Raw genomic sequence first — 71545 nt, forward strand, 5'->3', positions numbered from 1 at the left:
CTCCAATCATTCAACCTCCTAATTGGACTCTACCCTTCGAGATCATGTGTGATGCAAGCGATTTCGCTGTTGGTGCGGTCTTGGGCCAAACCAAGGATAAAAAGCATCATGCAATCTGTTACGCTAGAAAAACTCTAACCAAAGATCAGTTAAATTATGCAACTACCGAAAAAGAGCTGCTCGCGGTTGTTTTTGCTACCGACAAGTTTAGATCTTAGTTGGTGGGAGCTAAAGTGATAGTTTATACTGATCATGCTGCTCTAAAGTAACTGCTCACTAAGAAAGATGCTAAACCACGTCTCTTAAGATGGATTTTGCTGCTACAAGAATTTGACTTAGAGATTAAGGATAAAAAGGGAGTTGAAAATTCCGTAGTAGATCATCTGTCTAGGCTGCAGATCACTGACACGTAGGAACAACCGATAAATGACTTCTTGAGAGATTACATGCTGATGACGGTTCGCGACTCCAACCCGTGGTATGCCAACATAGTGAATTACATGGTATCCAAATACATACCACCAGGGGAAAATCAACGAAATCTGAAGTACGAAAGTCGCCGTCATATATGGGATGAGCCATACCTATACAGGGTCTGCACCGATGGCTTACTAAGAAGATGTGTGCCGACTGAAGAAGGACTTAAGATCATAAAGTGATGCCATGCCTCACCCTATGGTGGCCATTATGGTACATTCCGCACCCAGGGTAAGATTTGTGCAAAGTGGCTTCTTCTCGCCAACAATGTATGAAGATTCAAAAGAATTCGTCAGAAGATGCACAAGCTGCCAGAGGCAAGGAGGAATCACTACTCGTGATGCAATGCCCCTCACATACAATTTGCAAGTCGAACTATTCGATGTCTGGGGTATAGACTTAATGGAACCTTTCCCTAAGTCCCGCAACTGCGAGTACATTCTGGTGGCAGTTGACTATGTCTCCAAGTGGGTTGAGGCTATGCCATGCAACGCCGCAGATGCGAAGCATGCCAAAAAGATGTTCACAGAAATCATCTTCCCAAGATTTGGTACCCCTAGGATGGTCATAAGTGACAGAGGTCCTCACTTCATCGACAAAACCTTCCAAGACCTCCTACGAGATATGGGAGCCAAACACAATGTGGCCACTCCTTACCATCCACAAACCAAGGGTCAAACAAAAACATCGAATAAACAAATCAAGAATATTCTGCAAAAGACGATCAACAAAATGGGAACAGGATGGAAGGATAGATTGCCAGACGCACTGTGGGTATACCGGACAGCATACAAGACACCCATTGGAATGTGCCCCTATCAGATAGTCTACGGGAAATCATGCCGACTCCCTGTAGAACTCGAGTACAGAGCATACTGGGCCATTAGGAACTGGAATATGGACTTTGAAGGAGCAGGAGAATGGAGAAAAATGCAAATTGCTGAACTTGAAGAATGGAGAGAGAAGGCTTATCACAACACGAACATATACAAAGAAAGGACGAAGCACTGGCATGATAAAAGGATAAAAATCAAGAAATTCAAGCCAGAAGACAAAGTACTGATGTTCAACTCCAGGGTTAAGCTTTTCGGCCACGGAAAATTGCGCAGTAAATGGGAAGGACCGTTCGACGTCATAGACACCTCTTCGCACGGGGCAATCACACTCCGCGACGACTCAGGTAATATATTCAAGGTAAACGGTCAACACTTAAAGATTTTCCTTTAGCCCAATGAAACTTTAGATGAAGAAGTGGATGTTATTGTATTAATCGATTATGAACCATAATGATCTCATCTAATGCATGCTTAAAACCCTGTAAAGTTGTCATTTTTGTGCTTAGCTTAGGATTTAGTGGACCTAGGAAAAAGTTGGCGGCCAGTCGGACCCACCAGGGTTCGGCCAAATAAAAGCGGCACCCGATCAGCCCCAACTTTGAATAGCAGTCTCCCCCGCTCGTTTGCAGTCCGTTGTGATGAGCTTTCGGAGGTAGATTAGTCGTATCAGACCTAGAGCACCTGTTCTTCCTCCTCTCTCCCACTTTTGCAATCCTCCTTTCCATCTCATCTCAATTCCCTTGCTCCATCACTTCCAATTCACCAATGGCTGGCAAGTCCTTGATCCCATACATTGGCTCCTCCTCCAACTCTACCTACAATCTTGACAGAGAGCCAACACCGGCGAATCAATTGATCCCGGTGGAACACTATACAATGGAAGGGGTGAATGCACTGTGGGCGCAGCCCCTTGCGACGGTGTCGGGCTCCTGTGCACGAATCTGGAGCCCGTCGGCGAGCTCCCTGGTTCGGCCAAACCAGGGGTTCGGCCGAACCCCCCTCGGCCCCGTTCGGTCCCCCGTTCGACAGCACGATCCCTCTCTCCTCGCCATGTCACGAAGACCAAAATCTGGGGGGATTCGCCTGCGCGACGGCCGACAACGGGAGAGCTCGGTCTCTTGAAGGCACGTCGCCTTTTTCAGGATGATGAGAAGATCGCTCCGCCTCCCGCCGAGCGATATGTGGGCACCCTGTTCACCAAGGCAGGGGATGAAGTGCTCCACAAATATATCACACCCACTGCTACTCCATCCACTCTGAAGGAGGACCGGTTTCGCATTCAGGGAGTGCGAACTCCCGGCGGTGGGTATGGTAAGGGTTTACTTCGGCCTTTGACAGCGTCAGAGAAGGAGGGGGCAGCGGAATCCAGAAGCCCTCCACCTATGAAGGTGAAGCGTCACTTGATGCCCCCTCCAATTGTAAGGGCAGCCGGCCAATTCCAAGAAGATAAAGTGAAATCACCGGAGCCCTCGGTTCATAAGCTCGCCGCCCAAGTGAAGAAACTCCGCAAGGAGAACATAGAGCTTAGGGATCGCAACACGGAACTAGGGGTAGAACTTGCTGAACTTAGGAATAATTTTGATACCCTTAGTCGCGGTTTGTGCGCTAAAATCAAGTGTGCATTTGAAGAAACGGGAAAGGAGAATAAGTATTATGCTAATTAGATGTCTCCTCTCCCATGAATAAAATAGTAGTAAGTGCTAGCTTTTTATTTTTCCAATCATGTAAGCACTTGCTATAAATAATGTGGCTCATTGGTGTTAACCCCAATGCATGTTGAGTTTGTTTTTGTTTCATGATTAATAAAGTTCAGGTTGTGAATAAGTGTGGGGGAGATATCTCAGCTTCTGAGGTGCGCATACTCTGAAAATTGCTAAAATTTCTGAACACCTGGAAGCACTGAACTCTATAGAAAATTGCAGAGGGAATGGGCACCAGATTGGTTCGGCCGAACCAAAGCTGGCCCCAATCCCTCTCAATTTTCACATGTAAGCAAGTGAGCACATCTTTTATCTGTATATCTCCACCATGGTATAGTACTAAAGCTGAAAATTCAGAAAACAATTGGTTCAAGCATAATTGAAAAGATAAAATTTCCAACTAATGAAATTCTTCATATGATTGATCTTGTATATTCATTATTCACAGCTGAACTTGTGCTTGTGAACAACCATCCATGTTTATGGACCCTTATGCATCTAAGTGATTGCTTTATGTGAGATGATTAAAGATGAAAGGAATTCTCGCAACTTTTGTTCTGACTTTTGGGAATTTGTTTTCAAAATAAAATTGTTTTAAAAGCTCATTCCTCCAATTGACTTCATTTTATACCTACCAAGGCCATATGCAAGTATATCATTGATAAATCTTATCTATACTTTCTGTAAAGTTATAACCCACTAACTCTAAAGCTTAACATGCAACCATGCCACATCATCACCCACTAACAATAATTACATATTCAACCTCATGCAAGCATGCAAGAGCATCTATAATCTATTTAATTCTACAAATTAACATGTAAGCATATTCAATCACCACCTCTCACATCATTTCCACAATAGTTTTACAAATCTCTCTTTCATTTTTTATAATATTTAATATACACTTATCAACATGTTCTACATTAAAGTGCGAATTTCATTTGTTTCACGATAAATATTGATAAGCTATGAGATTTGATTATTTTTTTCTTTTTTACTCATAGCTGAATTGTAACGAAAAATAATATTAAAAATTACTTAGTAACTCCCGCAGCAAAGCACGGGGAATCCCCTAGTTATGCATATGACTACTTGACATTATAATGAGCTTTATCAAATTTATGTGACTCGTGTTAGATATTTTTCATACTCTCATGATCAAGGGGTCATTTCCACTTTCATTTCCACAAATATAATTAAGCTAAGCTTCTACACTGGAAGTTGGCTTCCCACAAAAATTCCATTCAAATAAACTCCTACATTAGACTATGCTTCCTTCTCCTAAACAAAAAGTTATTGGAAAAAAGAAAAATGAGAAAAGGGAGGAAAGGCATGGCTATTAAAAAATGGGGAGGAAATAAAGCTTGCTTTCAAAACATTGAGCATGATGAAAAGGAAATATAGCCATGCCCCTTCCATATTCATGCCAAGAAAACAAAATGGAGAGAAAGTATAGAAAAAAGGGAGAATCATTTCTTTATTCCACCATTCCACAAATATTTTACTTTTCCATTTTCTACCACAAATAAAGACCCTTTATCTAGGAGTATGACTGATGATCTTCTTGAGTCCGTATTTTTGGCTTTGCAATATATATGATGCAGGTATGTCACAATTTGTCCCTACCGAGCTCCACATATCAGCCTTAGAATAGGGGTAAATTCTGGCACATTTTGCCTTGGTGAGGATCCAACAAGAAAATATACATCCATGAGAGATAAGAGAGAGAGAGAGAGTCAATATAAGGAAAGGAGCTGGTTTGTGAAAATTCATCAAAAAATCACATGAGTTTGACAGGGGAAGCAAGAAGGACTGGAATCGAGATCGTTCCATTTATCAATTACTCAAGATAGTAAGATAGCCACTGGTAAAGTTCACAGGTGTAGGTATGGTTGTGAATGATTTATATGCCTGATTTATATCTTGAAGGAATTTATTCTACACTAACCTTTACTCAGGGACGAGCAAAGAGCTAAGTGGGGGGGGGGGTTTGTTGGCAGCTATTAAATGTCGATTCTATACCGCCAACATCTGCATAAAAGTCCAGATAATAAAACATCCAACATAGTGATAGGTGCTTAACCTCACAAATTCCACAAGCGTTGGTGTATATTTATATGCAGGTGATAAACCCTGGGGTTGGGAGGAAATCTAGACTAAAGTGAGGAGAATTACGTATCCATACAAGGATGGGTTTTGAACTTCATCAAAATACCAGAAAATCAACCCGAAACTCCGAGAAATGGACAGAGGAGAGTCCAGGGAGTCCACAGGCCGGGAGGGCCCAACCCAGGTTCGGCCGTACCCCCTGGTTCGGGTTCGATCATCGTTGATCCTAGGGTTTGGTGTGGACGCTCCAGATGATCTTCTGATGGTGGTTGCGGGGCAGTTCGGACATTTTCCCTTCTCACAACCGTCATAACTGCCCTATAAAAGGAGCTTCACTCCTTCACTCTCACACACACTTCCAAGCTTGAGCTGAATTATAAGAGGCTCTATTGTACTATATTGTATACTAGAATAGGAAGAGAGTAGAGTAGAAGAAGTCGGAAGAATTCCGGAGTTGTCGGTAATCTTCTCTCATTTCTTTTATTCTATTTATTACTCTGAATTCAATATAATATTCTTCCTGAGTAATTTAGATTTATCTCGTAAGAATTATCTCTTGGTTAGTTCCTAAATAGCATACGGGATCATTGTTCACTATAGTCTATTTATTTATAGTGATTGCTTTAGTGTTTGATCGGCACTAGAGTAGTTATTAATTGCGTAGACGCGGTGTCTGGGTAATTAATTTCTAGTGGTTTCTGCGTATCCCACAGTTCGATTGAGGTAGGTGTAGAGGTGGTGACAGCCCTCAAGAGCACTTAAGTCATCTCTGTCCGGGTACATAGTAGAGCGACATCTGGGAATAGCGGGTTGCCAGTGCCTGAAGTATTACGTTAAGATTAAAGTTAAGCTTTCCCTACACACTGTTTCTCATTAGTAAATCATCTCTATCCTGGCCTATCATTTCCTTGGTGTCCTTGAAAGAACCAGAGGAAGATCTGACCACACACGTTCCCTTGGATTCGATACCCTTGGAATACTCCATAGGGGAAGTGCTATATTGGTATATCCGTACGCTTGCGGATTTTATCTGTGATCGTTAAGAAATACCAACAGCAGCAAAGGTGGAGGAGGATACGCTGCTCCCGCTGACACGCAGTGGCACAGCTTGGGGGGCTCCCCACGACAAGGGGAATTGAGGGATGGCTATTTCTAGATATTTTTCCCCACAACACCCCTGAAGTCATACTAGTCACATTATGCCAACGAATCGTTGGATCACTAGTACAACCCACTACTATAGCATAGTACGGTGAACCATAAAGGAACTCTATCTTTAGTGTTAAGATAGCCCCTAAAATGTAGCAAATTATAGAAATGCAACAAGTGCTACAATAAAATTTCACAAACAGTATTATTGATAAATGATGTGATATGATCTTGGAGTGCATACACGTTTGTTTTTTCTGTTCCGCAAATTTACTTGATGAAATTATTCAAGACTTTTTTAATTAAATGCTCCCCGTATACAACCTTTTCATACTTGGCGACACCACCTGTTCTCTCTCCCGGCAGAACTCAACAGGCTCTATGGCAGCATCGAAGTTTGACTGTGGCATGAATTCAGAAAGAAAGAACAATGAGAGAGCAACTTCACATAAATGATGTGTAGTATTAAGATGAGCTAGGGGATTAAGCAAGTAATATACCTCATAGAAAAAGGCAACAGATACACGGTAACGAGGGGAATTGTTAACAACTCGATGAAGTGTTGGTTGATATATTCCATTTGACCAAACCTAACCCAAATATGACATGTGATAAGTGTCACAAGTTTGATGACAATAAAAAGATGACAATGAAGGTGCAAACGAAGAAAAAAAAAGACCTTCAGCATGTCACCAATGTTGCAGACGAAGGTTCCCGGGATTGGTTTGGCATAAATCCACTCACCTGATTGGTTTTTGACCTGAAATATATTCACCAGATATTTCACTCAAATCAAAATTGTTTGCTTCCCCCAGTTAAGGCTAAATATGAACAGTGGGCAGCAACTGTAATATGGTAATTACATAATTACTTATGCATCTTAGAACATGCTTAGAATGTTACAGAAGTGTAGAAGCATCTCATGCTAGATCATCCAGTGAGAGATTCTATATAACCATGCACAGCTCAGATGTGCTCTGCCATGAAAAAAAATACTGATCTTTAAAATAATTAAAAAGAAACTAAAATCAAGTTCTCATCTTTGATCTGTTTTAGTTCCCCTCTTCTTTATTATTAGAAGGAAAAACTACGAATTACTCCCCTCAACTATCGTGATTGACCGAATTACCCCCCCCCCCCCCAAAACCCATAAAACCGGACATTTGATACCCCTAAAGTATTGAAACCGGATAAATTACCCCCCCTTGGCTCAATCTAGAAAGGTTTTGATCCTATGTGGCGCCAATTTGGCAATCCAATCATAAAAAAAGTAATAAAAAACTATGGGCCCACTTGTCAATTACTCCTACCTCACCCCTCTCTCTTTGCTGTTGGTGGGCGGGGCGGGGATCGGAGGACAGGAGGCGACTGCGGACATGACGTACGAGTGACGGGTGTCGGTGGCCGCGTCCACAGCGGCGATGCACGAGATGGAGCTGTGCAGGAGGCGAATAGCAGCGAGGAGGGCCGGCACCGCCGCTCCTCCCTTTCCCCTCTCCTTCTCTTCTGACTCCCTCCCCAGTGCGGTGGCGGTGGTGGTCCGGGCAGAGAAGGCGGTGATCTGGATGAAGAAGGTCGCGGAGGGGTTGGGCGAGCGGCGGGCCCTGGGGGGGGGCATCCTCGCTGGAGCGTGAGTTCTCTATCACGCGTGGCACCACCTCCGCTTTCGCTGCTGGCCACCCGATCCGGCACCGGCCGCCCAGGCGAGCTAAGTCTCAGCCGCTCGCCGCTCGGGCGATCTGTGCCTCCGCCGCCAGCCTCCAGAACGAGCTCTGCCTCAATCGCTCGTTGACCGGGCGTGCTCCGCCTCCACCGCTGGCCACCCGGTCCGCCTCCTCTGCCAGACAGGCGAGCTCCGCCTCAGCCGCTCGCTGCCCGGGCATGCTCCGCCTCTGCCGCCAGTCACCTGTTCCGTCTCCTCTTCCGCGCGGGCAATCACCGCCTCCGGCCGGCTGCACGAGTGAGCTCCGCCTCAAGCCCCAGCCGTGCGGGCAATCTCCGTCTCTGTGGCTAGTCACCTGAAAGAGCTCCGCCTCAGTTGCCCGCCGCCCGGGCATGCTCCGCCTCCGTCACCAGCCATCCGGTCCACCTCCTCCTTCATGGGCTCTGCAGCCGGCTGCTCGAGCGCTTGTGCGAGAGAGAGAACCACTAGGGAAGGATTGGATTGAGGGAGGGGTATGACAGGTGGGCCCCATGGAGTTTTTTTTATTTTTTTGCTGACTAGATTGCCACGTTGGCACCACATGTGCAAGCTTAAGTCAAAACCGCTCAAAACAGTGTTGAGGAGGGTTATTTGTCCTGTATGAATAGTTGAGGGTTTATAATGTCTGGTATTTCAGTTTAGGGGTATAATTCGGCCGACCGCGATAGTTGAGGGGAGGTAATTCATACTTTTTCCTTATTAGAATAGAGAAAAACACAATGGTTCAAAGATGAGAATCATCGAGTAAACAAACTCCTAGTGAAGATCGGGATATAAAGTATGGCATGGATCCGAATTTATGGTTTCTGGTTTGCGGCCATGAAACTAGACCTTGGTTACTACTATGAGATCAAATTCCGGTGCAAGATTAAGTGGCTTCCAAGATCTCATTCGTGAATTGCACAATGGGATAGAAGAACATGTTTAGTTGAAATGTTAATTGTGTACAACAAATATCACAAGGAATAGGGAGACTAAAAAGATTAGTTCAACAAATTTGAGGGACACATAAAACAGAGAGCACGACATGGATGAGTAAGTATAAGATAGGATAAAGTCCATTTTGGGTGGCCCATTAATTTTCTTGTAGTCCCATTTTCTCCTTGCTCCGTAAAATAATTGTTTTTTACTACACATTTTCCAGATCCACACAAATACCATTTCTGATCCTATCAATGCCTGGTCCCCTATAAGATGACTTTCCCCAACATTTTTAAGATAAAGGATAACAATCCAGTCCCTAAAATCCACATCGATGTACACAACCATTATGCCAACTAGATGAAATCCCGTGCTTTGCTATGGAAATATTATGCTATAATGATAGAATAAAGTATAGGTTTAATTTATTTTGTAGCAAAATGTATAAGTTTATATACTTTGTATAACTTCATCTCTAATCAATCTCTGAAAAAAGCTATAAACAATTGAGATGATGTGCGTTATGATAATTTAGATTGAATATATACTGATCATTCAATGAGTTAAGGCAAAACCTAAGGTGAAGCATCATGAGTGAAGAAAAAGAAAGGAGACAATTTGGACCGTAGATTAATCCAATGGCTAAAAACAATTAAGGTAATGTGACTTAATGAGAGAGAAGAGAAACATCATTAACTAGATTTAGTGGGGATAAACTATATAGTCATAGTACCATAGGTTAATGGTCAAGTGGTTAAAAACAATTGAGGTAATGTGGTTTAATGAGAGAGAAGATATATAGCATTAACTACATGATAGAAAATATATAGCACTAACTACACTTAGTGAGGATCAACTATATAGTTATATAGTATTATAATGTGCGAAATAAGAGTCTACATAAAGTAAAACCACCAATTTTTCGATAGAAACAATATCTAAACAGGGTCAAGGATGATATTAGTCCAGGTTTCTAGTAAAAACGATTAGTTTTAAGTCCAGGGTAAAAAGTGGAACTTAAGTAATGTTCAAACACAAAGAAAGCATGTATTCCTATAAGATATATGGATGGTGAAGAAACAAGTACCTCAAGGGCACATATGTCATCATCTTGGTTAACCAATGTCAGAAGGCCTGTAATATAACCAAATGACAAAGATGATCTTCATGAGTTTGATAAACAGAAATACAGAAAACACGTGAAACTTTTTACAATGCATCAAAGCACCTTATGTATGTGTTATCCATATATAAAAGTCTATTTCGAAGGGAACTTCTGAAAGATATGTACTAAGTACTAACCATAGTCTGTGTGAGCTCCACTGAATTGATCGCGGAACGGATGTGACATAAGAGAAAAACGGTGTCAGATGAATCTAGTAAGTACATTCTAGCACAATTACTACCAAATAAATACATAGATACATTTTGCTTACCAGCCAGTGTCAGTGCGATGCTCTTCTAGAATATCGGTTGATACAGGATAACCAATCAACCTGCAAACCCAAAAAGGATCTCCTGCGGTTCTACCTTCAAAAGCATCAACTGGCCCACCCAATGCCAAGGCTATACCTTGCATGATCTTTCTGGAAAGATCTATAAGTAAAATTTCCATCAGAAAAAAAAATGGATAAATAACATAGATGCATAGCTAAGATCTAAACTAAGTTCAAAAGTGAACCTCTTAGAAGGCTGATATAGTGTTTTAGTAGTGCATCAAAATTTGATGGATATTTTGGCCTGCATCAAAGTAAATGATATGGTTAATTGAATTTGAAATATTTCTAACCAAAAGTACTCAAGGGAAGGGTACCAAATTAAGTTCAGAACAGCTCTTCAGTAATAGCAAAGTAATTCAACTAGCAGTATCAAAATATATAACATGGAATGCTATAATTCAACAATTCAAAATGCTTCTAGTAACAACAATACATTATATTAAAGCAACATATGCAACAACAACTAATTCACAATTGTAGCCATATTGCATAACATGATACATATTGTTATTATTAATATATTGTAAATTAGAAATTCATTTCCTTCATTCTTCCAAATAGAGGTGTGCTATAAGCTAAATTAATTATATTATCATAATTATTATCAATGCATAGTAAGTGATCAATAAGTAGAATTGTGGTACCATTTTATATGAAAGTCAAGCAAGCAATATCTCTCACATATGTTAAATAACATGAGCTTTTTTTATAGTACTCCCGGATTATTTTAGGCCATTCATTTCATATTGATATTTCTCTTTCCTCATTTAGAGGTAATAGATCTTGAAGTATGAAGAAAAAAGTATTTTTCACTTGCTACTCCACCCGTTTTGATAATAATTGTCACTAGACACTATTCACTTTCAAACTTTCAATCATTTGTTATGTAATTTTAAGTAATTCTTTAAACATATGAACCACTTCAAATTTTAAGATTTTCTTTTGAGTTTTGAAAACAATGGTGCTAGTATATTTCAAGTAAAATTTCTATTATAGACACTTTTCATGGTTGCCTGAATTAATTTTGTTTCTTCTAGTGGATGTATGGCAATAATAATTTCTATATATTGTCATTAATGTTTTCCTCTTTACTGTCATTTTATTACTAAAGATAAGCAAATATATATTTTATAACACAAAACATAACCTAAATAACAGTACCTCTTGCCTCCATAAAGGGCTCCAAATAATATAGCGCCAAGGTATAAAATGAAAACAAACAAAGATGAAAGGTTGGAAACATACCACAAATTAGTTCCTTCCATTGGTTTGGCAAGATCTCCATATTTACCAGGTTCAATAGGCGCATAATACTGTGACGTTTTTTCTTCTCAGCGATTAACTAGTAACAAGTTAATGGGTCACTAAAAATAAAGAAAGAAAAATAAACTTACATCAATTGCTTCCTGCATGTCAGGTTTACCGTTGGTAATATTTTCGCCCAGTCTTTGGTACCCTCTGATGATCAAGAGAACAAAGTTACTCATAGAGAAAGGACGCTTTGAACGACCCAAAACGGAGCACGGAAAAATCAATGTTGGAACTTAAAATGGTACTATAAGAAATCATACCTATATCCATTCTGAGGTGTCATTTTAATCTTTAGTTTTTCTTCATAAGGAAGTTGGAAGAACTTGTGTGTGACGTCCCTAACTTCCTTCATTAGCGACTCAGCAATCCCATGGCCTTTCTGTTAATAATAATAACATACAGATGAACATTTGCATTACTTAGCTTCGGTAGTAATATAAAAATCATAGCTTGCAACGCAAGGACACAGCCACATCAAAATATTCTTGTTGATCTGTACCCATTGTACTATAAAGTGATGCTAAAAAGGTAAGTAAACGTGTAATTACCACATAAAAGAATCCAGCCTCCCTACATGCATCGTCCAACAATCGGACAACTTGCAGCAAATCCTTGTCATTGGCCATATTTGGATCATCGATCTTTTCAACAAGTGGGCTAATGTCTGAGAATGAAAAAAGGGTGAAATTTTCAGATGAAGATTTCAATGTATCAATATATAAGATATATCAGCTCCAGCATGTTTTAGTTACTGAGAGCTGTAACATGTAACGATTAGGAGGCTTGACAAAGCTCACGAGCTTTGGCATAGGCAGCCCGAGCTCGGCTTGATCGTCTGGAGCACGAGTAGCATGTGAGACTCGAGTTCTTTTTCAGCCTTAATTGTAATGTTCAAGGTTTAAAAAGGGTTCAGATACAAATCAAGTTGTTAAGACTGCAATACTTTGTACTGTCATTGGGCTTTTCATCCTTTTAAACCGCAAACAAGCTGGCGATAGTGGTACTAATCTTTTGCATTGTGCCACTGCTACTGTGAGCTAAATTAGAGATGACAACATGGAATTCCCCATCGAGAAATAAATCCCCTCAAAAGGTGTGAAATAAATCGTCTCCGTTTCCTCTTCAATCCTCTTGTAGAGGAACTAACCGAACACGCCTTAATTGAAGTAACTGAAAATGGTGGTCACAAAGTAGGCAAAAGAATTATTGCGGTGAAGCATAACCAGACCAGGATTTCATAATCTGAATCTTGCAGTGAAGCAAGAATTCTACTATAGTATGGAAGGGCCACAATTTCAGATTCAGTCAATTTGAAGGTAACATATTGCCTGTCCGACAATGGACTGATGATGTTAACAGTATGGGGCCTCTGTATGTGGACAAAGATAGTGAAATTTGAAGAATATAATGTTGCTATGCAAATAATAAATGGCAAGCCCCGACAGAAGGCTACGCAAAGGTTAATGTTGATATTGGATTCAGAAAAGAAACATGTGAAGCAAGTACAGGAATAATAATCAAAGAATTATCAGTGCATACAAAACGGTATCAGTGCAGTTATGCAGGGTAGGTCGAAGCAAGTTGTTTAGATATACGCCAGTGACGATTAAATTGGTGCGCATGCTGATTATCATAGAAACAACCACTACAAAAAAAATATTTTGTGGAGTTTTTTTTTAGAAACACAGCCTGCGTTTGTGGAGATATTTTTCTAGTACTATATAGAGGCAAACATGCCTTTACAATGCAGCAGAGACCTTTTAAAAAAATGTCTAATAAATGTATTTTGATAAATTATCTTTAGAAAAGAATATGTATTTTTTTAATGTCTGTACAGGCATTAAATTTTGCCATACCTATAGCAAAGCAATGTGAAAATAGAAAAAAATATATTTCCTTGCTACTCCCTCCGTTTCACAATGTAAGTCATTCTAGCATTTCCCACATTCATATTGATGTTAATGAATCTAGACATATATATCTATTTAGATTCATTAACAACAATATGAATGTGGAAAATGCTAGAATGACTTACATTGTGAAACGGAGGAAGTATTACCAATCCTTAAACTCGTGAGTATATTATTTTTATCTTCAATGCACTAATTATCTGAACCTTATATCATTACTTGTAAATATATGTGTTGTGTTAATTCTATATATGCACATATTAATATTTAGAAAGTGACTCAACCGAGGTTTAGATGTCTTGAGAAAATGACTTTACATATGAGAAAAATTTTGAAGTACCAAAAATATACCTCTACAAGATAGATTTAACAAAATATGCCTAAAAATGTCTATATAGCAAAGTATTATAGGCAACGTTAAAAGTGCCTTAAAAACTGTGCTAGTTTTAGTGGTTGTTTTAACTTGATAAGGAGTCCATAAGGATCCTCATGGATAATGCTGATTTCTAAAGTACTTGCAGAGTGTAGTGCTTGCAGAGTGTGCAGGTGCACAAGAAAAAGACATAGGCTGTATTTAGTACACACTAAAATTAAAAGTTTGGTTGAAATTAGAACGATGTGATGGAAAAGTTGGAAGTTTACGTGGATAGGAAAGTTTTGATGTGATGGAAAAGTTGAAAGTTTGAAGAAAAACTTTGGAACTAAACACGGCCATAGTAAAAAATAGGCTTGCTTAACTGGCAATAAGGATCGTTGACTTGTCAAGTCAGGAGTGTAACCCCCTTGTCAGTCATCAGTCATTAATATAAATTCTCTCTTTAGCTCAAAAGAAAAAAAAACCTGGAAAAGACAGACATAGCTTACCGATCAAGGGGATTGCCTTGAAGTCAGAAGCCATGGTGAGTTTGGGTGGCACACTGACACGACGGAAGGCTCTGGTCTAGCGAGGAGGTTGGAGGGAGAGACGGATATAATGGTCGATCTGGTTGGGGAGGAGGGAGGGTGGTCGCATGATACGATGGATCGGATCGGCCATATCAGTACCAGGATACAATGGTTCTGTCGTTGGGTAGCAGCCTATCTGTATCAGGATCACAATTTGGGATTTTAGACTGTAGGGTAGTGGGGTGGTTGAGATGTCAAAAGCCACGTGTTTCGTGAGGTGGTTTAGATCTCAGAAGTGCCACCTCTATTTTTTTTTTCGGGGAAGTGCCACCTCTAATTTTGAAGCTATGGTATATATGCAACTAATTATCTCTATTATATAACCCCTATACACTTTGCTCTCAATTAAAAAAATACACTTTGCTCTCAATCCACGCTATTCTCTACAGTTTGTATAGAGTAGAGGCTGCATTTCACTACTATAAAAAGGATAACCGTTAATCCTTGGCGTCCATTTCATGTTTTAAGTGGCGGGAATCTCATACGCCAGCGACCGAAGGTCACAGAAAATGCAATATATTCGTTGGCGGTTGTCGTAAAGCAGTCACTAATGAAGAATGTTTTCGCAACGGCTAGGTTATGATGGCCACCTAAAAGGATATTATACGTAGGCAACAGAAAGCAATCTAGTCCACTAGCAATGGTTATGCGCATGGGCGGATTTACCATACAAGGTGTGGGGGCCCTGGACCCACTCAAAAATTACTGGCGCCAGGTATATCACTAATTGTATGACATATGGCCCCCAGTCCAACAGATAGAAGGACCCCACTCTCCTAGTTTTTGTTACTTGCATTGAATCCACGCCGGCGTTGAGGACTTGAGGCGTCGAACGTCCGCTACCATCCTCTCGTTAATCCCGCAAATTAGCTCTGCAAATTAGGAATAGGGGAACGGGAAGCAAGCCCACTGTCATTTCGTCCGCTACGCTCCGGCCCAAGCCTCCCGGCGATGGGCCTCCGCTTCACTACGGCAGAAGCTGGCATTTATTAAGTGCAAATGAATTTGTATCACAACTCAACAGATTATCTTCAAGATTTGTGCTAGTATTTGCTTTTTATACTTGGAGATTAAACTATATCACTAGTGGATAAATTATTCATACTAATTACATCGTACTTACACTATAATTACATACTGATTACATATGTAAATTAATTTGGGACTTACATATGTAATTTTGCGATTTATGTATGTAAATTTGAGAGCTACATTATAAATACACTAAAATTAAATATGTAATTTAGGAACTTACAATATAAATACATACCGACTATTTTTGATGAAAAATATAACGCCATAAATATAGCTACTCCCATGAAACAAAGGGGGCTTAGAGGCATACTTTGTTTTTCAAGTAGGTAAAGATATAGATTTATGTTGGATTTATACTGATTCTAACCAAATTTGAACGACCGAAAGGAAATGAAATAATACTTCAAAATTTCAAGCTATCTTAGCCCAGCCCTTAAGTACCCTATGAACTTAGTTACTTAGGCGACATTTTGTTTGGAAAACAGGCATTTGAAGCCTCTTGCAGCACCAATGACCAATGCATCACATTTATTTCATCAGCTACACAACACAGGATAACATGATACCAACACCAACATCAAACACAGTGACAAACCACACAACTACCCAACGCTCAGAAGGGAAGCACGCGGACACCTGCATGACGGAGGTCGACAAGGTCGCTCGCCGGTTCAGGAATTATTAAGCCAGCGGCGGAGTGAAGAAGTAGATGTCGCCGAGGCGATCGTTCGTCGGCGAGTTGCCGCCGTACACCAGCAGCCCTCGCCGGCCGTCCACCTCCCCCGCCGAGAACGCGCACCATCCCCTCGGCCCCGGGTGGTGCTCGCCCGCGTCGTCCAGCCTCGCCCACGCGCCCGTCTCCGTGTCCAGCGCGAACGCCTCGGCGGAGAATTTGCCGGCGCCGAGGTGCCCCAGGTCGCTCGGGTCCACCTCGCCGCCGAACACCACCACGTGCTTCCCGATCCCCGCGGCACAGAACACGCTGCGCGGGGACGGCTTGTCGCCGCCGCCGCCGCCGCCGGTGGTCTCGACCGTGGACCACGCGCCCGTGCCCGGGTCGTAGCAGTGCACGTCGTCCAGCTCCTCGCCGGAGAAGCCGTACACCACCCACACCTTCCCGCCGGCGACGGCCAGCCCGGGGCCTCCCCGCGGCTTGCACGCCTCGCCCGGCGACGGCAGCGCCTCCCACCGCCCGGCGGCGACGTCGTAGGCCCACAGGTCGTTGAGGCGGCCGGCGTCGCCGCACCCGCCGAACACGTACACCTTCCCGCCCCCCGCGGCGTCGGCCACCATGGAGTGGTAGCTCCGGTGCGGCGGGCCGTCGCCGGCGCCGGAGGACAGCAGCGTCCATCTGTTGGTCGCCGTGTCAAACGAGTAGAGCTCGTTCAGTTCCTTGTGCTCCTGGTCGCGACCGCCGAACATGTAGACGGTGGCGCCGACGGACGCCATGGTGACGCCGACGCGCGGCGGCGGCACGTCGCCGGAGGCGTCCAGCGCCGACCAGCACTGCGACTTGAGGTCGAAGGCGTACATGGCGTTGTCCACCGGCACGCGCGGCGTGAACTCGCCGCCGAACGCGTACGCCGTGCCGCCGACGAGGGTGATGGCGTGGGAGCTTCTTGCTCCCGGCCCATCTCCCTTCTGCTCTAGCTGCGCGTGATTAATTAATTAATTAACTGATGTCAATTACTAATCAAATTAGACAAAACTGGATGCTGCAATCTGCAAAGAAAATTACTACTCTCTCGCTGAGCAATTTGTGTTCGAAGATTATTAGTATTTGCTATGAAATTCTTGCGTTCTATACAGGATTGTAATTTCTATAAAATTTCCAGGAATTCACTAATTAGTTTAAGTGACATCTAATATGTGGATGTCTATATGTGGCGGCGCTTTTTATTTGCATATGTTCATGAGCCTAATGGCCCGAATTTCTGCATTTCCAGGGTTTCTTTGTGCATCTGATATTGAAGACAGTCGACAGTTTTCAGAAACACCTGAATAACACAAATTGTACTTCTCAAAACTGACTGGAAATGTTGTTGACACATAAATTTGAAGTCAGCATTTTGCTATCGCCCTGGAAATTTGGAATCAAAATCCCTTGGTCAACTCCAGAGAGCTGAAACTGAAATGGATTCTGACAACGCCCTCCCGAATAATCTTCATTGTCAACAAACCTTGGAAAACTGGAATCAACAAGATACACCGAATATATTTGACCCTTTATATAATCTTCAAACAGTTACTATCACCAACATAAAACCCAAGTTCCCAACTCATTTTCATGTCCATGGCTATCAATCCGTCACTGTTACCCAATCAACACCGCAGCATAGCATCACAACCTGAAACTTCTTCGCTAATTAAACCCCAACCTTTTATAATCTGAAATCCCTAGCTTCTGAACATGCTACTCAATTTTCGAAGTCTAATTCCTTAAAAACAAAAATTCTAAGCCTCATGTTCTGATTCCTTAGTGATCTGCTCTAGAAAAAAAAAATCCCCAAATGTCAAAATTCTTGGGTTAGAACAAAGTTTCATCCTAGCAGGGTCAATCCACAACCCTCCCCAAAATATATGAACAACCTTCAGAAACAAGCCCCAATTCCCAACTAATCCATGTCCATAACCATCACTCGAAGCAGCAAATAGCCAAATACTCTTGCAACATGAACAAATCTCAGCCAAAAAAATTCCCCCAAAACTGAACCAAACCTTTCTTATGAAAAGGTATAGATCAAGGGAGTACACAATCAATTGCATATGTATGAGTAAGCAAGAGAAATTACCTTCACCCAGGTGCCAGCAGCCATTGGCATGAACAGATTGGAGCTCTGCTTCCTCTGCAGCCTGAGAACTTGCCTTTCTCCACCAATCTGGCCAGAGGCCAAGTGATATACAATTGTAGCTGGTCGAGGGGCCTGCTGACGACATTTTTCTGAACCCCAATGTGGCCATTTGCTACGAGGTAAATTACCATTAAGCCACTATGTACAGCATTTGGAGTTTTCTCGGGCGAGAGTCCACTGGAACGTCCTTGTTCAATGTGTGTTTTGATTTCGTGTACTCCTTTATTTCAAATTTTCTTACACTCTAGTTCATCTGAAGTCAAATATTTTCATCTTTAACCATTAACTTTTAAAAACTCATATAGTATAATATCATCAGATTTTCTTTAGATTCACCATGGGAAATACTTTTATGCATATAATTTGCATGTTGTTAAACCATAAGAATTTGCAAAAACTAATGGTAAAAAGATGGAATCTACGCCTTCACAGTTTTAAAGTTAGCTAGAAAATTGTGTCATTATAGTTTCTACTGAAAACACATTCATAATATTAAAATGCTAATATATATCTTAATGGAAAGCTACATAACGCACTACTAACTACTATCTCCAAGTTAATAATTATTATCTTTATGGACAAAGCCTATAATCAAACTTTAAAAACTTTAACTATAAATAGCATCTAAAATACTTTTCTTAGAATTATGATCATATATAGAGATTGGTTTTAAAAAATTCTTCAAAAAGTATATATTTATTAATATTTTTATATATGTTATAATAAAAATTAATAGTTAAAATTGTTTTTTAAGACCGTGTCCTTATCCTATCCAAAAGAATAAGTATTATCAACTAACTAGGAGGTAGTAGGAGGTAGTATCAGAATAGACGGTGGCATTCATGTAAATATGCCACACATATGATGGCATTTAACTCCATTCCTAAAGGCTCCATGATTTACACTTTTATGTTTGTCGCATACTGTGGTGCGGTTTTCATTTGAATAGCATGACAAAGGCGAATGAATGATACACTATGTTGGATGTAACTCAAAAATGCCTGATAATTATTGCCTAATGGACAAAAGGCATCAACATGCTAATGGAAATTGATTTAGGACAATGAAGTGAGTGATAATTAATTAAGGTTATCATTAGGAGTTATTTAATTGTGCAAAGTTGGTTAAGATATCATATGTTACACCATGTTGAGATGTGCACCGGTCATGCATTTTGGATTGTAACTAAGAGGCAGGTGGTTTCCGAGAGTGAAATCATATGTGTACTCGTCCAATGACCAAATGAAATCTTCCATTATCAATAAAAAAAAAATCTGTGCAAACACACATGTACCTTTTCCACCAGAACAACAGTGGAACTTGCCTTCTATAGCAAAATAATCCTATAAGTGCTAAAATTTCTCAGATGCTAATCTATTTGTTGCACCTGTTCCATCTCGGCTGTTGGCCCACACATGTAAAATATGCTGTTGGCCCATACATTATTGTGGGAGTACATAGTTTAACGCTTGTGAAATATTCGGTGGGGAAAGAAGACGTATTGCTCGTGCATACAGAATTACAGATGCATTTAACATTTTCCATCACTCTAGGAAAAAATTAATTATTGTTTCTGAGAAAAGATCGTACAACGTGGAAAGGAATAAGTTCACTTGACGTCCTCAATTGTACGCCGAGTCTGTCCGAGGTCCCCTAACCGCAATACCAGAAATATGTACCCCTGAACTATGTAAAACCAGTCCTGAGTCAGTATAGATGTCTAGTTTCGCTGTCGTGGCATCCTAGTAAGAAAAAAATAAAATAAGTATGTGGGGCCCACATATAAGTGAGAGAAAATGGTGTATCTCTACTTTCCTTTCTTTTTCTCTTCTCTCCTCTCTTTGCTTCTCGGGACCTTTTTAGGACAGTTTTCCATAGTTCAGGGTACACATTTTTTTATTTTAGGGGTACACATTTTTTTTTGATGATTTTCCTTAGTTCAGGGGTACATATTTTTTTTGGATGGTTTTCAGGGGTACACTTTTTTTTTTGGGATGGTTTTCCTTAGTTTAGGGGTACACTTTTTTTTTGACGATTTTCCATAGTTCAAGGGTATACATTTCTGGTATTGCGGTTAGGGGACCTCAGACAGACTCGGTGTATAATTGAGGGACGTCAAGTGAACTTATTCCATGTGGAAAACATGATGTTGTGTGAGCCTTCCCTCAAGAACCACGTAGCCAGCCCAATCGACAAGTGGGCCCACTTACATACATCACTCCACTTAAACTTTCATCCTCACTTCGTGTAAAATAGTTAACTCAAGAGCGATATGGTTAGAGGGAAGATGTCTTATAAGTTGGTTTCACTCTTACTAAATTAGCAATGTGGTAATAGACATGTGCACACAGCTCTCATGGATCACAGATGTCAAATTCTAATTAGGCCACGACGTTACATATGGTCATCAATGAAGAAGTTGTTTGTCCATCAAAAATCGAGAGTTGAGACATGTTTAGTACGTGGAAGAAATCTTGGTGCCTGATCGACAAAGGTGAGATCAAGCGATGATGGTTACTTAGGGACATCCAAATAATTAATTAGGTATCTTTTGGGATTCCCATTAGAAAATGGTTTCGAAGGTGAATCATTTGTGATGTCATTAATTAGCTATCTATGGACAACCCAACATGTAATGTGGGACTTGGGAGCCTAGTAAAAGAGAAATATGTGGTATCTAACTACCATCTAATGGCTTGATTTATTTGAAGTGGCGTGACATAATATGGCATGAGACAAATAGTTTTAATTTCCACCCTTGAGAGAAGTATTTGGCAGTTAGTTAGGATGGATATAACTCCGTATTACCACCCTTGGATTTGTCTAGAAAAACATTCCTCACGATGAAGCCCCGGCTGGCGGCCGGATCCAATGTGATTCATGGATATCAGCTGAATACCCATAGAATTTTAAAATTATATATAGGTATGTTATGCATATATATATATATATATATATATATATATATATATAAGAAATTTGAGGGAAGGGCAACAAGTATAGCCCAAGGGGAGAAAAGCCAACTTACTAGAAGCATAATGTAGATTGCAATAAGCTCACTTTGACTCCCTTAACTAGTGACCGAATCTTATTCGAATCCCTGAACCACAATACCGGATATCTCGACCCCCCTCCCCTTCCCCACAAACTATTAAAACAGTTGCAATTTGACTCCCTCGGCGGATTTGTGGGCGTGGCAATAAATACCCCCCCCCCCCCCACCTACTCCAAGTCAAGGTTGCTGGTGCTAATGCAAATATTTTCGCCCTTGGCTTGCTTTGCTTTGAGACCACTTTAAGCCTTGCTTCCTAATTTCCCCTCTACACCGATCTTTGAGCTCGGACCTTGTGTGTGTGAGAGTTGTGGTTTTGAGTTTGTGTGAGTGCTTGGTGTTAACTTTGTGAAGATTCGTTGAGTACTAGTTTCATCTCCAAGGGATCCTTGTTCCATCTTTTAATCTTGGGAATTGTGTACTCCTAAGCAGCTAAGTGCCACTCTTGAGCCACCAATGTACTTGTGGTTGGCTAGGAGAAGTTTGTGAATGCCAGATCTAGCCTCCGAAAGAAAAGAAAACCACTAGTGGGTGGAAGGAGTAGTGCTTTGTGCAACCTCTTGAGGAAAGAGTTAGCTAAGACCCGGCTCTTTGTGAGCTCCTCAACGGAGCGTAGAATCCCCTCAAGGATTCGAACTTTGGGAAACAACTTATTTTGCAAGAACTTTGGTGATATCACTTTCCCTCTTGTTGACAAAAAAAAATCCGTGCTTGGTCGATGGTGCCAGATCTGTGTTGGCGCGAACTAAGTCGATGAACACAATGGCCTGGGAGATCTACTTAGCTCCAGCGCTGGTCCGGAATATTTATGAGATGCGGACGTGCCAGTCAGTTTGATCCTACAACTGACAAGATATATAAATTGAAGATCAAAGAGCCGATCGGCTGACAAGCCGATGGAGTAATTCCAACCAATGTGGACAGGGTTTTGAGTAATCGATTATATGTCCAATGTAGATAATGATATAAAGACAATTGACTGATGATAATGTAACATAACTAATATAATTCAGTGGAAACCAATCGGCTATCAATGATATGATAGAATAAGCGCTAATCCGATGGTTAAAGAATACATCGGCTGGAGGTCCGATGTCGTAAAATCCAAATGATTAGTTAATCAATTAAACCTTTGTTGCAATCGGCTAAATCCAATTCGCATGTAATCCTTATAAGTCGATACAACGTCCATATAACTCATCGGCTGAAACCCGATGAAATCCTTATTGGCAATCAAAAAGCAGACTAGAGACTATGGCTCTAAGCACGACTTAGTAGGTCAAACCCAATTGATGCAGCACTAAGTATGAAAAGAAACATAATATCTAGACAATAAGCATTTGACTGATTTTCAGGGTGGTGAATACCTTAGCTAATCTAGATCGACAAAACAATTTAGCCGATACCCACCACACCCTAGAAAAGATCTGACCAATACAAGTAAATTGAATAATCGACTTAGATTAACCAAGATATATGATAAATAGGTAGAAAAATATATCAACCGAACCAGAGTGATCAAAGAGGTCGAAGCGATGTAGCCTTGAACAACACCAATGTAGCTGACACAATTGCCAGGGCCAACGGAACGTATGACTTACCCCTTTGCCAGAGATCGACTCTAAGCCGATGATGACTTCGGGCTTAAAAAATTTTGGCGTTAACACCTCTCCTTCCTTCTAGTCTCACTTGCTTGTGCCGCTGTTCGAGCTTGTTTTTCTTATTTGTGAGAAGATAGATCTTGTTTACCTTGTGATAGTTGTTGCTCTGTTGCATTCGGAAATATACGAAACCCTTCGGATATATTCGAATTTACTGCTTCTGCCTTAGTTTAAGTTTTTAATTTAGCCTATCCACCCCCCCTCCCCCTCCTCTAGGCCTAAGTGACCTTTTCAACATATCCACCCGCAGGTGACCCCATGGGGCCCCAAAGTTGCACATCACAATGAAAGCTCATTCAAAATAGGCCCACTAGCATTTTCGAAACCTGGTTCCTTATGATTTTATAGCCAGCTAGAACATGTCCTCAAGTCTGGCAGCCCAAGAGGCCCATCAGGCCATGACCTCAATCACATACATACACAACAGAAAAAACCTAAACCTTATCTTTTCTCGTGACCACTCATTCCGCCACCGACACTCCCGATTCCCTTTTCTTCTTCGTGTTGCGCTCCATCGCCAAGACTGGTGTTGTCCCACATTAGGTCGTCGCCCACCGGCCATCACCGCTAGTCTCTCTCCTGCACTAAGCGTCCATGCCACCAATGCTCGCCTTCATTCTGCCCCACGCCATTAGCCTTCACCCTACCCCGCCCTGCTGGCCTTCATCATGCCCATCGTCACTTGCCTTTGTTGACCACACCACCGGATGCCGGCCTCCCTTTCACACCTCATCGTCAGCTTCTTTCCCTCCCGCGCTATGTTGTCAGGAACCAACCTTCATCGCTGTGGGGCCCTGATCAGGTTCCGGGGGCCTGGCGAGGTCGGGGACGGTGGCTGCTTTATCCCCGTTCTCCGCTTTGGGGCCAGGGTTAGGGGAGAGTCGGCGGGCGGGAAAGGTTCTCGCCCAATTGACATCCCTAGGTATACCCCATGGAAAGTGACATAGGCGGCAGGTGGTGAAAACCATATCCGTCGTTTGTATTCCGAAGGATGGATATGGTTGTCACCACCTGCCGGCTACCTCTGCATTCCGTGGGGCACACCCGCATCCAACAACATTTAATCTATCTAAGCACCATGCTTACATTGCTAAATAATACAACTAATTCCCCCGGGACTCCCGCCCTTTGAATGGAAAAGTTAGGACTAGTGCGACCTGTTAAGATCATTGGACCGATACCGTGACATAGATCGACTAGCCTAAACATATTATATGAAAGAGGTATAAACTACTCATAGAGCATACACTTAACAAAGCAATATATGAACTGCAAACACAATTAAATAAACAAGATAACTTTATTACTAAGCTCATAGCCTTACAAAGAGAGTAAAGTACTAAAGACATACCCAAATCTCTGAGAAGACTAGGAAACCGAAAAGAGTAAAGTGTCACGTGCTAGGATTATATGGGATAAAAGAGGTGAAGAGGAATAGATTGGATCATAATAGAAGAAGTAATAGAGAATGGCCCTGAACCTAAATAGCGCGATGCTCTCCCTCACACCAACAAGGTAGGGCTGATGGGCACTAAGATAAATCTTGATCTAATGCTAACTGATCTAGGATAGGATCTCTCCTTATATAGATGGAGAACTCCTTATCCTAATCCTAACAGACCATGACTCTATCCAACTGAGTTGTGTTCATACTGCAAAAATACTACATGAGCGAGAGCCTACCACTGCTCCTCGCCAGACCTCCTCCTCGAGCTCCTGCCTCCGCCCGTTCAAGTGGTTGTGACGATCGCGGTCATCTAGACGGGGATGAGGTTGATGGGCCTTCTTGATGATGCATTTTGAGGAGTACGGTCCAGGTCTCGACTAGGGTGGGGACCGTGGGCGTCCTCGGCAACTTCGTTCTCCGTTGCTCGGTCATCGGTATGTTGTCAGGGATCTCGAGAAGGACCTTGCGGGGTTGGTTCGGCTGCGGCCAAGAAAGCAGAGTTGAGGTTGGCTATTGTCGACTGTATATGTCTGACCTAGTTGTCCGCCTCCGGGAAGGTTACTGGGTCGAACGGAGTTTACCTCAGTAGAGAGTTGACCACGGTGAAGTGTTTGGAAGGAGTTCGAACCGGCTCGACTGGTTCACGTGGTGGAACAGGAGCTCGCAGTTCATCTTCGAAACGAATCTCGCCCTCTTCGTGTATGTCCTCGACGACTCTTTCGATCACATTCACTTCGCATGGGGAGTTGGATCCTGAAGATTCCTGGTCATCTAAGTTGTGAAGGACGGAATGATCGATGTCGATGAATCCGACCAGGCGATCTGCAGTTCCCATTTTGCATATCTTCCACGGATGCATCTCAAGGTTGCTCTCAGCGTTGGTGGATCGGATAGCAAGGGACATGGATCATGGATCCGGTAATCTCTAGAAGATCTTGCAGCCGGTAAGTAGGGATGGCAATTTAACCCGTTTGTCTGTTTACCCGTGGGTAAAAACCCTAATAGAGTTGGGTTTGTTCCCCATTTAGTACCCATGGGTTTTTTATTGCGTCAAAACCTATACCCAATGGGCATATAGGCACAGACATGGGTAGTCACTACCCATGCCCGCTTCGTTCCTTTACCCGCAAAAACCAACTGACATGTGGTCCCTCAGTCAAATTAGTATAAATGCCACCATCTAGTATTGATGAACATGTAATGCTTGTATTGTTGAACTTGATACAACTGTACCCTTTCTTTAAATTGTGATAATGTCTCTCTGCTTGTGGAGATTTGTGGTTGAAATGTTCAACTGTGAGTTTGTGACGAGTAAACGGGCATGCCCGTAGGCACATGGCGCCCGCGGGCAACGGGCATGGGTAGTGTTCCTTGCCCGTCATGTAGTAATGGGTATGCCCGCGGGCATGAATTACCTCGCGGGCACGGGTATGGGTAGTCACTACTCGTGCCCGACTGCCATCCCTACCGGTAAGGGGGTAACTTTTCGATTTGTGGATCGGGCACCATGCCTTGTATGGAGATGTGTGCTGGATAGCTCGATCTTTACAAGCATCAAGTTCAGCCTTCACATTAAGTATTACCCGACACTCGACCAGAGAGTGTTGAGACGTCTTGCGGATCAAGCACCAGGTGTGGTGATTGGGCGAAGATTTCCTTGTGGCACGTGATCCTTAATAGATGTTCGGGGGTTTGGCCACCTTAGGAGTTCCCCGAGAAGCTGAAGTCATCAGCGCCATCTTTTCTAATTGGACAGGAGGAGGAGACGGTTGAGGGTTATTTTTCGTCATCCTCGTGGCGGCGATCTCGATCCCGACTGGTATTAGGGAAGGCAAGATTGGAGTTGCGGCGAAGACGGGAAAGCAGAAAGATTCGACTTGAGTCCATGCAAACGCCGGCTGGGTAGGATCTCCTAGGCCAAGACAATTTTAGCTATCATTGTTAGAAGATCTTGAGCTTGAAGCCATCTCAGCGAGACCTTGAGCACCAAGTCCCTCTACCTAGCGTGCCACTGTCGATGGGTTATAATCATAGACCATGTTTTGAGGGTATTGGGGTACGTTGTAACAAGAGTCAACACGAAACGAATCAAGCACACAAAGATAAGGATTATACTAGTTCAGGCCCCTCGCAAGGTAACAGTGCTAATCCAGTTTATATGAATTATACGGAAACCACAGAGATTACAATAGAGAACAATATAAACTGAATAGTTACCGACCTGACCCCTATCGAGAAGTCTCAACGAGATCGAACCGGCGAATTGGCTTCGAGTCCTCCGGATTGCCTCTGCTATGGTTGGTGGCTATTCTATGATTCGATGATCCCATATCCCATGGACACCATGTATTTATATCCCGAATTGCCTTGGCTTCCAAGTAGAACTCGGGGAGAATCTTCTACCCGCGAGATCACATAATTTGCATCCTCTCTGAATAGGACTCTAACACCCTTTATTTGGGGGTTAGTTTCCTTACGCATTGGCCGAATTCCTTAAGACTAACGTAACATTCCCATATACTTGAGGATATACCGTATTCATACACTTCGCGACCCCAAGCATAAGAGGTATGCCTTATCTACAACCGCCTTATCCGTAACCATGACACCATGACTCTCATACGCCGCATCAGCCACCCATCAGAGATCGTGGCCGTCCATCAGAATCGGACGGCTACGCTGACGGGCCATGATTGGTTAATGGGCTATGCGTGCCTCAAGGGCCGCGCAATCACAGGCTAGCTCTGGCCTCTGGGTCGCGACTGGTCTTTGGGCCAAATTACTTTTCCCTTATTATCGGGCCGAATTAGTGATTTTTCCTTTACATAAATGCATTTTAATCCGTTTAAGCCATTATTTGATGCCATAAAGTTGCATTATAAACTTTCTTATGCAATGAAGATCATGTGTAGCTAAATGGAACTAACAAGAAATTCAGCTAGAAATTTAATTTATTGATATTAATGTTAATTTTGCTTTATTTTGGTTCAACAGTATTATGAGGTAGAATTTTATGATTATATGATTTCGATGACATTTTGATACTTAGCTTTATTTCTTGCCCCATGGTGTGATAAAATTATAACGTTATGAAATTATGCGCGTTAACTGTTAGTTCATGTTTTGATATTTTATTTCGTATTGTCTTATGGTATTATGGGAATAGAATTTTATTTACGTGCACAATTATGTATTTTATTTCTCAAAAAAAATTATGTATATTATTTTAATCATGTCATATCACAATATTTTGGCCAAGTGGAGGAAGGTAGGAGGCAGTGGACTGGGCTAGGGCTAAAAGGTAAAAAGAATGTGCTTTCGGCCCAAAACCAAGGATGAATTTTGATTAACTTTTTCAATTATAATGTATGTAGGGATCCCAATATTACAGGGAAGAAAACCCTTTACCTATCGATTTTGCTATATATTTGTCGACAAATTTTTCCCCAAAAATTTGACAGATGTAATTACAGTACGATCGTAGTGTAATTACACTGTAACTTGCATGTAATTACACTGTAACTATAGTGTAACTTGTATGTAACTTTCAAAAATCTCTCTGTAACATGTTATTTCGGTAAAATGGAGGTCGTGGGAACAAATTATTTCATATATGTGTGTGCTATGATTTATTTTCTTCCTCACCAAAACAAATCTTGTAATAGATCTAACGATTCAAAATTATGTGTAGTTACATGCAAGTTACAGTTTAATTACATATAAGTTACAGTGTAATTACACTATAATTGTACTATAATTACATCTGTCAAATTTTTGGGGAAAAATTTGTCGACAAATGTATTGGTAGTCTCATGTGAGTACTTTTTTTCTAAGATTAAACTGGTAATAACTAAAAAATTAAGATTAATTTCATTTATTCAACACAAGAAAGGAAAAAAAACGTGTAGAAGCCATCGTCTCTCTCTTCCCTAGCAACAACAACTCATTCCTCGCTTGCTGGCTGCTGCTCCGTCGCCTTTCCCATCTCCAACCACCACTCCACTCCACCTCCTCCTCCTCCGCCGCTGCCGCCGCGCAGATCCGCGGGCAAGGGGCTACGGTGCGGCGGCGCCGCCCTGCACCCCCACGCCGCCCTCCGCACCGCGCGCGCATCCAGCAGCCGGAAGAGTTGGAGGAGGAGGGGATGAAGGATGTGGTGGGGAGCCCGGGGACATGGAGCGGGATGTCGCTGCGGGTGTCGCAATGCGTCTTCGCCGGCGCCTCCGTCGTCGCCATGGCCTCCGCCTACGGCTTCTCCAACTACACCGCCTTCTGGTACCCTACTACTGCCGCCTTTCCACGTCTCTCTCTCTAGCCTCCTCTTTCCCCCTTTACTAATTCGCTTCTTGTCTACTGAAATGTCAGTTCTAACTTGCATTGTAGTGCAATGTGTCAGGCTTAGCCTTCTTGATGTCAAATGTTTCTTGTATTTTGTTGCAAATTCATGGGGATTGGTCGAGTTTCAACCAGCGCGCGCCTATTGCGTAAATGTGCAATTTCAAGGGTTCTTGGGCAAATGCTTCAAGCTCAAGTCGCTATTTTGGAATGCTTGAAATAACATTGGACACCTACGTCTCTGTATGAGCCGATTGCTGAAGCTAATTTGCAGCAAACATTCTAGTTTAGGACTTTCACTCGGTAGGCTTCTGTGTTAAATTTGTTAATTGCTTCTATTCTTCCAAAATAAAAACCTGCTTCTGCTCTTCTTCCTTTATAAGTGGCCTTATAGTACATGGTCTCACTCAGCTTCCTTAGTTTTGGTTATTGCTGCAAATAGCGTGTACATAAATGGTACAAGTTTGGATTAGTTTGCATGTAGTAACTGAAATGAGCAGGAAATATCAATGGATAGAGGTACAGTAGTTGCATTCCCGATGAGCTGGTGCGTGCCTGCTGGTATACAAACTCAGCATGGTGAGTGTTCTTGCCTAAGTTGCTCTTCGATAGTTGTTCAGCTAAACTGTACTGTCTTGTCGTGTATGTTTTCTTGGTATGTTTCCGTTTGAGTAGATAAATTTATTCTGCAATCAAACTATTCAATAATGCTTGTCTGACACAAGAAAACTGCCCAGATATCCACCACACTGAACTTGCACTAGCACACCTATCCTTCCCTTGCCTCCACATTTCCAAGCTTCCCACTGGTTATCATCAACCTTCCCCACCCTCTGGATTTTTTTTTATTTTTTAGACCTTTTTATTTTTTAATTTTATTGATAAACCTTCCCAAAAGTATTTCCAAATCTGAACCTTTTGGCCACGCCAGCCCGCCTGGCGTGGCCAAATAACTTTGTCACGCCACGCGAGGCTGGCGTGGCAGTGCTGTTCTGCCACGCCACCGTGGCTGGTGTGGCAAACTAAAAGGTTCAGTTTTCAGAAATACTTTTTGGAAAGGTCTCTTAATAAAATTAAAAAATAAAAAGGTCCTAAGTCTCTCTCCTCTCTTCCTGAGCACCTTTACCTCCTCACGACCTCTTGCACAGTTTATTTTTAAGTTCTTTTTTTCTATTCAGTGTCAATGGCTCCTTTCATCCTACAAATTCAATGCTGCGGGTTTTCCAGAAACAGAAGCTTACTTGAACTAAAATGTTGTGGTATCCTTGTTCTTTTCTATGCACAAGAAAAAGTGCTAGCAAATCTTACTAGAAATCAAAATCAAAATCTTACTAGTAATAAATGCATTCATTCTGGAATATTCCATTTGAATCGAGGGGCATGATATGTGGCAGTGTTTTTGCATTCTTTCCATCTAAAAAGAAACAAGTAGTAGATTTATTCCAGTTATTGGCTCATGTAGCTTTCTGGGTATCATGTTATGATGTTTTGATCTTTTCTCACAGTTTCTTTACTGGCCTTTTTCCTGATATAATTCAGTTCCATGCCAGGAAGGGGCCAAAAACAATTTATTTATCTGTCTTAAACCAAAAAGGCAGGACTGCCCAATGATTTGGTGTGCTTATCTGTTCTCTTCTTTGTGACTATTAAAGTTTAACTTAACATCTTATGAGAATTTTTCCATTAGATGTTGTGTATGAATGTGTCAACATTCAACATGTTACATCCTTTGATTATTGTATGGGTGCCATTTTTAACTTAATGTTTTGAGACCAAGTTGGGCAAAGTATGAAAATTGTTTACTACTATTCAGAATTGCTTGAGCAGGAGCTCAACAGTGCATACGTAATATAATCTATATACATAATTGACGATATTGTGATCTCCCTATTTTCAGCTACTTGATTGCTTCCATGGGTCTACAGCTTCTTTGGAGTTTTGGACTTGCTTGTCTGGATATCTATTCATTACAAACTAAAAGAGATCTTCATAACCCAGTGCTTGTAAGCCTGTTTGTTGTTGGTGATTGGGTAAGTGATTCATTTCTCATATATTACTCTAGTAATTGCTTTTCAATTTGTAAAAAGCAACATGAATTTCCTTTTCAATTTGGAAATGAAGTCATCAAAAAGGAAAAATAACAGGGGAGTAGTACATATGTTTTTGTTCAAGAATTCTTAAATTTCATGCTTAGGGGAACAGTTTGAACTTTTCATATTGTTAAATGTCCAATCCAGTCATAATTCAATCTAAATGAGAGAAAAGAAGTGCAATCTAGACGAGAATATGACATGAAAACTACATGAATCATGTCCAATCCAGACATAGGGAATCAGACATAAATGAGAGTATGACATGAAAAAAATTGCGATTGTATTAGATCTTTTAGGGAATCAGAGATGAAACACTGGCAATATGGGTTGTTTTCTGTCAGTTTGCGATCAATTTTATACCCTTTCAGTAAAAAATAACTAATGGTCTAGAATTGTGCAGTAAAATACATTTTTAGAATGGATACACAAAACATATGTGTAGGTTTCTGTCGATAACTTCTTTCATTATATTATAACTTCGGTGTTCCCTTTCATTCTTGAAATATTACCGTAAATTAGTAATCAGCTGCATTTCCGGTGCCATGTCAATATCCATGTGGCACTTGTGGCTAGATGGGGTAGTATGCCAAGGTTTTCATTTCCCTGTTTGATCACTTGTTTGACCCTTCTTTCTTGAAGTGCTAACATAATTTAGCAAGAGGGACATTAAAGAACATTATATTTGGATGTATTGCAGGTTACAGCGATTCTTTCGTTTGCAGCAGCTTCTGCTTCTGCTGGTGTCACTATTCTTTTTGAGAGAGACGTGCACTTCTGTAGGATGTACCCGCAGCTTTCGTGTGGTCGTTACGAGCTTTCAGTTATCTTGGCATTCATCACATGGTCGTTCATAGCTACATCAGCTGTTTCCATGTTTTGGTTACTAGCTTCGCTTTGAATCGTATCATTATCGCTGTCATGTTGTGCTAACCATCAGGATTCCATCAAATGTACTCTGCTTGAGACATTTAGATTTTAGATTTCTGTTAATGAGGAAGCATCCAAATCATTCTGAGTAGGTATTATCTGCTTGGCTCACCAATCTTTGGTTTGGAAAGAGTTTATTTGACAAAAGTCGGGCAGATCATGAGAACAGTAATGGAGCCAAGTAATGTTGTCACCTAGAAATCTTCTGTATTAAGGTCAAGGGTATGTATATAGCATCGAAAATGAAGGGCCGTGTTGCACCTTCATGTTTGGTGAAGTTCACTCTGACGAAATTTGAAAGAGGTATTGGCCATATCTCTTCCTGAGCCACACCATACCGTATGAGATGGAGAAAAATGGTGATCACGTGATGCAGGCTTGGATATGGATTGTGCAAACTGTTCAAGTGTCAACTACTGAAAAATTTTGGGTTTTGGAGAATTAGAACTATTAGTAAGCATTAGATGCGGTTTCAAATGAATTGCGTTCAGCACTCAGCAGATTGGAATTGGACTCTGATTACTTGGTAACTTTTGCGGTGTAATTTTAATATGAATTTTTTGCGGCTCATTTTTCGTCCTTGATAAATTCAGTTTGAATACACAAAATGTTGACACTTCATTCCGATCATACTCTTGCTTGGAACAAAATCAAAAATTGTGAAGCAAACGAAATTGCCACTGGCTAGATGCATTTAGGGGTGTAAGTGGATCAGCCGCAAACCCGTTTATTTTAACTTATTTTAACCTACAAGTCTGTTTATTTTAACTTATTTTAACCTACAAGTGGATTTCATGGGTTAGCCACTTACACCCTTAGATACATTTGTGTTGAGGCCAGAGAATCTTGAGGTTTTTACCTGTGTGCTATTAAAAAAGATGACCCCTGCCTCTGTGCCACTAAAAAGTTCGAGCCTCCCTCTATGCCATCATCGAACTTTATCGCGTTCTCCACACCATTCCGTCGCTATTCTATTTGGGTTTAACCATTTGGCAGCTCTGACATGTGGGCCCGAGTAGGAAAAATGTCACTATTGCCCTTTCACTTTCAGTCGCTCTCTCTCTCTTCTCCCTCGATTCCCCTCTCTCCGTCCATGCCCTCCGATCCTCACGACGGCCGACCGCGACCACCACCAGCAGCTAACCCCATGGCCAAGTCGACCCCCGTGGCGGCGGCACCTGAGGAGGCAGCGGCCGTGACGGTTGGTGGCGTAGGCGGAGGGAAGGAGGCATTCGACGAGGCGGCGGCGGCGGTGCTCGCGGCGTTGAGAGACGCGGAGCTGGGCCCGCGGCGGAAGGACAGCGGCGAGGTCGGGGCGGAGAGGAGGAGGGGGGGCATGCGGAGGAACACCTCGTCATCGTCATCGTAGCGCTGCTCCCATCATCGTCGTCATCGCAACGCCGCCGTTGCCGCCATCGTCGCAGCGCCGCCGCTGTCGTCGTCGTCGCGCAGCGCCGCCCCGTCGTCGTCGCAGCGCCGCCCCGTCACCGTCGTCATCGCGGCGCCGCCCCCGTCACCGTCGTCGTCGCGGCGCTGCCCATCGTCGTCGTCGCGGCGCCGCCCCCATCGTCGTCATCACGACGCCACCCCCATCGTCGTCGTCGCAGCGCTGCTCCCATCTTCGTCGTCGTCGCAGCCGCCGCCGCCGCCGCAGCCACGGCGTCAAGGTGGCGAGGCGGCGCCGATGGTGAGGTGGCTAGGTGGCGCCGGTGGCCAGCCGAGGCGGCGCGGCGGCAAGGCGGCCAGGCGACGCTCGACCTTCTCCTCGTGGGCTCGCTCTCACGCCGCGTCCGCGGCGGCCTTCTCCTCCAGCGCGCGCCTCACCTCTTCCCGATGTTCCTTCTCCCCTCTTGCCGCCGTGGCGGAGGTGCCGCTGTCGGACGCAGCGGCGACGACGGCGGGGCCTATGGAGATCTGCAGCATCGTCGTCGCGTGTTGCTCGTGGGAGGAGGAACCAGTGGAGTTGGACAAAAACGCGGCGGCCAACGGCGCCGTGGTGGATGCCGGGAGGAGCTGCAGCTCAGGCGGTGGCGGCGGATGCTGATGATGATGCCGCAGCGCCATTTGGCTGGATGAAACATGGCTAAGGGCAAAAGCGTCATTTGGTTGCGCCGTTACTCACCGTTAGGATCAAAAACGGACGGAATGGTGTGGAGGACGCGATAAAGTTCAACGATGGCATAGAGGAAGGCTCGAACTTTTTAGTGGCACAGAGGCAGGGGTCATCTTTTTTAATGGCACACAGGTAAAAACCTCGAGAATCTTTCTTCTTCTATAATTCACAAAACAGAAATGCCACAAGTTTGGTTTCACATTACTTTGGATATGTCAAACTTCAAAATTCTGGCCGCCTCATTGGTAAAATAAATTCAGAATATGTTGTTTTAATTCTAAATTAGATGCCGAATCGAGTATGGATAAACATCCGGAGCAGCAGTTGCAAACTGAAACGTGCAACTACTAACATTTCCAATCATGGAAAAAATGGGTCAAATATTGTTGGATTGAAATGAAAATATGAAATCCGTCTCAAGAGCACTGCAACCCTACGAAAATGCATACATACTTTCATTAACACAATTCCCATAACAATATTCAAGGCCTGAGCAGTCCAGATATATTTGGAAGCTTATACTGCAAAAATTTCAACAGTTCCTCCATGCATTCAGTTTCTAGCTCACATGAGTAAATCCCGCAACGAAAAGATCAGCAGTCCCTTACAAGGGTATGTTCATGACAGTACAAAGTATTACTCAGTCCACAAATGCTTCCAGAGCAAGTAATAAGGCTTGTACGTAACTTGAAGAGGACACTTACCCACGGTGAGAAATTAGCTACTACTCATCACTTACTGCATGAGAATTGAACATCGTAATCCCTAGGCAGGGGTTTCAACAGCAGGCACCTCCATGTTCTGAACAGAAGCTCAGCTCAAGATGAATCTTCTGAGAAATTGACAGCCAGGTCCCAGTAGTGTGGAACTGAAGCATCTGCAAACACCTTCTTGGCAGCAGCCTCACTACGGCAATTGTGTACACTGAACCTGGTAAAGCAGGGTTTTGCCACACTCCCCTGCCAGACCAATGCACAGCTATTCACAGGCTTGTCTGATTCCTCATCAGCATCATCATCATCATCAACCGCAGCAGCCCAGTCAATACGGTTCAGCATCAGCTTATTGTACCTTTTGATTGACTTCTTCCCTCCTTCAACGACAACAACACTGATCCCATCCGCAATGACTGCAGCACCAGTAAGACGGTTCTCTTGTGCATTTACATCCACCTTAAAACGTGTCTGCGGATGTGACAGGTCTCTGATTCTGTACACACAAACTATAGTCTCCAATGTGTTAGGATCTTCAAAAAGCTTCCTCTCTTTCTTTTCACGGCGCTCTGATGGAGTGAGCTTGCGAGCAATGTTGCGATCTACATGAGCCTGCTCACGCTCTGCAGCAGCAGTCCGTATTTCCAACTCCATACGTGTTGGATCCTGTGTAGCTTCAGCTCCTAGTACTTTCATAAGATTGCTCATCTTGACCTTGGGCTTTGGTGGCTCCAAGAGGCCTTGCCTGATCATTTCTTGCCTGTCTTTCTCTTTAGCAAGGCGCCTTTGTGTTCTGAGTTTCTTCTGCTCCTTCTTAGTCAGCTTAAGTGGCTGAGGCGGTGGTGGTGCAGGCTCAGCTGGTGGCTCCAGTGGCTCTGGATGCTCTACATATATAGTGATTTTTTCCATATTAACCTTCTCCATGGAGAAATCGTCGTATGTTGTAGAAAGTAAAATTTTTGCATCCCTGTAAAGAGCATACATTAGTAGTTATATTTTAATGATGGAATATAAAATTAGATAAAGGGTGTAGCAGCAAACCATGGCTCAATTTCAGGAATCTCTTCCTTCTGCTTTTGCTTTGGAGGCCTCCCAGGAGCAACTTCAATCAAGTTCGGGTTCATGTCTACTTCTGCCTTTGCCTTTGCAAGTTGAGCTTGTTTTACTTTAAGTTCTTTAGCTTGTGCTTCACCAAATTGATTCTAGAAGGTCAAATTATTAGGGTAAGTAAAAGGAAATATGATAAGTAAATACATTTTGAAAACTAATCTTAAAAGTTGATCCTTACAGACCTTAATTCTCTGCAGCTCAGCTTGCCTTGAAAGTTTTCCCTCCTCAATAAACTGAAATCCAGGCCTTCTAGGGCGGAGGAGCTTGTTTTGGTTGATGCCCATCCTTTCATCAAAGTGTGCACTTGATTTTGCAAGGGAATCCAAGTCTGGTTTGATTATTTGGAAAGCTTCCTTCTTTTGCTTATTTATGTTAACCTACAAGGTATAACCAAAAGTGACAGTCATTGCACAGAAGAGTAACTGATAACATTTCATAGTATTCATGCTAGTAAAATAAGAGATTTACTTTTAGAGTGCTCAAATTGGTTGGCTTGGTCATGTTGATAACATTCCCATGTTCATCAATTTCCCTACCCTGAGCATCAAGACGGAGAACAGGTGCCTTCGCAGGTTTTTGAGGCACAGTTAGTTCAGAGGATGTACCAGGAAACAAATTGATGAGAGGCGCAAATTGTGGATCCTGTCTGAATCCCATCTTAGCAGCAAGTTCCTGTGCTCGCTTCACAGCATCCAAATTGGGAATGTTAGCAAGGCCTGGAATACCAACTGCACCTGCTGTAGCTGCCATCTTCTCAGTAAGAGCTGCACCCGCAGCCATTTCAGATGCACCAGAGCTAGAAACAGGCTGTGTTTCTTTCTTAGGAATTTGTGTATCAGTACTAGTAACACCAAGTTTATTATTAAGCTGTGCCAAAAAACACAATAAGTTAGAAAGGTAAAATAGAAATATAGAAGCAAGGGACTACCAACAACTGTGATTTCTTACCACAGGTAGCTTCTTGAGTTTTTCTGATAGTTCCTTCTTCAGTTGCAATGCTTTTTTAGCTTTGGCTAAAGCATCAAGAGATAGATTACTACTTTTGCCAGCGGCTGAACTTGTACTTCCATCTGTACTAGATTTTCCAGTAACCTCATCAGATCTAATACTAACTCCCTCATTTTCATTGGTGGTAGTAATCGAAGATACCTTTGAAGGCATAGGAACAGATGATGGCACCACAACAGGTGCAGCATTGAGCGGTTGCTGAGCACCAGCCTGAAAAACACAGAAGGTGCAAAGTCAACATAGAAAGTGCATCCAATGAGAATATACAGGAAGGATATTAACTTCTTATACATCTCAAACAATACTGAAACAATTGAGCATGTTCTTATAAGTAAATCAGCAGAGACACTGAACAGGTACTTCCAAAGTTCATCATCAATGCAAGGAAAAGATCTAATGGCTAGTTGGCTCCTAATGTTGGATCAAGTTTTCCTAATAAAGCAGGAGGCAGTATTGCCATAGCTGCATTACTCTCTTAATCAAGGCTAAAAATCCACCTAGTAACCAGTAGTATCGCTCATGTCAACCAACAATACAAGCTTATCCCTTGAGAGTATTGTGCAACTTGAACAAATTGGACAAAAGCACTAACGATCAATCTATCAACAGAAACATTTCGTAAGAACAGAACTAACCCTCCTGGACTCCTGATAAAAACCCTTCACTCCCATATATTTACTAAAGAATTGGCAGATTATTCACCAACATAATACCATATAAACTACAGAAATGTGACTAAGATGTAATCTATCCAGTTAATAAGTTATCCAAAACAAAATAAAGCAATCATTTCTTAGATAATTCTTCTAGAAAAGAAAAATATGGAGACAGTAGCAACACTTACATTGGGCACCAGACCACTCCGGGAATCTCCATTTACAGCGCCATGGTTTGAGTTATCCTTATCACCCTTACCCCTCTCATCGCCATGCTTCCCATTCGCATCAGCGTCCTCAAACCTCCGTCGCTCCCGCCTCGGCCTCTCCTCCTTCGGCGGAGGCGGCTCCACGGAAGCCCTCGCCCGCTTCCCCCCTTCCGGGTCGGACTCGTTGCCACCACCCTCGTGGCCCTTCCGCTTCCGCGAAGAAGGCGGCGGTGCCTCTCGGTCGGCCGAGTCCCGGCGCTCCACGGAGTCCCTGGGAGCGCGGCTCGACGACCGCTCCCGCTTCGCGGCGGGCGGCGGGGGGGACTCCGACGGGGAGAGGGACCGCCGCCCGCCGTCGCGATGGTGGCGGTGGCGGCGGGAGCGGCTCTCCTCCTCGTCGTCGCGGTGGTGGCGGCGGCGGCGGCGGTCGTCGTCGTCGTCGCCGCCGCCGCCTCGCTTGTGGCGGCGGTGGTCGTCGTCGGCGTCGTGGCGGCGGCGGTGGTGGTCGTCGCGGGAGCGGTGGTGGCGGTCGTCGTCGTCGCGGGGGCGGCGGGAGGAGCGGTCGCGATCCATGGAGGCGGGGAGGAGGGAGAGGGAGAGGCGGAGACGATGGGATTAGGGTTTGCGTCGAGGTGGCTGCTATGGGAGATTGGGAGGGGCGGAAAGCCCAGCGAGATTGGGATCTGCGGGCGTGGCCGATCACTTTACATATGCTTAAGAGCAAGTTTAAGAATCAATTTAATAGTCAATTTATACAATAGTTACCGATATATATATACTACACTATTAATATCTGGTCTCACCTATCATACACACAATGTGTCTTAAAATCCATGCTCATGCTGTAGCTATAGCCCGCTGCTCATCTCTCTCTCTTTTTTTAACTTCTTAATGTGTGTTTATAGCTTGTTTATAGTCTGCTATTATACATGCTCTAAGCAGGTTTTGGAACCGACAAAGAGTGACAGACTCGATAATTTCTATTTCTTTTGCCGTATTTATTGACTATAATTTCTTAACCAAGGATAGCATTTAATCTTTTGGATTACCAACATAAAAGGCATTTTTATTCATACAATTTGATTATATAACATTTATACCATATAATTATTAATGTTCCAGTTTTTCCACTTATAGTTTTGGACATCGATAATTCACACGATTTTACCTTTTTTTTTATTTCTAATATCCCAAAAAAATGGTTACTCTTCGATTCAAATTTATTCCGCAAAGATTATCATGCCATATTTAAATTTCTTCCCGTTCTACCCTCAAACATCCTCCCCTCTCAACCATTTCTCACATTCTACTATCAACAATCATTTCCTCTCAACCAGGAGTAAATCATTTAACGCATTGCATTTTTTTCATGAACCTTAATCTTTGCTTTTAAGAGAAACCTAGAATAACAATCTCTTAAGAAAGGTGATAGTAGCAATAAAATTATTGAAAATATAATGCTAACTTTCGAAAACCGAAGAAGAAAGCAGGAAGAAGGGAAGAAGGAGTAGAGAAGGAGAGAGAAAAAGAAAAATAAAAGAAAAGAAATATTCCTTGACATGTAGGTCCTAGAGTGGGAGTGAGACTTTATTGGGTTCGAAGGGTAAAACTGTATTTTTATAACTGTTTCTCTCTTTAATTCCTCCAAGTATAATAAAATAATATCGTGAATGTCCAACAACTAATTACCACCTTTTTACAGTGCCATGTAGCATAAACGTGTTATTACGGTGTCCCCCGGCTAATTACATGTTTCTTTGGATGTCCTGTAGCAAAATTCATCATAATGACCATAATTAAATTGCTACGTGTATCAAAAATCATATTTAAATACCTTCAAGTTGCATGATATCGTCTAGATAGAAGCTAGTTAGAAGCATCTCAAACAAGATTTTGAAGTCTCAAAATATAATCATGTTGGGAACTGATTAAGGCTGCGTTCGATAGCAAAGGTTCCCACCTTCCCTCACTCGTTTTTCGCGCGCACGCTTTTCAAACTGCTAAACGGTGCGTTTTTTGAAAAAAAAATCTTTACGAAAGTTGCTTAAAAAAATATTAATCCATTTTTAAATAAAAAATAACAAATACTTAATTAATCACGTGCTAATCGCTGCTCCGTTTTCCATGCCAAGGAGCCGAACGCAGCCTAAGGTAAGGTAGTCCCTTCGTTTGTAATAGCAAAATGATGTTTTCGACAATTAGCATTATATTTTCAATAATTTTATTGCTACTATCACCTTTCTTAGGAGATTGTTATTCTAGGTTTCTCTTAGAAGCAAGGATTAATGTTCAAGGAAAAAACATGCAATGCATTAAATGATTTATTACTCCTGGTTGAGAGGAAATGATTGTTGATGGTAGAATGTGAGAAATGGTTGAGGGGAGGATGTATGAGGATAGAATGGGGAGAAATTTAAATATGGCATGATAATCTTTGCAGAATAAATTTGAATCCAAGAGTAACCATTTTTTTGGGAGATTAGAAATAAAAATTGGCAAAATCGTGTGCGTTATTGATGTCCAAAACTATAAGTGAAAATACTAGGAAATTAATAATTATATAGTATAAATATTATATAATCAAATTGTATGAATAAAAATGCATTTTATGTTGGTAAAAAGATTAAATGCTATCCTTGGTTAAGAAATTATATATCAATACTAGGCAAAAAAAAAAAAAACTATTGAGTTTGTCACTCTTTGCCACTTTGTCGGTTCCAATGCTTGCTTAAGCATATGTAATGTGATCGGCCACGCCGCCCAATCCCCAATTTCTGCTGCTATTGTCTTCACTACAGATAGCCATCGATACCTATAAAAATTAGTTAATCATCAGAAAACGTTACCGTCGTCCGGATTCAACGGCGCCACTAGCTGGCTTAGTGGCCTATTCAAATTTACACTCTTTAGCCAGAAAGCTAAAAAATGGTTAGACATGTTGCATTAGTCATCAGAATTTATTTTAGCTAGATGTTTTTCAAGAGAAATCCTATGCGCAACTGATCTACCTGCAAAAATGATGACCCAATATTGTAGTGTTCTTCACATATTTATGATCATCTATAAGGTAGCACACGTACTTACACTATTTTGATTCCACATTTTGTTTTCTTTCTGTATAGAAAAGAAATTAATATGCCCCCATATACTTGTATTCAGTTATGACTTGGATACATCTGCCCCGCCTCCAATTTTGTCATGTTTGCCCCCGTATGGGTACCCTTTGATGCAGACCATTCAGCTGGAGTACTACTAGCTTGATTCAACGAGTAACTATAAGCCGACACTTGAATCCATAGACGACAGGTGCACGACAAAAGACCATCAGACTATTAAGAACAGGCCATTCACGCAAGGACTCCACAGAGTTGGAATGAAGAACGAACCAGGCAGTACCCCCTCCATTTTATATTAGAACTTCATTCATATCAAAGACGTTTTACCTTTTTTTTCTAAGTCAAATTTTAACTCTGACAAAGTTCATACTCCCTTCATTTTGTCTAGATTCGTTAATATCTACATGAATGTAGACAATACTAGAAAGTCTTACATTATAAAACAGAAGGAGTAGAAAACATGATATCAAAATATATTTAATGTTAAATTTAATAAAGCCAATTTGATCTTCTAGATATCAACATATCGGTGTCCACATCAAGAGCCAACTCGTACGATGCAAGTACTACACCGTTACCAATAGCTACAGTCAAAAATCACATTGCAGTGTTGGCATCCATTAAAATCACAGAAACCAAGGCCCAAAACTACCATGTAAACAAACATAATAATGTGTCCGATCTTGCTCAATTACAACATCATCAACATCAAACACAGAGAACGAGGGGTCGGAGCCATACATTATCATCATGGGAAGTGTTTGGTCTGTTACTGGGGCTAGAAAGGAACTCTTCAAACTAAAGTTGCAAATTACAAATATTCCAAAATTTGGACTAAGAGAATCAAGTTCTAAATACTGGACAGGAAGACAGTTAGCTTGACATCATGATTTGATCGCATGCCTGAAGGGCCTGGTTTGCATAGTATCTTACATCCACATCAGGGTCCTCACTGAGTTCAACGAGGCATGGTTTCACGTTCTTCTCCACAACCTACAAAGTAAGTATTCATAATATACCCCAATAACCTGTAAATGTCCTATAGCATTACGAAGAAAGGAATCAAGGCAAAAAAAATACTGAAACTCACAGATTGATCAAGGATCGGTATAAGTGCCTGCAGAACCTTCGCAACATTGAATTTGATGTTTGGCACTCTGAAATTTAGAAAAAATATTTGTTAATAAGGCCTTGATCAGATAGATAAACTATACATTTACAAATTACAAATTTTTCACCTGTCCTTTGAGGAATTAATCACAACAGGGAGCAGCTGTTGACAAGTGATTTCGGCACCCATGACAGGGGCCAGCAATGAAATAGCTTGCAGGATGGTCATGCGGTAGAGATAATGCGGGTTGTTTATCTTCTCCAGCACCTAGAAAATGAAACATGTTAAGTTAACAAGACTAGAAATTACAAGCTATTACAACAAGCATATATATGCAGTACTTCACTGTATTAATTTGGACAGAACTAGACTCAAGCAAAAGTAAACTTTGGAATAACAAGCTTTGTTTGAACAGATTATCCTGTACTTTCTGAACCAACAAGTTAACCTTAAATTAACAAACCACATTAACTTGACAATATGTTATCAGCACCATTGCATTAGATTTATCATCAGTCAACACGCCCACAGTAGATTAGTTTCATAGTTGACCTCTAAATATTTAGACATGATTTTCTACCTTCCATGAAATAACAATGACAAACTGGCTTCCACTAGGCTACATTAAAAAAAAAGAATCAGGTGGCATGCTTGTTGTGATAAGGATTTCATAAATGCAAATACACTATGGTTCAGACATTATATAAAAACCAGAGGGGTAAACTTGAGATTATGCTATCAGTGGCATTGCAACACTAGATAAGCTTCAATGTGAAGCTCTATAAAATTTAGACATGCTTTTCTAGTTCACATGCAATAAACATAAGATAACAATACGAAAAAATGATAATAATACAGTTGAGTTCCAGACTTCCAGTAGAACGACATTACAAAAAAGTCATGCAGCTTGCTTAAGGATTTCACAAATGCAAATACTGACTAGGGTTCAAATATTTTATAAATAACCTGAGGGATTATATGCTGCATCGCCCATTCTGGACCAAACTCCTCAGCTAGGCGCTTCAAGTTGTTTGCAGCAGCATCTCTGATTGAGAAGACCTAAAATTAAAGATCCAGTTAAAAACATCTTAAATAGCAGGTTATAAATACCACTTGTCCATTCTGCATTAAAAAAAAACTATATAATCACTGAACACAAAAGCATGATATAGTTTCTATGAACTAAATGAACAATAACAAAACTTGTCTTTCAGAACAATGACAAACCTATTTTAGTAAGTCATATATGTCGGAGATATTCAAATGTGTGCCTACTGACGTTTGCAACTACCATAATTGTCACAGCATTTTTCGTTAGTAGCGAAAAATATCGGTGTGCCCGAATTTTCTGTTAATAGTTTGAGAAAAAATATTGGACATGTCTGAATGTTAGTCTTTCAGGCTGTATTGTGCTGGACTGCTGGTGCCACAATAGAAGTGAATTCAGGTCATTTGCTTGCAAAAAACAGTTGCTACACTCACATATGTTGATAATATTAGAGTGCCTTTGTGCACAATATATAGATGATCGAGAGACTTAGAATGACAGCCTGGCAAATACCTTATCTTCCAACCATTGCATGCAAAGTGCCCCCAGCTTGTCATCGAAAAATCCAACGCCTAATTGACTAGCCAATAAAGGAATGTACTCAATTATTGCAAGCCGAACCCTCCAGTGCCTATCCTCTGCAAGTTCTACGATCGCCGGTAACAGTGATTGTGACAGCAAATCAATTCCAATAACCTGAAAGATCAAAAGGACTCAGTAATGAATTTTCTATGACCAAGGAATTAATCAGTCATTAGGGAAGCAAAATTGAAATGTTATATTGAGCTGTGGGACTGATGTTTTCTAAACACTGCAGGTAGTCGATACCTCAAGGTTAGGCTGGTAGCGAGTGAGAATCCTTTAAAAAAATAACCAGGTTTGCCCTTGAGGGGTATTCTAGCCAGTTTTGATAGTCGAAGTGTGTATAAAATGTCTGGTGTCATAGTTGAGGGTTGATTTCTAGACTAAAATAATTGTTGAGGTGGAGTAAATTAGACTTCACGCTAATAAAAACAGCATGAACATCACAAAAGATAAGATAAATTCATTTCAATAAGAAAAAAACATGAACATCACCTGATTAACTTGATCGAGCTTGCTGATTATATTGAGCCGAACATCAGGAAATTCATCCTTGAGCAAAGAAAGGAAAATAGGAAGAAGTTGTTCGATTGTAGCCTCCTACAGAATGCCAGAAACAAAGCAAGTCAGGTTTCCAACAATCGTGAAGCAATGGTAGTAAACAACTGAACAGTAAAGCTGTTGCAAACAAATAATTTGAATTATTTCAAGTAAAATTTTATGAAGATATTTTGCTTGTGACCTTTCCCAAGACCGGGGCCATTCCCATAATAACTGAAGCCAAAGCTGAACGAACATGCTGAGATGAATCTGATGACAATTCCTGCAGATGCAGTTGGCAAGTTAGTTTGCTGGGAATAAACAGCAGCAGAAAACCAGTTAATAATATTTGGTTAAGCGTTGGCCCACCTTGACACAAGGAAGAATATGCTGAATTGCAAGCTGAGGACTTAAAATCCTACAGAACTTAGTAACTTTCCCTGCAGCCGCTATCCGCACTTCAGCCTCATTGTCACGAAGGAGACGAACATATGCCGGCACCAACTGCTCCCTATTACCAAACACATGAACATACCATAGATGAATATTGGAATCAGATTACAAAATTATGTATTTAGATAAGAAATAAATAATAACTTGCACCATTTAAGGACCAAAGTATTTATGATTGGTTTTGACAGAAAAGATTTAGGACATAAGGCGCATAATACCTAGAATGTTCAGGACCAACTGCCTCGCAGAGCTCATACAATTGATTGGCAACCATATAACGAACTCGCCATGATTTGTCCTATTTAATGAGTTACAGAGAGTAAAAGATGTCATAATTATGGTAACGCATACAACAGAAGCAACTCGGAGCATCAGGAACCTCTAGCAACTAATGAATGTCTGCAAATAAATATTATATGTGATATCAAGTAGATGACACTGAGGTACCAAGTAGGGGTGTAATTTACCTGGGAGAAATTGACAATAACTGGAAGGATATGTGCTACACAATCTTGTGGTTCCAACAATTTCCCAAGAGCAGCACAGCCTTCAACTGCCAACAAGCGTACGGAATCTTGATCTGGTAATAAAAGGCCAGCAATATTGTTAGATGCATTATTTAGGCTGCAGAACATGTATAGTAAATGTCCCAACTGGCTCAATCATGCACTATTTGCTCCATGACAGAATTGTCCCAACTGGCTCAATCATGCACTATTTGCTCCATGACAGAATTCCATTGAAAGGCTAGTACTATGATTTCTGAGAGTTTGTGTTGATATTTGTTATCTTCAGGCACTAATGGACTAACATTGGACTAGCATAAACAATTGTACAAATTGAATAATGGATGCATACAAATAGCTCGTTATGCTAGTTCTTGGTACAAAACTGAAGCAGCAAATGAACTGGGAGTGGTAAATTCAACAGAATTAGAATCAGCAATGCAGTAAATGGGTACAGTTTTTTATTAGTTACTAATAGGATTATTAAAGACTATTATGTCATGAATGTAAAGAAGTATGAAATAGCACAAAATATTATGTGAGAGGTGCATGGTACCATCTTGGGTTAGATCATCAAATATCGACATGACTTCTGTCTTTAGATAGTTCTGTTCAACTGTGGCTGCAAACTTTCCAAGATTTGATGCAGCTGCCCTTCGGACCATAGGCATGTCATCTTGGCATAGCTGACCATAAATGGTCCTCAATTCTGCCTTCAATTGATCAGGAGCACTTGGATATGCTATATGGAAAAGTCCACAAGACGATACTCGAGCTGTAAACCACTCACCAGCTGCTAGCCTCTGAAAAGAGTAATGCATGGTTAGCTGAATACAACACGATGTAGTGTAAAATAGTCTGTCCATAAAGTATTCATTAGTGGTGCTAGATGGAATGGACCAAGGAAAAGGAAAATGAAAGCATGATAACTAATGCCATTGTGGCACTGTTTCCAGTCAACAATTGCAATGTGTTAAAATAGCTTCTATGGAGAACAATCAACAATATATAACAAAATTGCAATTGACAGGCAAGAAACAAACACAAATATCACACAATTGTATGCCAAAGTAACAAGAAACCAACATAGTGAAGTTGGCAGCGAACTGATAAATCTGGCAACTCTACAGAAAAAAAACAATTAAATATTAATAAACTTCTTACCTTTACTACTGGAACGAACCAGTCTACAATGTCACTTTCCTTCATCTGTGCTCCAATACGGCACAGAGATTCAACTGCCTTGTCTCGGACACAGGTTTCCTCCACTGTACACAATGTCTCCAATGGTGGTAGCAAAACATGAGCATGTTCTACACCCCCAACGTAAGGAATGAACACACCCAATTCTTCAGCCATAGCAAGAAGCACCTCATCTTCATCGTCATTATTTTCACTGAGAAAAGGAATTAACTCCTTCCGGGTTCTTTCTTCTCCAAGTGCTCGTGCAATTGTGGAGAGCCTCCTAATGGAGTTCAGACGCAATTGAATATCTTCGTTTTTGAGCTCATCTATCAGTATAGCAATGGGATAAAGAGGCTCATCCATCGAAGCCATCAGCCTTATCAAGGATTCCTACAACTGTAAAGAAAGAAGATTAGTGCTCTATGGTCATTGGAATCTAGCAAAACCTATAATCATATATTTCTCATCTTAGGCACGGTTCCATCAGAGAAACAAATCCATGTAAATCTAAAAGGTCAAGAGTGAACCACGCATATAACTCACAAAATCAAGCCTAAACTATATCACTAATTAATATATGGTTCAATCAAACCAAGCATACAATATACGACTTGCCCAAATATAATATTTGTTGACTCTCATTAGATGTAAAACAGAGATGTCGTCTATTATCTACACATGGTTTCCGGAGAAAAGTCAGAAAACAATCTCATCTAAACATTCTCAGACATATCAAGCACAACGGAAGAAAAGAGATCCTTGTGTCGTCAACAGATCTAAAAACAAGATACCTAAAACAGAAGAATTTCAGCTGGTGAATGAAGCTCAGACAACTTAATTCGAATTAGATCAAGGACCACCCTCTCAGCTTTTTATGGTATATCGTTAACATAATTTTTCACCTTTCCAGGCACATTTTCAAAACCACAAATTGCAACCTTTCCAGGCACAAATTGAACCACAAAATAGCAACGCAGAAGAATAAATTTGATGTGCGGCGAGTGATTCATCACATCAGGGTAACAGAAGAACCAAATCGAACCACAAGAGACCAATACCACCACCACCAACGCACAAACGTAACATCCCACTAGAAGCACCCACACATACGGCAAATAATAAGCCCTCCCAATCCGCCCCCAAAATCACAGCCCCGAAGGAGAACACGCAGGATTCGTACCAACCGCGTCAAAACCAACGTTACCCCCCAACCAAAATGGCGCAGATCTAAAGCAGATGAACCACACGGCAACATAAATTAACCCAAAAAAAAAAGCAGCCGCGAACCGCGCACCGCACGGCGGCCACCGGAAACCTAACCCCCGCGCCTCATCCTCGACGGTGGGGGTGCCGATCGGGGGCGCCGCGGGCCGGTCGAGGTGGGGTCGGCGGCGCAGATCTAACGCGCGGGGAGCGAAGGGGAAGGCGAGCGACGGGCGGATCCTCACCTCGCGGGGCCGGATCGGCGGCCGGCGGAGAGGGGGGCACCGAGGGGACGCGGCGGCGGCGGCGGAGGAGGATGAGGAGGAGCGGCTCGCGAGGGGTGTCGCCGCTGAAGTTTAGGAGGAAAGGGAGGGGGGAGAGATGGATGGGGATGGGTGATGTAGTGGTGGGGGTGATGGATGCGGAAGGAAGGGGATCGGAGAGAGATAATTGAGCTCAACGGGAGCGGGTGGAACGGAAGATAGCAATGGGCCGGGCCGGGCCGTGCCGGACCTTGTCCAGAGTGATTTTGTTTTTTTATAATGCCCGTACGTTGCAACGGGTAAAGGTAATTTTAATCATTTATACTGGTGGGAAAAAATATAAAGGAATAATAATAATAATAATAATAATAATAATAATAATAATAATAATAATAATAATAATAATAATGAAATAAAATTGCAGTAACCTTTGATAAAAAGATAAAAAATATATAATTAATTTTCCATTAATTCCATTAGCTAAAAATAATATAATACGAAGTAGGAAAAGTTATTCTCAAATTTTAGCAATTTTCAAAAATCTTAAATAGAGCAAACTAATTATATAAATGAAAACAAATTTAATCACCTAAATAAAACAATTAGACCTGTTGCCAGTTCATTTAAACATGAGCCTGCGGGTGTGTGTGTGGTATATATCTCTCACTCGTATGTCGTGGTCTTTTTTTTGACATAGAAAAAATGCTCGTGCGTTGCGACGGCTAATTAAAATTATAACAAATATAAAAATTTTATATGATTAAGGTTTAGTTTTACATGATATGAGCTCTTTAAGAAAATATATTTATAATGAAATAAAAAAATTTCAGCTAAAGTGAACTTGTTCCATACGGAGCGTACACGTGGTCCATGAGGCGGCCCAATAGTGTGGGCGTCCTAGGAACAGAATCGGGGAGGAACAACTTAAGCGACCTAAAGTGAACTTATTCCGTGTGGGCGGCTTGGGAATGGCGTTCGGCCTGACGCGGGAGAAGCCAAAGCCGTCCGATCTGATAGACGTTCATCCCGACCTATATAAAAGTTCAACAGCCCAAACCCTAACCCTAAAATCATTTCCCCTCCCCCCTCTCTCTCTCTCTCAAAACAACGTGGCGGCGGCCCGGCATACCGACATCCCTGCGACGACGGTGGCGGTTCGGCAGCGACGGTGACACCCTCCCCTTCTGGCGTCGGCATTTTCTTAGTGTTCTTGAATCTGATCTTGTATTTTTGTAGTAGTGTTTTCTTTAGGATTTAGGTCCAAATTTGATGCGGTCTCTCATTTATTTTCTTTATTTTCTTTTTTTATTTTTTGCCATCAGAGAGGGATTGAAGCGGGATCGATTGCACGTGCGATGGAAAAATTTTTTTTATGGACAAAAACTATAACCCATAAGCCATACAAATTTTTTTAATTAGGTATATATAGATATTGAATCAGACTTTCCTTTTTTTTCATTTTTTTTCGCCCTTTTTTCGTTACTACGGATGTCAGAAACGTCTTTATTTATTTTTACCGTGTCACATAAAATCGGATTCGATTTTTTTCGCCCGATTTCTTTTTCACGCTTTTTTTCACAGATGGACGATGGAAACACTTTTTAATTTTTAAGTAGTAGAGATAGAGATAGAGATACAGATTGAGATAGAGAAAGAGAAACGGAAAACTTTTTTCGCAACCTTTTTTTTTTGGAATCGGACAGAAAAAAATTTTACTCTTGTTTTTTTACCGCGTTGATGGAATCAGATTCGATTTGTTTTTTTTACCACGCCGTGTCACATATAATAGGATTCGATTTTCTTTGGAATCGGACGGATACTTTTTTTTATTTTTTTTCGCCATTTTCTTTACCGCGTCGACGGAGTCGGATTCGTTTAGACTTTTTTTCCTCTTTTTTTGCCCTTTTTTACCGTGTAGACGGAGTCGGAATCGTTTCTATTTTTTTCTTTTTTTAGCCCCTACTTTTTTTGGATCGGACATATTTTTTTTCTTTTTTTTGGCTGGTTTTTTCCCTTCTTTCGCCTTTTTGGATCGGACAGGTTTGGTTTTTTTTTCGCCCACGGATTTTTTTCATTTGTTTCGTCTGTTTTTTTATCGGACAGAGTCTTTTTTTTTCTTTTTTTGCCCGGTTTTTTCACACGGTTTTTTTCGCCCACGGTTTTTTTGACGGACGATAGAAGCACCTCTTATTTTGTAAGTAGTAGAGATTTAATGTTCTATAATATAACACGTTTATTATGTATATATAGAATTAACTAGTAGCACCTTCATGTTTAATTCGTTTTTTAATTCTCTACCCTAAAAATATTTAATCTTATTGAGTGCATGCATTTTACTCTATCATTTATTATGTAAGTCGTCTTGACTCTTTAAAATCAAACTTCTTTAGATTTAACTAAGTTTATAGAAAAAGATAGTAATATTTACAACATCAAATTAGTTTCATTAAATATAACATTGAATATATTTTGATACTATGTTTGTTTTGTGTTAAAAATGTTCCTATATTTTTTATAAACTTTTCCAAACTTAAAACAAAATTGGCTAAGAAAGAAGTCAAAGCGACTTATAATATAAAACGAATGGATAATTTATTAGAGCCAAAAAATGAGAAGGTTATAATATTTTTTTCATTGCGTTACTAGTTGTTGTGCCTTATATTTTTGGTTGAAGAGAATATTATTGTATTTTTCTTCTAAAAATATATTGCTTTACTACTAATCTACAAGCTACATATAATATCCATCCAATACAAAAGGTTAAAAAAAATCCACCTTGGCCATCTCCCTGAAATAAGCACGATCTGTTGAGCATATGTTTGAAAACAATTTTTGCTTGTTTAACCTATTCAATCTAAAATGTGACATTCCATTGTAATATATGATTTGTGAAACAAAAGATCGACAAATTGTGCATGCCTATCTTAGAATCGTTTACTGATCATCTTTCCTTGTCCCTACTTTATATGAGTAAGAAGCAAGATTCTTTTGTTTTCCCTAAAAAAAAAGAAATACATTTGTTATTGTCATGTATTATTTGAATACAAGCATCACGTGAATATTTCCTTTTAGGAAAAAAATGGTTATACAACATTAAGAGCTCCCATTTCTAATTTTGGAGCACCAAAAGTTATCTCCACTCTTTAATTTAGCATTCCATCCAAACCTCTATTTGTTTTCTTTTCTTTTTATTATCTTCCTGACAAAATATGATATAAACACTACCGCTACCTTCTTTTTTTCTTCCTTAGTCCTTTTATCTCTAAGGGCAACAGCAATGCTTACCCCCTCCATTCAAAAAAAAAAAAAATCAAACCCAAGGACAGACTAGTATGTCTTTGGTGGAAATAAGGTGGGTCCCACCACACCCTCTGACTATGGTCACAATGCTTAAGACATAAAGTGATGGTAAGTTGGTCCCACAACTATGTAAAAAAGTCCTACATAAAAATAGGTCCCACCATGTCATAGAGTCATTCTCACCCTTTCTAGTGTGCATGTGTGTTTTATCTCATTATTTTATTTCTTAAGGTTGAGCCATAAGCTTATGGCCATTTTTAGCATTTAATGCTTTATGGCTAATATCCACAATGTATATGACTTGTTATAAGGTCTTATGTCACATCGTGGATGCCCTAAATCACCATTCCTAAACTTAGCCTGAACTTGTATAACCTCCATTCTCAAACTTCCCCTGGACCGGCACTTAGCCATACCTCTGTTTCTGAACTCGTCATGGACCAAGGGCTTTTAACTATTTGCCACTCTTACGAGTGGTGCTTAATGATTTGCCACTAGATGTCATAGATACATAAGGGTCCACATGTCATATACAGTGAGTGGCAAATAATTAATTGCCATATCCCAAGAGTGGCAAATAGTTAAATTTCCCCATGGTGCATTGCTCATCCTATACAGTTATAAACACTTCTCATTGGAAAGCTCAAACTCAACCAAAACTTGTCTATAAAACTTGTCTATTATCATTGTTGTGCTCAAGCTTTCCCTAACACTACGCTTCTTGGGCATTCACCATCACTCCCTTGATTCCTTCTTTCTATAGAGCTAATGCTCACTAAACACATAAAACTCAACATGTAAACATAGTATTTATTAATACTCCTAAAACCTACATGTAAGCATGCCACATCAACACATTAAGCACACAAAGCTCAACATGCAAGTATATAGTAATTATATCTACAATTTATTTCATTCTAAAACTAAACATACACATGCTAAATCATCATATTTTCAAATCATTTTCATAATATTTCAATCCAAATTATTTTATCATTTCTCCAATATCTAACATATATCCCGCAGCAAAGCGCGGGACATCATCTAGTATAGAAATATGTCCATTACCACTGTTGTGCTCAAGCTTGCTCTAACACCACACTTCTTGAGCTTGTTCACCATCGCTCTCATTATCGCCCTTAGGTGGATTTCATTGTCCTTGAGCTCTCCTTAAATTGAATAACACCCTACAGCACGCTAGTTGAGCTCTCCTCAAATCCATTGTCACCTAGGCTCCCGACTACTATCTCAAGAATCATGCATGTCTGGTTGTTATTATGCTGCCCTCCATCTCACGAGATGTGCCGCCATCGAGCTTGTATGCACGCTACCTCCAACCTAGCCCCCGATGCAGTGCATTTGAACTCATCCGCTGGTTCGTATTTATCGTAATGCGCACAAGCTCCCCAAGAGGCCTGCTATGGTGAGTTCGTGGCATATGGAAGATGGTAAATGAAGGAAGAAGGCAAAATGTATGGTAGAGAAAGATAACAATAGTTTTGTGGTGGGAGAGGTTTTTCGTTTTGGTTTTGATGGAATGTTAAAAGGAGTAAAAGATATAACTTTGGTCTTATTAAAATAATATACGAATTTGATGTTATATGACTAAAACATGAATTAACGATGCTGTAGAACCAATTTTATCTTTCTTCTATGCCATCACAATGGTTCATGTGCCAACATCTTTTTTTTTCTACCGCTAGAGCTCGTATGTGTTATGATAGTGAGTGGCAAAGTAATCAAAGTAAAAAAAAAAATCTATTTCTCAATGATTTTTTTTTAACCATCAGTTGACCTAATGTTGATTATAAGTTGAAAGGCTTATAAGAAAAAAATTATGGGAGGACTTTTATATACATGGTTGTTTACATTGTAGCCAAAATAAACCTTACCAAAATTTGGTAAGTTGGCAATATTGCTAAGTTTTAGTAGGATTCCTTATGTATTTATTAAAATTTGATTAAAAAAAACTAAATGTATGCACATCTTTAGCAACTTTTTTTTTAAAAAAGTATGATTTGAAATGACATCAATCTGAACAACCCCTATGTTCTTAGTGATTCAGAAGTTAATGTTAAAAAAGAGTTGATGTTAAATAAAAGAGTTAATTACACAATGGGCCGCTTATGTTTACCAAGGTTGCATCTTGGACTAGGGGAGAAAAAAAGATTTTCACTTTGGACTAGATAAGTTTGCAAAATAATTCACTTTGTACCACTTCCCTCTACTGCTCTCTCATCACTTTCTTCTCTGCCATCTAGGAAACTTGGTGAGCTCATGAAGGCAGCAGCATGCGGCCCCTCAAATCCTCAGTGCATCATATCAGCATGAGCAGGAGTCAACTACTACCAATCAAGGATCTGCTATAGCTAGGTGCTCGCTTCTTGCATTGATTTTGGGAACTGGGAGCCTAGGAGATCCTCGAGCTTCACGTCAGGTAGAGGGCACGGCCCGGAGGAGATGCTCCTTGGCGATGAGCAATAGGCGCTCGCCGTAGCCTCCACAAATTGGGACAATATTCCCCGATGCAGTTCACCAAGGCATCAACTATGCTTGCTCCAATGCTTCAAGATATGCAGGGCATGGCAGAATGTGTAGGTCGAGTAGAGCGCGTACGGCACCAACGGAAATCAAGCTCGAGTGGCAATACATAGAATGTGGAGGCCTGCGTTCTTGAACTTTTTTTTTGTGCGTATATCCTTCTCATCTTCTTCATTCGTTGAGTCCGCTCTCATCTCTGCTTCCTAGTCGACCGCAAGTAGCTGGCCGTGATTATGGAGGAGAGGGCAGTAGGGCACGACGGGCATGGATAGTGCTACCTGCCGCAGGCATTCCCATTACTACATGACGGGCAAGGAGCACTGCCCATGCCCATCGCCCGTGGGCGCCATGTGCCTGCGGGCTTGCCTGTTTACCCATCACAATTCTCCACAGACCACAAGTAGGACGCCGATGGTTGGAGGGGAGCACGGCGCAGTGGAGGTAAGAGGCGGCAGCGACCGGAGGTGGGAGGCAGCCAGGCGGATGAAGGAGGAGCGACTGGAGGAAGGTGTCACGGCCGACGGCTAGAGGACGTCGATGGCCGGAGGTGGGAGCTCGGCACAGACGGGATAGGAGGCGGCGGTGGTCGCAGCTTCGTCGGTTGCCCCTCCCGTGGCGGCTGTGAAAGTCGTCGGCTGGAGGGTGGGGCCAGCGGCTGTGACCGGAGGTGGGAGGTGGTGGCGATTCACGCGCCCCTCCTGTCCCGTGTCGGCCTAGAGTGGCGACTTTGGAGGAGGAAACTGGAGTGGGGCTATGAAGGAAAGGGGAAGAGAAGGAAGAAAACCCCATAGTCTTAGATGTGGTTTTTATATTAAGTTGACCGAGGGCCCACATGTCAATTGGTTCTCGCGAGTAAACAAGCGAAGTTTTTGCGCCCGTTTGCTCGTTGAGTACAGGTTTTGACCCAATAAGAAACCCAAGGGTAATAAATGGAGAACAAATCCAACTCTATTAGGGTTTTTACCCACGGATAAAGGGCAAACGGGTCAAATTGCCATCCCTAGAGGAGAGGAAGAACACTATTTGATGCTGACGTGTGGGCCACTGGTTAAAAAAGCAAAGTTTGGTAATAAAACTTGGTCAAAAGTGTAAAGATGTGCTGATAACTGGTCCAATTTGCAACTTAGGTAATAAAATCTGCCCTAAAGTACAATTCACTCTAAAAATAAAGTGCGATGAAAAAAAAAACTCGAAATCAACTTCACAAGTAAATTTTATAATTTAAATTTTGGCAGCAGCTTACCAGCTAGAATATGTAAAATGGTAAGAGTAGAATCATGACATAGATTAAGGCCCTATTTAGTTCCCAAAACAAAAATTTTTATGCTGTTGTTGGCAACTTTTTGTGACAAGTTGACAACAATGATTGCAGCACCTTATGCCTTGCAGTGATCTTAGAGTCGCCAACCATCTCGATCTAGCAAAGAGCTAAACCTAGATGGGTTTTGACAAATAAACCGGCTAGCGGAGCCGATTTAAGATAACTACCCGTCTCGTGGGCAAAACGGAAGGTTTTCAGGACAAACCTACAAAGAGATGTCGCACTCTCGCAGCGGCGGCAGACGGTTTACGGCGCAAACCGACAAAGATGGACAAACTAAGAGAAAACTAAAAGCAATATGAAAAAACGATTCAATTGATTGATTGTAGATTGGATTTTTACAATGAACCAGCCATGTCCCTTATATAGGGGTTGGTCTTGCCCTCTACAGGCCCTCCTCCACGTACAACTCGGGGTAGAAACTAAAGGAAACCCGAAACATGCCTTCCCGAGCAAGGAAACCTCGAAACCCGACGAAACACAGTCAGACTCGGACCTGCCGGTCAGACCGGCCACACACCGCCGGTCTGACCGGCTCTCAATCGGCGGTCTAACCGCCCAACACACGGCGGTCAGACTGGCCCACTCAAAGGAAACCGGTAGACTTCCAAATTTTGGCAACCTTTCCTATTTTAATCCTAGGTGCCAAATTTGGGTGTAAACACATGCCCCCCTGCCTTTTTGATGAACAACGTGAATCTAAAAGCATTGAACATGTTTTGGTCTTAGGACGATAATCTAATTACCGGCCATAGTACCTCCTAAGCGTCTTGCCACACACTCGGGAAGTATTTCTGCAAGTATTTCCCATTGATTGCTTGCTGAAAACGCTCCCTTGAAGTGTCTCCAAGAAATATGCGTTTCCTCGAACAATGCCGCATACTCGATAAGGACCCTTCCAACTAGGCGACCACTTACCGAACTCCCTGGATCGAGTACCCAAAGGCAAAATTGTCTTCCAAACCAAGTCTCCAACTTGAAACAACTTTGCTTTCACCCTCTTGTTGTACGCCTTGGCCACCCTCTTCTTTTCTTTCTCTATCTCTTCCAAAGCCTTCAGGCGCTTGTCGATGACTTCATCAAGGTTGTCTCCCATCAACGTCTTATAATCTTTACTTGACAAATCATCAACCGGTAAAATGGCTTCTTGACCATAAACCAACTCAAAAGGAGTGACTTTAGTGGCACCATGTTTAGATATCCTATGCGCCCACAATGCTTCGGAAAGCACTTCATGCCACCTCTTTGGGTGTTCCTCAATCTTCTTTTTTACTAATTTCAACAATGTCTTATTACTCGACTCGGCTTGTCCATTAGCCTGAGCGTAGTAAGGAGAAGAACTCAACAATTTAATACCATAAGATTCGGCAAAATTCTTCACTTCCTTAGATATAAAAGAAGCACCTTGATCCGTAGTTAATGTTTGTGGAATACCGAATCTATAGATAATATGCTTCAAAATAAAGTCAATTACCTCCGTATGAGTCATATTCTTCAACTGCACAGCTTCGGCCCACTTGGTGAAGTAATCCGTAGCAACTAGCATGAACCTATGCCCCTTTGATGACGAAGGATAAATTTGACCAATGAAATCTAAAGCCCAACCTCGGAATGGCCATAGTTTGATTATAGGATTCAACACGGCGGCGGGCGCCAATTGAACATTGCCGAACCGTTGACAAGCTTCACATCCTCTATAATATTTGAAGCATCATCAGTCATCCTCGGTCAATAGAACCCCGCTCTCCTAAGCAACCAATTCATCTTGTGGGCCGATTGATGAGTCCCACAAATTCCTTCATGTACCTCTCCCATAGCCACTTTAGATTGATCTTCATCTAAGCACTTCAACAAGACACCATCTATATTTCGGCGATATAAATCTTCATCAAGCAATGTGTACTTGAATGCTTGCCGCCGAATTTTCCGATCAACCTTAAGCGTGGGATCTTTCAAATATCGAATCAAAGGAATCCTCCAATCTTCTTCTGTTTCTTAGGCACAAATATCCGAATTCATAATTAATTCGGCCTTAAAATTGATTGAAACGTGCCCTCCAGCGCTCTGCCCAGAACCGGTCAGATCGGCCATACTAGGCCGGTTAGACCGCTCGGGGTCACCGGTTTGACCGACGGCATGTGGCCGGTCAGACCGCCCCTGGTCACCGGTCAGACCAGCCGTGTAATGCCGGTCAAACCGCTCCTGGTCTTCAGTTTTGCTAATTTAGCACAAAGATTTAAAATCCAGCACCGGCTCTTCTAATATCAGAAATAATCCTTTCTTCACATTATAACCGGATGCTTGTTGTGCCAAGTCATTTTCTCTAGAATTATCATGCCTAGCAATATGTCTAATAGCAAAATTATCAAAATTGGCAATAATATCCAAACATGAATCGAGGTACCTATTTAGTGATCCGTCCAAGCATTTGTAAACTCCGGCGACTTGTTGCACCACCAATTCCGAATCACCAAAAGCTTCCACGTACTTAGCACCAACCATCTCCATGACTTGTAAGCCGAATAACAAAGCATTGTATTCGGCTTGATTATTTGTACAATAATATTCTAAACGAACCGATGCTTAATAACACATGCCATTAGGTGAAAACAAAACTACCCCTATGCCTTGACCTTCTTTGCAAGAAGAACCATTAAAATAAATCCTCCAAGGTATAACTTCAACTAGGCAAATCTCTTCCTCATAAGCAATATCTACATGATGGTCCACTATAAAATCACATACAATTTGGCCTTTCATAGATTTCAATGGTTCATAAGCCAAATCATATTCTATCAAAGCATATGCCCACTTGCCAATTCTCCCACTTAGAATTGGCCTTTGCAACATGTGTTTAATAACATCGGCTTGACAAGCAACTATGCATGTACTAGATAACAAATAATGCCTCAATTTGGTACAAGCATAGTATAAGCATAAACAAAGCCTCTCTATAAAGACATACCTCGTCTCGGTATCCAAAAAACGGCGGCTCAAATATGTAATAATATATTCCTTGCCATCTTCCTCTTGCGTCAAAACGACACCAATGACTTTGTCTTCGGAGGCAATATATAACCGAAAAGGTTTTCCGGCTTTAGGCGCTCGCACAACGGGTGGAGTAGACAAATACCTCTTCAACTCCTCAAACGCCTCTTGTTGTTTTGCTCCCCAAGTAAAATCGGCTTCTTTTTTTTAAGCGAAGTATAGGAACAAAAGCATCGATTTTACCCGCTAGGTTAGAAATAAACCTTTTCAAATAATTCACCTAACCTAGCAACTTTTGGACCTCCTTCTTGCATGTCGGTGCTTTGAAATCACGAATTTTTTCTATCTTCTTAGGATCAATCTTAACCCCTCTCTCATGCACCATGAATCCTAAGAACTTCCCCGCCGACACACCAAAAGCACACTTAAGTGGGTTCATCTTCAAACCATACCGGCGCATCCTCTCAAAAGCTAACCTCAAATCGGCTATGTGACCTTCCATACCATCCGATTTGACAACAATATCATCAATGTAGATCTCTAAGATAATACCTAGCAAATCATGAAAGATCAAATTCATTGCCCTTTGATATGTTGCACCGGCATTCTTCAACCCAAAAGTCATGACAACCCACTTAAACAAACCAACAAATCCCGGGCACCTAAAAGCCGTTTTGTACATATCTTCCTCCGCCATAAAGATTTGATTGTAGCCGGCATTACCATCTATAAAGCTAATCACCTTATGACTCGAAGCATCATTGATCATCATGTCGGCTATAGGCATAGGATATTCATCTTTGGGAGTGGCTTTATTTAAATCTTTAAAATCTATGCAAACTCTAATCTTACCACTTCCCTTTTTCTCCACCGGGACTATGCTAGAAACCCACTCCGCATAATGACATGGCCTAATAAACCCCGCCTTCAATAACCGATCAATCTCCTCTTTGACTCGATCATATAGCAAAGGATTAAAACGACGAGGTGATTGCTTATAAGGCCTAAAACCCGGTTTAATTGGAAGCCGATGCTCAACAAGCTCATGGCTAAGACCCGGCATCTCATGATACTCCCATGCAAAGCAATCAGCATACTCTTTAAGTAGCTCGATTATCTTAACCTTATAATTGACTCTCATATTTTTGTTTACAAAAGTCGGCCTTGGTTTGGTTCCATCACCTATGTCTACTTCCTCCAACGGATCGGCCGATGTAAACCCTTGTCCAAGCTTCTCCACTTCATCAAAATCTTCAATAGTTTCACCAATATCGTTCTTTGTAGACCGATATTCTTGCACCCTCTTTTGTAACCACTCTAAATTAGCCTCTTTACTCATTATACAAATTTATATGGCTTAGCCGTGCTACACTAGCCGGCTTTACAGAGATAGGTACAAATTTGCCATCGGAGATACTAATAAAATCATAGCTAGAAAGATCCCTCCCCGATAAGCATTGAATATTCCCATGACGCCACTCAAAAGTAGCATCGGCCATTGCAACCTTGGCTGATGTATCCGCTTGAACAATTTCAACATCATCGCCGTCCCATTGAATTAAACATTGATGCAAGGTAAAAGGCACACAACAATTGGCATGGATCCAACAACGACCCAAAATAACATTGTAGTTACCTTGCATATCGACGATGAAGAAAGCGGTTGGTAATGTCTTGTTCCCCACGTTAAGCTCCGCCGAAAAGATACCCTTCGCCTCCGTTGGTTCACCATTGAAGCCATTGAGAATCATGTTAGTCTTCTTCAACTCATCATCTCCACGCCCCAACTTCTTGAACAACGAGTATGGCATCAAATTCACAACGGCATCTCCATCCATAAGCATCCTAGAGACCAGCTTTCCATCAATATGACCTTTGAGATAGAGATGCTTCATATGATGGTTTGATTCATTGGGCTTCTCAAAAACCGCATCTTTAGGGCCTAGTGAAAATTGAGCAACCTCGGCTTCATCCATAGCACAAAACTCCATAGGCAACATACATACCATGTTGATATCCATGTCTTCTTTTGGAGCTGACTCATCTTTAGCAACCGATTGTTCTTCCCTCTCCTCTACAACAACCTGTTCTTCCTTCTCTATGGTTTTACGCCTCTATACCGGTGGTGGTCGCAACTCATTGAACCTTTTATCCCTTTGCTCTTTGGCCTTTTTCTCTCTTATTTCTTGGGCCCAAAAACGTTGCGACCTTCTCCTTTGAGTAGCCATCAAATCCTTAGGCATCCACCTAGGTTTCGGCTCTGTTCCAGGAGGTAAATAATGCCCCCTATTAGGTTTAGTTGATGACGATGAAACCCTCACATCGCCCTTTGCAAACCTCCTATCAAACCGGCGCTGGAGCCCGGTCAGACCGGACGTAGACTACCGGTCAGATCGGCCAGATGCGCCGGTCAGACCGACATTTGGTGGGCGGTCAGACCGGCCTGAGGCGTCGGTTGGACCATCGTCAGTTCGGCGGTCAGACCGGCCGTATGGCTGCGGTCAGACCGGCTAGAAGACCTGGTCAGACCGGCCGACTGGATGAGCTGGTACCAGCTTCGGATTTTTTGCTTGAGGACTCTCCAACTTCATCTCCAGAAGGTATTGGCACATCATGAGACCCCACTTTGATGGTAATCACTTGCGAAGTCCTTGCCTCCACCTTAATGCGCTTTCCTTCCCTCCTTTCTTCATTGGCCCGGTTCCTACCATAAAACCGGCCATTGTTTGGTGAAGACAAACGCTCATGAATTGGCCTTCTTGGTCCTCCCCACCCTTGGTTGAATTGCATTGGAGGCATATGGTTGAACATTGGCGATGTTGCCCCTCATGGCATATAATAAGGATAAGTATAACTCGGCAGCGGCATTGAATAAGAACCCCATGACATGTCTTGTGGATGATGATATGGAGGTGAATGCGACCGTCTTGGCGAGTGAACAAATCGCTCCCAAGGAGGTGATCTTGGTCTTTTCCCCTTGTTGCGAGCTCTCTCACCACCCTGCTTTTCATATTTCTCCAAAAGCATATCAAGGGTCACTTTAGTCTTCCTAGGAGCTTTAGAAGTTGAAGCTTCACTTTTATTCTCTTTCCAAACACCAACCTCCGGCTTCTTTGGTACTATCATCTTTGGCCTTGGTTCACCAATGATTACTCCTTTTCCTTTAGTAGATTCAGCTTGCTCCGGCCGAATCAACACCTTCTTGTCATTGAAATTAATTGTATTCACCGGAAAAAGATCATGATCAAGCTTCATCTTGGAGCCATCGGTGAACTTCAATCGTTCTTCATCTATGGCCGATTGAACCTATCGTCAAAACACATTGCAATCATTAGTGGAATGAGAATGAGAATCATGCCATTTACAATAAGCTCGACGTTTCAATTCTTCTTGAGATGGTATGATATGGCCTTTAGGTAATCTAATTTGTTTTTCTTGTAAAAGATAATCAAAGATCTTATCACACTTGGCCACATCAAAACTATATTTAACCTCACTTTGCCGATCTTTGCGAGGAGTCGGCATTAAGTTAGAACAAACAAAAGGCTTGTTTTTGTTAGTCCATGACCATTCAGCAACATACATATCATGATCACCCTCATCTCATCTTCACTATCACTAGCCTCAGGGTAATCAATCACATTAACATCAGACTTTTTCTCATATGGTCTAACAATTTTTTTATTATCCTTAACCCGGCTTTCCTGAGCCAGAGCCCTTTGCATAAGTTGACTAACATCAAGAAATTGTTGGCCATCTAGTCTTTCTCTAAGAGGAGCAATTAAACCATTAAAAGCAAGACCAACCAAATCTCTATCAGTTATATTTAAGCTATAACATCGGTTTCCAACATTCCTAAATCTCTTAATATAATCAACGACAGGCTCATTATATTTTTACTTAACCGATGTTAAATCACATAACCTAAGCTCGGTTTCTCCAGTATAAAAATAATCATGAAATCTCTCCTCTAATTGAGCCTAAGTATGAATAGAATTTGCCGGTAAAGAAGTAAACCATGTAAAAGCGGTACCGGACAAAGATAAAGAAAACAATCGCAATTTAAAAGTATCACTATTAGCCTCACCACATTGCACTAAAAATTGACCTAAATGCTCCCATGTGGTCCTACCATCTTCACCACTAAACTTGGTAAATTCGGGAACTCTATAATTACTGTCACAGCCTGAATTTCCGTTTCAGGATTTATAAATTATTTAATAAATTATTAATAGAATTTATATTAAAAGTTCATTAATTTACAAGTGAAGTTAAATGTGGGAAATAAAATTTCCTAAATATAAAGCATGGTTGGATTTAATTTTTATTAAATTCTCCATGATTAATTATACTCTCTGGAATTTTCTCGGATTTTTCAGAGCTCAATTCTTAATTTTAATAATACAAAGAACAGTTTAGCAATTATTTAAATAATAAATTAATACTTCAATGATCTGGACATTATTATATTAAATACTTTGAGTGTCCAAGTATGTTCAAGATTTTTCTTGGAATTATTTGAGCATTGGAAGTATTTTTAATAATTGAAAGATCATCTCATTGGTTAATTTATTTGGAAAAGTAATAAAAGTCCTCCTCATCAGTTGGGCCGAATTCAGCCCATTCCCTCCCTTCCTCTCAGCCCGCAAAAAAGTCTGTTGACCTTCCTGGCGCTACAGTACTCCATCTTCCTCCTCCAGCCGACTGTCTCCCGTGCCGTGCACAGTGTCGCCGATCCCCTTCCAAAATCCGGCCACCTCGTTGCTCCTTTTTCCAAATTAGTTGCGGGAATGGAATCCTCTCAATCTCCTCTTCCTTTTCCCCAAGAAATCCCCAAAAGTTTCTATGGAAATCCTTTCCAATTTCACGGTTCAATCTTTCCTTTTCCCGGCGAAATCCTAAACTTTCCCGAGTTTTTCCCGTCGTCGTGGGCTCGATCCCTGGGCTCCCATGGCTATATATAGAGCCCCTTCCTTCTCCTCTTTCGGCCGCCACCACTCCCTCTCTCCGCCGTTGCCAGAAGCACTCTCCCCGCGAGCTCCCTCTCTCTCCACCTCCGGCCGCCGCTCCAGCCGCCGTGCGCCGTCGCCCCGGCCGTCGTCGGTCAGCGCCGCCACTTCCCTCGGCTCCGCAAAGTCGAGCTCTACCCTGGCCATTGGTTCCTTCGTGCCAAATCCCGCCGGAAGCCGCTTGCTGACGCGAACCAGAAGGTTTCGGCCTTTGCCGCGCCTCCAGCCGCAGCTAGCAGCCGCCTTAGCCGCCGCTTTCGGTCGCCGTCGACTCCATTGGGTTCGCAGGAGCAAGGTGAAGCCCGGCAGCCGGTTCCCCGAAGCCGAAATCCATCGGAGCTCCATCGTCGCCGTCAACCCGAAGTTCGCCGTCGCGTTTTGATCTCCGGCGAGGCCTTGCTGCTCCTCCCGTCATCGCCAAGCTTCGCCGTAGCCTCCCTCGGCATTGCAGCTGCGAAGTGAACCCCGTCCACCCCTCTGTTGCCGCCGTTCGTCGCCGGAAAATTGTCGCCGCCGTGGACAGTAGCTCGCCGCCCTTCGAAGCTCGTCGCCGGCCATCTTCCGTCGCCATCTGTCGTCGCGTAAGTGTTGGTAAGAATCGCCGTCGCCTTCTCTACCTCCCGATGTCCCCTGTTTGCATTATTGTGCCGTGATTCACCGGCAACCGCCGCTCCCATGCCGTTCACCGGTGTAGATTTTTTCCTAGGGTCTTAATCCAATCTAATCTAATCCGTTGTTTGTCTAGCGTCGTCGTCGTCTCCGTGTGTTGCCGCCGGATCGTAATCGTCGACCCTCCCTCTCCGATCGCTTTGGTTCGGTGAGACTTCTATCCGTGTCCCCTCGGGTTAGGTTTCAATCCGTCGGTCGTGTCGCCGCCGTTGTTGCTCTAACCTTAGCGCAGCCGCTGCCGCGTCGCTTGCCGCCTGCCCTGTGCACCGCCACTGCCGCCGGCTCCTTGTTGCCGCCGCGTCGCTGTTTAGCCGCTATACGTCGCCGTCGCGCTGCTGCTGCATGTGTGCCACCGCAACCGCGGTTGTGCCGCTACCGTGTGCAACGCCTGTCGTATCGCTGTGCCGCTAGCTGCTGCCTTAGCGTCGCCGCTGCGCTAGCTGCCTAGCCGCCGCCATGCCGCTCCCTGCCACAGCCGTGCTGCTGCTGCTATGCATTGCCGCTTGCCGCTAGCTGTCATTGGGCCGCTACTTGTGCATGCCAAGTCGCTGCCGTCCCGCTACTGCAGCTACCGAGCCACTTGCTGTCGTGCCGTGCCGTCGCTGTTGTGCCGTGTCGCAGCTGTGTGCCGCTTAAACCTAGCCACCGCTTTAGCCCGTTGCTCGGTAGTCGAGTTGTCTAGCCGTAGGTGCATCCCTAGGTTCCTATCGGCCTATCGTTTGCCGTACCGGGGCTTTACCGTGAATCGTTTCTAGTCCACCGGTTTAGCCACAGCCGTTGTTGAGTTGTTCGCTCGTTCGTTCAAATGAGGTATTCCCCGTGTTTCGTTCATTCATCCGTGTGGAGTCGTCCTTTAGTTTAGAGCCGTCAGAGCCGCCGGCTCCGTTCACCGGTTTCGGCTGATCATTTAGGCGATCCCGTGTCATGTAGAATTGACTCGTTGAGTCAGTATCTCGTGAGGCTCGCTTGCCAGATCAATCCAAGCCATCCGATCTTGGTCAACTCTCGGTCAAGATTAATCTCAGTCGTCCAAAATCGATATAAATCCTCTCCTCTTTTCAATGGCATATTATTCCTTTTTAATATATGTCATCTACCAAATATGATCTAATCTTTTCCGGAGGTTGCTTTAATCTTTTGTCTCAGTTATAAATCATTTGTAAATGGTTTAATTAATTTGGAATAGTCTTTTCTTTAATAGGTTTAATTGGAATTAAATCTTGTAAAATTTGTAATTAATTCATATGAAATCGGAATGAGACCATTCAAGTCTCTAAATTTATCTAAAATCATGATCTACATGTTTGTTTACTTTTATGTACTGTTTATTTGGTTTTTATTACTCTTTCTCCTCGTTTTTGCGTGTTAGCTTGTCGTTTCCGTCGTTTCGAAGGTTCGCAAGTGCGTCGGAAGTGTTCCAGAAGACTTATTGAAGACCGAATATTGCAAGGCAAGTTACACAGATCCCAAACACAATTCCTTTGAGCATGTTGATCCTATATTTAAATTTTCTATTTATTTCAACTGTGCATTTATTTTCGAATGTCACCGGGTGGTGAGCCTTTCCCATTTAATTATGGCCGAAGATGACTTTATTTTCCTATGGGTTATAATTTGATTAGCTAGAACCTTATATATTGGTTTGGTTCAGCTAGATGCTTATAATAGATGCTTAGCCATGCTTAGAAACAATAGCTCACTAATGGGATAAATCATGCTTCACTATCACTTATGGATATTTAATGGAAGCTCACGATGGTCAATCGTGATTGGTTAATTAATTAATGTGCCAACTAAAACTTGATAATGGTGGGTTGTGAGCACATGGTTTTGATGGTCGTGCTCATGACAATTAAGGACCGGTTCACGAGTTTCGGTTGTGAAACATTAACCGTGCCAACCACAAGCCAGTGTGGGCAACGGCTTTACCTTTTTGTATAGCATGGTTCATTGCGGAGCACCAGACTAAGAAGTGGCGGAGATAAGCCCACGGGGGTCGCTGGGGAGTCCATGCCTTGTTTTATAAGGGGGTGATTATGATCCAGGAACGGTACACTGCTTTGAGTTGTGTTGTGCGAGGGGTACTGTCACAGCTCCTTTCCGAGGTACCATGGTGGTATCGAGGCGCATGGTGACATGTTGTGGGGCTGTGTCTTGTGGGTACAGTGGTACACCTCTGGCCAGAGTAAAACTATTCGAATAGCCGTGCCCGTGGTTATGGGCGGGTCGAACAATGTCTTTCGTGATTAGTCTCACACTTCACACCATAATAAATGATGCTATAACTGGTAATAATTTGATTAGCTCCTAGTTTGGAATGGTACATTCCTGGTTTGGAGATAGGTTTGTACAGCCGGGTATGGTTGTTCAGGATGGTTGGGCCTGTGCAGCATGGGTGTGCTGTTCAGCGTTGATTAATATTGATGATTAATTACTCTACTGTTTTACAATTCCTAAATGTTTGTTAAATGCTGCTTTCGCAAATGAACCCTATATTATGCCATTCTTTGGTATCTCTGTACTTGCATATTTGCTATGTGGCTTGCTGAGTATGTCATATGCTCACCTTGCAATAATCAATCAAACCTCAGTTGAAGACAAGTTGTGAAGGAGAAGACGTTTGGCTTATACCCCAGTTGAGCTGCCTGTGGGAGTGGAGCCGGAGCTTCGCTAGACCATAATTCCGCTGCTGTTTTTCTTTTCTTTTGTAAGTATGTAACGTTATTATTATGATGGATTTGTATATTAAATTGTCAGTTTTTGTACCTCGGCTGATTCCTGGACGAGGATTTTATGCACAATAAGTTCAGAATTACTAGTGAATTTCCGGGCGTGACAATTACGGGGAAACGACACATTATCATAATAGTCAGGATACGGCTTTTTATAAACCCTAGCACGATTCCTAGTTTCAATCCCAAATTTATCCCTAATAATCTTATTTCCTCCATATTATCAGGCCTATGTTGATTTAGCGGTGGATTTGGTGGCCTAATAGGTTGTGTTTGTGGCGCAATATGATTATATTGGCCTTGCCTAGTATCGGGAGGATACCCCCTAGCAACATCATTATAAGCATTAGGAACATGTGGGGGAACTTGGGGACTATTTGCAGCAGTAGATACAGGAGGATCAAATGTTCTAGGATGATACAAATAACTAGCATTAGTCATTGGATCTATCCCCTGTATCGGTATAATTACGCCGGTCCGACCGGTCCAGGGCCCGGTCTAACCGACATCCAGAGGCGTGGTTAGACCGGCCTGAGTCCCGGTCTGACCGCCGGGATAATACCCGGTCGGACTGGCCGTTTGGCCGGTCGGACCGACGGCGAAGTCGCGATCTGACCGGCCGTCAAGCCCGGTCGGACCGGCCGTATGCGCCGCTCCATTGGTTCTGCTACTCGTCTGATCTATAGTAGCTTGGTTAGCAGTGGTAGAGGCTTTATCTTTTGACATGTAATCGGCCATAAGAGGGCTGAATTTAAACCTTAAAAACTCATCAAATTTACCCTCAAAAGTTGCATCTAACTTATCTTTAAAAACAGTCATAGATGAATCTATTGTAGATGCTACTTGTTGTTGGATAGATTGTGTTACCTATTCATTGCTTACGAAATCAGAAGCGAGCTTAGTATGTGGCCCGGACTTGATTATCACGCCTTGATGAGTCCTAGTGCATGCTCTCATCAGCGCCTCCTGTGTGATCTCCTTGATGTACTCCTCCATGGACTTGCGGTCTTCTCCTTCGAAATCATCCAATGTGATAGGTATCACATTAGATGGCTCTACCTCCGTCTTGGATGGCGGCTTCGTCATGGCGAAGTCGAAGTTGAGTTGATGCTGAACGGATTTCCCCAGCGGAGTCGCCAAAATCGTGTTGGCAACTTTTTGTGACAAGTTGACAACAATGATTGCAGCACCTTATGCCTTGCAGTGATCTTAGAGTCGCCAACCATCTCGATCTAGCAAAGAGCTAAACCTAGATGGGTTTTGACAAATAAACCGGCTAGCGGAGCCGATTTAAGATAACTACCCGTCTCGTGGGCAAAACGGAAGGTTTTCAGGACAAACCTACAAAGAGATGTCGCACTCTCGCAGCGGCGGCAGACGGTTTACGGCGCAAACCGACAAAGATGGACAAACTAAGAGAAAACTAAAAGCAATATGAAAAAACGATTCAATTGATTGATTGTAGATTGGATTTTTACAATGAACCAGCCATGTCCCTTATATAGGGGTTGGTCTTGCCCTCTATAGGCCCTCCTCCACGTCCAACTCGGGGTAGAAACTAAAGGAAACCCGAAACATGCCTTCCCGAGCAAGGAAACCTCGAAACCCAACGAAACACAGTTGGACTCGGACCTGCCGGTCAAACCGGCCACACACCGCCGGTCTGATCGGCCCTCAATCGGCGGTCTGACCGCCCAACACACGGCGGTCTGACCGGCCCACTCAAAGGAAACCGGTAGACTTCCAAATTTTGGCAACCTTTCCTATTTTAATCCTAGGTTGTCACGCCCAGAAATTTAGCCCAAATTTCCAGACTATTTTGTGTATTAAATCCCTGTCCAGGACTAGCCAGGGTACACAGAACGACAAGTAATATACAGTTCCAAATGTAAATAAAGCGTAAAATACTTACAGAAGAGGCACTTAGTCCTCACACCGAAACGAAAGCAGCAGCAGCGGAAACAGGCGATCCTAGCGAGGCTTCAGCTCCACTCCACAGGCAAAACTCAACTGGGGTCTGAGCCTTGGTCTTCTAACTTCGCCTTCAGCTCAGAAGCACTACACTTCTGAAAAGGGGGAATAATAGCAAGGCTGAGTACAACCACCGTACTCAGCAAGCCACACCAACGATGCAGACGTGCAAGGGGAACACAAGGACGGTTTGTGGCTATTTGCATAAAGGCGGTTGTAAAACATTTTATTGAGCAAACAGTAAAACAGTTGAGTAATTAAAGTAACATTAAATCTCCACTGATCAACGCTACACCACGTTGAACAGGCCCAACCAGCCCACCTAAACTACAATGCATTGGGTCGATTTATTAAGGTGGGACTAATCACAGTGAATCTGGTCGACCGCCCATAACCGCGGGCACGGCTATTCGAATAGTTTTACTCTGGCCAGAGGTGTACAACTGTACCCACAAGACATAGCCCCACGACACGTTTCCGTGCGCCGAAATGCCACCACGACATACCGGAAAGAGGCCGTGACAGGACCCTTCGCATAACCCCCTCTAACCAAGCACACCACACCTCAGGTTTCACCCCTACTCCTCGCAAGGCAGCGGGCAGTCCCCTCTCGTGCCTAGGTGAATCCGGAAGCCGCATAGGCCATCGCAGGGCCCATCCAAACTCCATCACGCTCACCCTTGCCTAGATGCGTCAGCTAGAGGAAAGCTACACTACAAGCCCAGCCGTTGCCCACGCTGGCTTGTGGAAAGTACGAGGAATTCTTCCAGGGTTTCCCACGAACCGGTCCTTAACTGCCATGGGTGCGACTAGCAAAACCATGCACCCACAGTCCACCATTCAGTCGCATTTTAGTTGGATAATTACGACCATTAAGTATGGCCAGATGTCTCGAGCACGCAACTCATTCTGATACTAAAAAGGTCTAATACTGTAATTATCCCGTCAACTGAGCTAGTAGTAATTAAGCATGGCTAAGCATATAGTTCTAGCTAGGTCACATAAGTAACATGAGCTAGTTTATTTATTACCCAGGGTTGACAAAGGACATATATCAAGTAAACATGGCACAAGCGAGCAGATAGGTAATACCCAGATCCCATGTAATTAGCAAAACATGCATATTTATTTGCAAACGGTAAAACAATTATAAATTGGGATCAACATGCTCAAGGGGAATGTGTGACTTGCCTTGCTTCTTCAAATAATCTTACGAACTCTTATCCTTGCGAATGCGAACTTCTGAAACGACGGATTCTACATGCTAGCATGCAAAATGAGGAAAAACTCTAATAAAAACAAGGGAAACAATACATAAAAAGTAAACAAACATGTAGAGCTCAATTTTAGATGAATTTTGCAAGTTGAATGGCTCAATTCGGAGTTCGAATGAGTTAGATATGAATTTTAGAAGTTTTGAGCCATTTAAATGAATTTCTAGAATTATTAACGAATTATTGCGCAATTAAACTCGATTTATGACGTCACCGAGAGGGAAGGGGTGGCGCCAACAAACGGGACCCACCCGTCGGTGACTCAAGGGCTTCGGCCTACCGTGGACCAAGTCCACGGAGACACGGGCTAGCGCACCACGTGGCGCCGATGGAGCACTGACGTGGCGGCCACGTGTGCAGACACACGGGCGCCCTGGATAGAGACCGAGGCCGATCCGACGGCCCAGATTGACCGCGGATGGGACCAAAGGGAGGCGGCAGCCGGCAGCGGTGCGGGCGCGGAGCGCAGCGGCGACGAACCGGCCGGACGGCCACCGGCGGCGGCAGCGCATGGCCACCGGCCACTGACGGCGAGCGGCGACGTGGTGAGCGGTGGCACGACAAGCGGCGGTAGGGAGCGGGGAGGAGAGGAGGGATGCTTACCAAGACGGCGACGGCGAGACAGCAACGGGGAAGCCGGCGGCAGGCTCCTCGGGGAGGCAACGGTGACGGCGGTCCGGCGACGGGCTCCTCGGGGAGGCAACGACGATGGCGGTCCGGCGGCGTTCCACGAGCGGGAACTGGCGGACGGCGGCTGCGAGGACATGGGGAATGCAGTGGTATGGTTAGGAGGATGGGAGAAAGCGTGAAGCAGCGGGGAAAACCGGCCGAAGGCGAAGGAATTAGGGGAGCTCATCGGCGCGCGAGGGGAGTGGAACTCCGGCGGATTTCCGGTGAAGAGGGGCGGCAGCCGAGGACATCCTCGTTGTTGCGGAGCTGAAGGAGGCGACGGCGCAGGTCAGTGTGGACGGGACCGGCGGCGAAAGGCGGCCGGAGGCGGCAAAAGCAGCGGCGGCCTCGGTTTGCAGTGGAGGTGGTGTTTGGGCGCCGTTTTGGTGGAGAAGAGTGGCAGACAGGCTTGCTCTCGCGGCGGCGCAGCTGGTTGGGGTGGTGGCAGGGTGCGGGAGCGGCTCAGGCGGTGACGGCGTGCAGCTGGAGGCGGCTGGCGGTGATGTAGCTCGGGTCGGCGGTGGCGGTGGGGTTTCGGCAACGGTTAGGGGAAGAAAGGTGGGGGCTGGGGTGCGGTGTGGAGCGGCGATGCCGGCGGCGCAAGCGGCACGGAGCGGGGACGGCGGGAGCGGCGGCTAGAGGCGGCAGGAGCTCGCCGGAGTCGGCGGAGAGAGGTAGCAATGCGGGGAGAGCGGGAAAGGGCACGGGGAGCTCGGGCGAGGAGAGGAAACGGAAGAGGGGAGCACGGGGGTACTTTATATAGCGTGAGGGAGCAACAGGGAGGCCGGGGAGTGGCGAATTTGGGCGGTAACGGCCAGTGACGTGGAGGTCAACATGCACGGAGTGGGGACTCGATTTGGCGCCGAAAATTGGGGAAAAGTGGGGGATTTGGTGGAGGAGGTGGTGGGGAACCGATTTCATGCGGTTCGAGCGCGAGGGCGCAGGCGGGAGGACCCGGAATCGGCGGTGATGTGGGCGGCAACGGCCGTCCATGGCGGCTTCTGCCTGGGAAGCCGAAGGTAGAGGAAGGGCCTGACAGGTGGGGTCGCCGGGCCCACCTGTTGGGGAGGGAGAGAGGGAGGAGAAGCCGGGGGTTATTTAGACTTTGCGCGAGGCGAAGGGGAAACGGGCCGACGGCCCAAGAGAAGAGAGGGGAGGCCGAGGAGGAAGGGAGAGAGGGGCGCGGGCCGCGGGAGAGAAAGGGGGATTGGGCCGAAAGCGGCCCAAAAGGGAGAGAGGAGGTTTTTAATTTGTTTTTCATTTTATTTAATTGGTTAAATGAACTTTGTGC

The 71545-nt window shown here is 42.7% G+C and overlaps 4 protein-coding genes and 1 pseudogene across 5 annotated transcripts; 1 reads left to right on the plus strand and 4 right to left on the minus strand.

Moving 5' to 3' along the window:
- Nucleotides 1-6455: 6455 nt before the first annotated feature.
- Nucleotides 6456-14548, minus strand: LOC127785054 (2-oxoglutarate-dependent dioxygenase 33-like; annotated as a pseudogene).
- Nucleotides 14549-16065: 1517 nt separating this feature from the next.
- Nucleotides 16066-18507, minus strand: LOC127785052 (nitrile-specifier protein 5). Its single transcript, XM_052312475.1, has 2 exons — nt 18390-18507; nt 16066-17247 (listed from the first exon to the last, which is right to left on the minus strand). Exons 1-2 carry the CDS (start codon nt 18417-18419, stop codon nt 16279-16281), a joined length of 999 nt encoding a protein of 332 aa, XP_052168435.1. The 5' UTR covers nt 18420-18507; the 3' UTR covers nt 16066-16278.
- Nucleotides 18508-28544: 10037 nt separating this feature from the next.
- Nucleotides 28545-32532, plus strand: LOC127785449 (CASP-like protein 5B3). The gene is made up of 3 exons (XM_052312900.1): nt 28545-28884; nt 30842-30974; nt 31735-32532. The coding sequence occupies exons 1-3, from the start codon at nt 28754-28756 to the stop codon at nt 31933-31935; spliced, it is 465 nt and encodes a 154-aa protein (XP_052168860.1). The 5' UTR covers nt 28545-28753; the 3' UTR covers nt 31936-32532.
- A 1971-nt stretch (nt 32533-34503) lies between these two features.
- Nucleotides 34504-38457, minus strand: LOC127784884 (protein RDM16). Its single transcript, XM_052312299.1, has 6 exons — nt 37753-38457; nt 36849-37118; nt 36369-36767; nt 36083-36277; nt 35832-35992; nt 34504-35757 (listed from the first exon to the last, which is right to left on the minus strand). Exons 1-6 carry the CDS (start codon nt 38344-38346, stop codon nt 34896-34898), a joined length of 2481 nt encoding a protein of 826 aa, XP_052168259.1. The 5' UTR covers nt 38347-38457; the 3' UTR covers nt 34504-34895.
- Nucleotides 38458-41499: 3042 nt separating this feature from the next.
- LOC127784494 (serine/threonine-protein phosphatase 2A 65 kDa regulatory subunit A beta isoform) lies at nt 41500-47940 on the minus strand. Of its 2 annotated transcripts, none has more exons than XM_052311818.1 (13): nt 47763-47940; nt 46294-46710; nt 45686-45932; nt 45091-45203; nt 44842-44921; nt 44540-44681; nt 44373-44453; nt 44126-44230; nt 43562-43744; nt 42967-43059; nt 42128-42267; nt 41980-42046; nt 41500-41870 (listed from the first exon to the last, which is right to left on the minus strand). In XM_052311818.1, exons 2-13 carry the CDS (start codon nt 46684-46686, stop codon nt 41763-41765), a joined length of 1752 nt encoding a protein of 583 aa, XP_052167778.1. In that variant the 5' UTR covers nt 46687-46710; nt 47763-47940; the 3' UTR covers nt 41500-41762. The 2 variants fall into 2 exon arrangements, with proteins under 2 accessions (XP_052167778.1, XP_052167777.1); XM_052311817.1 differs by having other exon boundaries at nt 41500-41882; nt 47763-47939.
- Between the last annotated feature and the right edge of the window lie 23605 nt (nt 47941-71545).

Source organism: Oryza glaberrima, chromosome 9 (genome assembly GCF_000147395.1).
Source record: "Oryza glaberrima chromosome 9, OglaRS2, whole genome shotgun sequence".
Lineage (NCBI taxonomy): Eukaryota > Viridiplantae > Streptophyta > Magnoliopsida > Poales > Poaceae > Oryza > Oryza glaberrima.

What these genes read in the sequence shown, in the direction of transcription:
- LOC127785052 (XM_052312475.1), bottom strand. Translation starts at nt 18,419, where the DNA reads ATGCCAATGGCTGCTGGCACCTGGGTGAAG. An exon ending in CTGCTGGCACCTGGGTGAAG is followed by an intron (nt 17,248 to 18,389) that starts GTAATTTCTCTT and finishes AATCACGCGCAG; the next exon opens with CTAGAGCAGAAGGGAGATGG.
- LOC127785449 (XM_052312900.1), top strand. Translation starts at nt 28,754, where the DNA reads ATGAAGGATGTGGTGGGGAGCCCGGGGACATGGAGCGGGATGTCGCTG. An exon ending in TCCAACTACACCGCCTTCTG is followed by an intron (nt 28,885 to 30,841) that starts GTACCCTACTAC and finishes CCCTATTTTCAG; the next exon opens with CTACTTGATTGCTTCCATGG. An exon ending in TGTTTGTTGTTGGTGATTGG is followed by an intron (nt 30,975 to 31,734) that starts GTAAGTGATTCA and finishes GATGTATTGCAG; the next exon opens with GTTACAGCGATTCTTTCGTT.
- LOC127784884 (XM_052312299.1), bottom strand. Translation starts at nt 38,346, where the DNA reads ATGGATCGCGACCGCTCCTCCCGCCGCCCCCGCGACGACGACGACCGC. An exon ending in GGAGTGGTCTGGTGCCCAAT is followed by an intron (nt 37,119 to 37,752) that starts GTAAGTGTTGCT and finishes TGTGTTTTTCAG; the next exon opens with GCTGGTGCTCAGCAACCGCT. An exon ending in ATTCCTGAAATTGAGCCATG is followed by an intron (nt 35,758 to 35,831) that starts GTTTGCTGCTAC and finishes TGCTCTTTACAG; the next exon opens with GGATGCAAAAATTTTACTTT.
- LOC127784494 (XM_052311817.1), bottom strand. Translation starts at nt 46,686, where the DNA reads ATGGCTTCGATGGATGAGCCTCTTTATCCCATTGCTATACTGATAGAT. An exon ending in GGTTCGTTCCAGTAGTAAAG is followed by an intron (nt 45,933 to 46,293) that starts GTAAGAAGTTTA and finishes TACTCTTTTCAG; the next exon opens with AGGCTAGCAGCTGGTGAGTG. An exon ending in TGCAGCATATAATCCCTCAG is followed by an intron (nt 42,268 to 42,966) that starts GTTATTTATAAA and finishes TTCATTTTCTAG; the next exon opens with GTGCTGGAGAAGATAAACAA.